This window comes from Cryptomeria japonica, chromosome 7, assembly GCF_030272615.1.
Source record: "Cryptomeria japonica chromosome 7, Sugi_1.0, whole genome shotgun sequence".
NCBI classification, from domain to species: Eukaryota; Viridiplantae; Streptophyta; class Pinopsida; order Cupressales; family Cupressaceae; genus Cryptomeria; species Cryptomeria japonica.
In genome coordinates, this window is record NC_081411.1 from 298,745,047 (window position 1) to 298,817,135 (window position 72,089).

At 35.0% G+C, this 72,089-nt stretch overlaps 1 protein-coding gene across 2 annotated transcripts; it reads right to left on the minus strand.

The window, feature by feature from the left end:
* Positions 1-21,984: 21,984 nt before the first annotated feature.
* LOC131076396 (uncharacterized) lies at positions 21,985-29,487 on the minus strand. Of its 2 annotated transcripts, none has more exons than XM_058013544.2 (12): positions 29,241-29,487; positions 29,046-29,153; positions 28,863-28,943; positions 28,671-28,769; positions 26,486-26,686; positions 26,225-26,329; positions 25,904-26,132; positions 24,622-25,761; positions 24,244-24,413; positions 23,947-24,111; positions 22,781-22,933; positions 21,985-22,661 (listed from the first exon to the last, which is right to left on the minus strand). In XM_058013544.2, the coding sequence occupies exons 1-12, from the start codon at positions 29,292-29,294 to the stop codon at positions 22,437-22,439; spliced, it is 2,730 nt and encodes a 909-aa protein (XP_057869527.2). In that variant the 5' UTR covers positions 29,295-29,487; the 3' UTR covers positions 21,985-22,436. The 2 variants fall into 2 exon arrangements, with proteins under 2 accessions (XP_057869527.2, XP_057869528.2); XM_058013545.2 differs by having other exon boundaries at positions 24,244-24,409; positions 24,660-25,761; positions 29,241-29,484.
* Between the last annotated feature and the right edge of the window lie 42,602 nt (positions 29,488-72,089).

Below are 72,089 nucleotides of genomic sequence, written 5' to 3' on the forward strand. Positions count from 1 at the left end.
ATCAAAAGGGTATCTCTAAAATTACCACCATAATCTCACACGTCTTCTCACCTTTTTGACCATATAATTTTATTTATTTTTGGACAGCATTAGCATAGTAAACTTTAATTTTCTTTACTAGTGCCTTGACAGTCCTCACAGATATACGTCTACCATTTTTTTAATAACTTTTGATATACTTGACCAAATTCAAAATAAATTACATATTATTGTTCTACACTAGATTCTAACAATTTAAAAAAAATAAGTTTTCATTTTCGATTATTTTGATGCAAGTTATGCCCAGCCCATGAATAGGTACCAAACTTTCAAGATGCAGTCACTTCAAAAAATCATAAAAAATAAAATACACAACTTCTAGATCTCAATCTTACCTATCATCCTACAAAAGGGTTTTGCAAAATACTAAATCTAACTAAATATTTTGTGCAGCACACGAAAACAACTATGTTATATTTTTCTAAAAAAAATCAAGAACAGTTTTTCGTGCGAGAGAGGTTTGACCCTCTTAATCTTATCCAATTTTAAAAAAATTTAATAGTTTGGAAACTAGATTTAGATTACTACAATTCTTATTCTTTTCTCAACTCCTAGTTTTTAGTGTGTGACCTTAAAATATCTCTTTGAAGTTCAGGTTACCTGTTTTCAGGCGAAAAAAAAAGTGGCTACTTATACCCCCCTTTTTGTTCACCATCTTGGTGCACTTACCCATTTTCACATTGTTCCTGTGTAGTGCAATATTAGAGATTTATTATTTTTCTAAACATGTTCTCATATGAAGTGACAACCAACTTCAGTATGCTTGGTATGTTCATGAATCACTGGATTATGAACAAGCTTGAGAACACTCTGAATGTCATAATAAAGGATCGTAGGTTGGTTTTCTACTACCTCTAATCCTTCTAGTATGCAACACAATCAAACTGCTTCACAAACTGATGCACTTGTTGCACAATACTTTGCTTTTTTGAAGAACGACCAACTATGGTTTGCTTCTTACTTCACCAATAAATAGTTCGTGAATCTTATTGTTTTGGTAAAGGAGAATTTTTTTTATAGGCTACACCAGTTGTCATTGATGTCAACATACTTTTTTTGACTTATACTATTGTTGCTCTGGTAATTCTATGACTATGTTTGTCATGTTTTGCTTCACGTTGCTCTGCAGTTATAGATATGGGTTTGCGGTTTGGATAGTGTACTCATGAATATCAAATGTACCTATATTCTTGTTTGTAGGTGTTATGGATCTTTGGATCATGAGATACATGGTTTGGCAGTTCAATCTATTAGTTTCTTAGTTCCTTTGGAGCATAACAGTTTATTTGGACATGCGCATTTCATCAGTTGATTATTTTTGGTCCTGTAGTTTTGGGACATGATTAAACATTGTTGGTAATGTGTGTATTGGATAGTTGCCATTAACTTTTTTTATATCTTGGTTGACCTATGTGGGTGAAACATATGAAGTATATTGTGGTAGCGTGTAAAGTATTTTCTTTGTAAGGCATGTGTGACGTAAGATATAGATCGATATATATATATAATGTACTCTTTCCATGATGACATAGAGATAAATAGACATTAATGTATGATATAGTGATCTCGAATATGTGATTGAAGAAGATATGAATGATTGAAGAGCTAATGAAGTGTGTGAAGTCTGTCAACTAAGCCTAATTGGAACTATACTCCATGCATATGTAAAATGCAACTATAGCATTTCATTTTGTCTACTTGTTCTCTTTTGGGGAGTAAGCCCTTTGGCAATGAGCCTTCATCTTTTGGGAAGTGAGCCTTGTAGTGAGCATTTTGTAATATTTTATAACTAGTTATATATATTCTATTGAAAGTTAACCCTCTCTGTGATTTTTCCCTAATGGATTTCCACACAAAAATCCTATGTTCTCTTATGCATGTTGTTGCAGACTGTATCTCTAATTTTGTTTCTTATTTGATCATTCATTTCTTTTTGTTACATGCTTATTGATGTGAATCTGCAAACTAACGATTGGGTTGATTCTAAAGTTTAAAAAGGCAATACTGATTCACCCTCGCCATCCACCCCCTCTCTCATTATTCTTGTTGTTCAACATAATTTGCATCTGTGTACCCTACCAAGAAGAATCGATCACTCCTTTTATATTCCAAACCATGATTTATTGTACCTTGGATATACCTTAGCAGCCATTTTGTTTCTTTTCAATGACATAATTTTGCTTATTGCATAAATTTTGATTAATAATTAACAACAAAACTAATATTTGATCAATTGTAACTCAAGTAAATCAAACCTCCAATCATTTGTTGATAGAGAGTTGCATTCATGTGAGGAAATGTATCAAATGTAGATAACTACAATCTTGATTCCATAGGTGTATACATGGGTTTGGAATCCATCATTTTGAATTTCTCAAATAGCGTCTTGTCATATTTTCTTTGTGATACAAATATATGGTGATTTGTTTGACATACCTCTAAGCCAGGACAATAGTACAAGAGCCCAAGATTTGTCATATCAAATGCCATCTTGAATCATTCTTGGTTGTGTTAACAATTGCTTCTAAGCTACTTGTGATAACTATGTCATCAATATACACATTAATTATTACAATATTACCCCCTTGATCCTTGAGGTAGATATTTGCATCATATGGATGCTTAGTGAAACCATGTTATAGCAGGTGTTCATCAATTTTAATATACCAAGCTCTATGACCCTGTTTGAGACCATATAGGGACTTGACAAGTTTTCATACCTTTTCTTCATTACCAGGTGCAATTTATTCCTCTAGTTAGGTCATATAGATCGAGCTTCCTTTAGGTCTCCATTGAGAAATGCACATTTTACATCCAATTGGTATAGTTTCCATCCAAATTGAGCAGCTAAGGTAAAAATCATTCTAATCCTTTTAATTTTTGTTGGACCAAATATTTTTTCATAGTCTATCCCTTCTTTTGGGGATAGCCCTTGGCTACAAGTCTAGCCTGATATTTGTCTATAATACCATTTGCCTTATATTTAGTCTTGAATACCCATTTGCATCCAACTGCTTTCTTACCATGTGGTAGATCAACAAACTCCCATGTGTTATTTTTCATCAAATATTGATATTCTATATTCACAGCCTCTTTCGAGGCTTTGACTCTAGTGATTCTTGAATAGTAAATGGTTCAAAATTATCAACAATCAAAGTCACCAATGCTAGATTTACCTCATTGTGAACCATACTGCGAGTCCTTGGACTTGAAGCTAAAGTGTCTAGAACTTCGCCTAAATTTGCATTGTGAATGATACTAATATACCACTTTGGCAAAGATTTTGTGTAGATTGACTATCAACATCCTCATCAGCAAAGGCATTCATCGTAATGCCAGTAATCAAGTCCAAATACTCTTTCCCTTCATATACAATTTGTAGCAATCCGACAACAGTGCCAAGGAATTTATCATGTTTGTATGCTACAAAGAATTCAGATTGATACAAAAGTGCATATGCTAATTTGCTTGCATCAATTCACTTTGATCATGCAAAGACCTCTCTTCATACAACAGATTGAAGTTCATCTGAATTCCCAACTTAGCGACGCCTTTTAACAAGAAAAGTTGCAGTTTTATAAAAAAATAATAACTCTTCCTCAATGGTGATTTATCGCCTGCTAAAAAATTTGACCTATTGCATATAGAGATCGAAGAACCTGCGCCATGCCAAGATTGGTGTGAATGTCATGATCTCCTCAAGTTAGGTAGATGAATGCAAGAGTCGCCACTTAGGATGACAAAAAAAATCTTGAGAGATGATTTCCCATGCTTTAGATGGAGATATTTGTGCCTTATCTGCCTCTCACGTCTTCAACTCTCAACTTTGGGGATGGCAACAAATATTCAAGATCATACAAACCCTTCAATGTTGTCAGCTCTGATATTATATCAAATTTTGTAGAGAAATCATCTACATTACTTTTTGCATTATAAGAAATATTTATACATGGAGGAAATGAGTAACCATGTATTCACTGGTTCAACAAATAGCTTAAGTAAGCTAACAAACTATAATAAACTAAAAATAAATAATTACAAGTGTAAACAAATTAATGTAGTTGTTTATGGATTAGATTGTGTAAAGAATTTTTTGCATCAACATTATGGATCACATTTCGTGATCCATCATTAGGATGAATAATAGAGATCAAAGAGATAAAAATGTAAGATGCAGACCCAACAACAATCTAAATAAGAGAGAGGAAGAAAGAGAAGAGAAGAAAGGTAGCACAGAAAGAAAAGCACCAAGAAGAAAAACAAGACCAAGTCAAAGGTGTCCCCAAGAGAGAAGAAAAGAGCAACCAAAATGATAAAAGAGAGAAAATAAAGAATAGAAGAAAAAGTAGACAAGATAAACAAGCTAAATATATGAGAAAAATAAGAAAAGAAAAAAAAAACCCTCCCTGTAATATAAGAGGTCAAGAAATAAAGAAATTAAAGTAAAACCAAAACAACAAAATAGAAAGAAAAAATTGAAAAACAAAGAAAGAAAAATAAACAACTAAGAAATGAGAGAATACAAATTAAAGACAAGGGAATTAAAGGGAAAAATAAAATATTAAATAAAGAAAAGACTACACCAAAATGCTAAAGAATCAAAAGAAAGAAATAAAATGAACCAAAAGGGATGACCTCACACTGCATCTAGTTGCAAATCTCCTACATAGGATGTCTTAAGTTCAAACCTCAAAAGTATTGTTCGATATTTAAAAAAAAAATGAACCGAAAATCAAAAAGTAAACAATAAATAAAGACAACAAACCAAATAAATAAACTATTATATATATATATATATATATATATATATATATATATATATATATATGGGAAATTAAATAAGAAAATATTATACCAAAAATCTAAAGATGAATAAAAGAGAGAAATACAAATGATAAAAAAATCAAAAAATAAACAATGAATAAAGACAACAAATAAAATAAATAAACTAATATTAATAAAATATAAATTATAAATGATAATAAGGAAAGGAAAAGGAAATCACCCACACACACACATCTAAAAATAGAAAGAAAACAAACTAAAAAGGCACAAAACTTGAAACACCACAATCAAAAAATGAAGACAATAAAGAGGAAAGACCCAACAAATAAAAAGAAAGCCAAAGAATAGGAAAAAAAAAAAACTTAATTAAAAACAAATGTATGTGTGTGACCCCAAAAATAAATAAATAAAACAAGAAAAAATAAGCTTGAAACACCACAATCAAAAAATGAAGACAATAAAGAGGAAAGACCCAAAATAACTAAAAAGAAAGCCAAAGTGTAATGCCCGCCAAAATACCCTAGGGAATATACACTAAACTAGCCTTGAATGGAACAAAAAAAAATGATGTTAACTGACTAATGTTTCGCTTAGCACAACTAGGCAACATGTTGAGCAATTGTTTACTTAGTTTCTACTTAGTGTTATTAACTTAATCACTTGTTATCTTATTAGGTTCTTACGCAAGCGGAATATTCTTTATGATGTCACACTAACTCCCTAGGGTACATTAGCGCCATTACTTTAATTTCAGCAACAACCCTTATTCACTAATCCACTAGTGATTACTTTAAGATCCATTTAACATCAGGAATATGCATATATGCAGCCCACTAAATTACTCCATCATGAAATGCATCTACATGATTTTTAATGTAACCTGAACTATCATTGTTCTCGTGTGCAAGGTGAAATAACACATGACATTCAGTAACTTATCTATGCACATATGGAAGTACACCATTAGCTATCCTCATGATGCATCCTACTAACCTCATCAACTCATATGATAAATGCAAGACTAATCCCCATTATCTAATGTTCATTTTAAACATCAAATCTAAATATTCCTAATCCCATATCCATTCATCATCTATATGAGCGATATGCATCTACCATAATTATCCATCTCTTAATGCATGATTATTAATCCATTAACTCCTATCACGTTCTATTATGATCTTTTCCTATCACCATCCATATATGTGTAATGCATCATATAAATTCTTTATTCAATCCTTACTTAATGCATAACATGAAATGCATACATTTCTATCATTTGCATGCTTACTATGAGAATCCTATTCCTAGCATGATCTATTCCTTCATGCACTTATTTGCTTAATGCATAAGTCTACATGTCATTCTCATTAATCTTTACTTATGACACACATGCTTACTAACATGATAATGCATCTATGAACATGATATTATTCTTAACCCATGATGTGATTCTATGTCATTGTATCCAATATGTATCTTTAGTAATAACATCATTCATTATCCCTATTAAAATTTCAAGTTTATGACATATTTAGTTTCCATGTTGTTATCTAAGGATCATGGTTACATAGTATGTTTCTATCTCTAATCATTATATGAATTCTACTATGGTGTTTCATGTCACTTGTTTAAGGATTCGTGTATGTGGATTCTAACATTTATTAACTTGCATATCATTATCATTTCCAATGAAGCTAATCCATTTCCATGATCTAAGTTTGTTTCAACATAAGACATTACATGATAGAGTCAACTCAATGCAATTCCTCTTTCCATTAAGAACATAAACATACACCATAATTCATTTCATATTATTGCCACATAAAGATTACATCATTATCTAAGCATAAGCATAATCAAGAGTACATTATGATTACAAAACCTTTACATAGTTACTTACAACATGAGCATAGCTCATCCAATACAAGTACAAATAATATCCTACATTTATTACAAGAGTTTACATCACTTATACATGAACATCAATGAATATTACAAGATATCATCATTCCAAGCCATGAATCATAATACACATATCTGCTGCCATAGACATCCAATGCTATCTTGAAGAAGATCCAAGTCCATGCATGAAGAAGAACACCAACAAAGCAAAGGGGAAAACCCAATGGTAAAAATTACTAACCACCTGACCAATGTGGAACCTACAAGGAACCACATCCCATGCTAGGAGGTGACACAAGGTCCCAACACACACTCTACATCTAGGCTGACACTTAATACCAAAGGACAAGACTACACAAGACTCTCATGCATGAATACATCACAAGCAAGCACATTAAGAAACTCCCAAAGGCTAACAATAGACATAACATAAAGAAATGCAAATCAAGGGAACACATGTAGGGGTGGAGTGTCATCACATGCCATCCACATAACATAACAACAAGGCACGAGCCTGATGGACATGTGGAGCCTGTTAACCTTAGAGGATCTGATTAATACTGAGAGGGGGGGTGAATCAGTATTAACAATTTAAAATCAAAACCTTAGACTCATAAAACTTTTTCCAAATCAAACATAGACCAACACTAGAGTCATTTACCAGTACCGATATTTGTTGATGAACATTTGCTAAACTGATATATCAATGTTGCACATTAAGTGTTCATTAACCATGCATAAATTGAAAGTAAAGCATAACATCACATCAAAAACATTCACCATATGAATACAATGATCTTCACGTAGAAACCCAAATAGGGACAAACCATGGTGGGAATTGGTACCCATAAATATTTTTCACTCTTTTAGAATGCGCCCTATTAGGAGCCTAGCCCGGTTAAGAGCTTACAAAGATGCCCTGTTAGGAGTCACCCAGTTAAGGGATTAACCTCAACCCTATTAAGAGATTTGATATGTTAGGATCAACCACGCAAGAGGATTTAGAACTCAGATGTTGAGTCACCCTGTTAGGGGAGTTACAATGTGAGGCCTGTAAGGACCTACCTAGTTAAGGGATTTTATCTGCCGCAACTATTAGGGAGCAACAGTGAATGATCTATGTATAGCACTCAACTGCTTTCTTGATTAGATCCAATTAAGCTCTAAGTTTGCAACACTATGGCAGATCTTCTCACACCCTGGTTCGGCTTCACATACTTCTCAAAAATTGTCGACACTACAAAACATCAACCTTACTGACATAAATAACCTTTACAACTAGGTCGGCATCAAAACCCTAAGAATTACAACATAGATCATCACAAATATTTACAACTCATTACAGATCATCATATGGATTATTACAATCAATTACAAATTAATGTCAACCGTTGAATGATCATAAGTTGTCCCAACAAGTCAATCTAATACAAAGTCAAACCCTTAGCTCATTTCCCTAAACACTTTGCACATTCCCAAGAAATTTGTTTTCCAGATGTGCCAAAACATCTTTCAAACACTTCATGCAGTTTGTGCCACATTATCATCAACATGTGAACTTGATGTAGATCACCACCAAACCAAAAATCATTACCGATCAAGAGAAATCTTTACCGGTCCTTAAACCCTTCTTAAACCTTGGCAAAAACTCAACAAAAATTATAAACATAATTTTCGGTTGTCACAACATGATGCGGTTCCAGTTAGATACATGTTACAATGATAAAAAATCACATTCAAAACCACAAAGCCTCAATCATCACCAATCACCAGATACATTCAAAATATTTCCTCGTTTACCGATTAAGGTCCTAATTCCTAGTTTCTTGATTCTTTACTGGTAAGCTCTCTCTGGTATACCAAAATATTTAGATGACACAATAAACCATAAGTAAACATCAGTAAACATGAATAAGCATTAGTTGCCATCAATGAAAACACAAATAACTTATCAAAATCATCCATCATGCAATCTCAATCTCCTCATCACAATGTCATCTCAAACAGTCTTGTACTGATTCAGTCAACATTCTCCATTTGTATTAGTTATGCCAAACATGCCAATATTATCCCCCTTTGGCATTGATGGAAACACTAAACATCAACATACTCCACTCATACTATTTTGCTATGTTTTGGATCTTCTCTACAACTCTTCTCTTCTCTGTTGCACCTCATCTACTAGTTACACTTTATCTTCATTTCTTCTCCCCCTTTCTGTTACACATTATCTCCTCCTAATCATATTTCTTCTCCCATGACAAATCATATTTCTTCTCCCCCTTTGACAGTGATGCCAAAGGTGCATAAGCATCACCAGTCATCAAATCTATTCTTGTTGTCATCAACATGTTTGCAAACTCATCTAAGTTGCTCCCCCTGCGGAGTACCCTGCATCTCACCATTCCAAAGTAAGAAATAGTCATTAATCCTACTGGATTGATACGTCTCCTACATCCTAGTTCTTCTTGTGTATGGGTCTGACCCCTAATTTACCTCTAAGATATTCATGTTGGCAATATGAAGGAATTGATTATGTGTTGCATTGATGTTTTGTCATTGATGTCAATACTAGTTGTTATGATTGGTTACTGACAGATAGATTTTGGTTACCGGTAGAAGAACTAGTGTTACCAATAGAAGGGACTATCAGTTGGATACTACCGACATGTTTGGATCAATGGAATATGTTTGGTTTGATGTTTCTAGAGTAGGTTTTGGTCAATTGGTATTGACTTGATGATCGGATGCTATCATACACTCTAGTAAGCCTATACCGATAAGGGTTTAAGGTTTTACTGGCAGAGCTTTTACTAAGAATCTTTGACAGGATGCATAAGTGGTGTTGGTGCAGCTTCTAGATGGAATTTTGGATGCAAAAGATGATCTTTGTTTATGCCTCGACTGATTGGCGACATTGCTTTGGCATGGTGAATCTATTTGGGTCCAGATTATGGACTGGTATCATGTTACGTGTTCTCTACACGTTACTGGGATGATTTATGGATTGGTTAATGTTGTTTTGGTCTAAAGGCGACATGGCATATCTTTGTAATGTGGATGTATGTAATGATCTTATTGTAATATCTTTTAGGTGGCCGACCTAGTTGGTTTAGGCCTTAAGGTTTGTATAAATTGTTGTAAGATCTCATTGTAGATCGTGGACATCATGGTCATGAAATGAAAGATCATATGCGAAGGAGATTTGGTCAATCATAGGTGATCAAATTGGGTTTGTGTAAGAGGTCAAAGGCCTCTGGTATTGAGCTTAACCGGGACTGTAATCAAGCATGGTAGATGCTATCATTGGCAGTTCATTCTTCTGGATTGTTGTCCAATTATATTGAGGTGGTTATAACTTCTCTATAGTCAGTGAGACTCCTTTGTAATGAGCAATATGCTCTAGGCAGTGTGTCTTCCCGCATGTGCAGGACCCTTATTGTATCACATACTTTCTGCAGAAGTGTTATCTGACTGTGGGTAGGCTTCCCACCGTGGTTTTTCCCTTTACCGGTTTTGCCATGTACAAATCATGGTGTTATGTGGTATGGTTGCATTGTGTTGATTCTCTATTTCATTATTAAGTTTTATTGCTTACCGGTATCTATTTTTGCTATTCTGGTATTTAATATTTATGTTCTCTAGTTAAAGGTTATAAAGTGGTTTGATTAATATAAGTTGTTGACAACTGATTCACCCCCCCCCCCACCCTCTCAATTGTCCACTGGTTATTCTAACAATTCAAAGGTTGTCATCGGTAATGGTTTTGTGAAAAATTCTGCTAACTGCTCTTTGCTTGTTACATACTCCATTCTGACTTGTTTCTCCTATACTCTTTCCCTTAGAAAACAATATTTCAATTCTGTGTTTTGTTCTTGCATTTAACATGGGGTTTTTTTAAATATTAATTGCACTAGTATTATCACAGTAAATAGTTACTAGTTCAAACATATCAAATTTGAATCCTTCAAGCACATGTCTCATCCAGATTGCTTGTGTGCAATTCATTAATGCTACAACATACTCTGTCTCTGTCGTTGACTGAGAAATGCACGTTTGCTTCTTACTTGTCCAAGCAACCAATCTACCTCCAAGAAGAAAAGCTCCACTAGTAGTGCTTTTCCGGTCATCAACATTGCCTGCCCAATCTGCATCAGTAAACACATTCAAAGAAAAATTTCCATTATAAGGATACCATAAACCATAATCTATTATGCCTTTCAGGTACCGAAATATCCTTTTTACCACTACCAAGTGAGTCTCCTTGGGATCCTTTTGAAATCTAGCAACCAATCCAACAACATGTGCAATATCAGGTCTGCTATGAACAACATAATGCAATTTACCAATCATAGACCTATATTCTTTCTCATCAACAGATGGTGAATCATCTTGTTTAGACAACTTACAGCCTGTCACCGTCGGAGTACCAATCGGTTTACAATCCTCCATGCCAAATGTTTTCAACACCTCTTTAACATACTTACTCTGACAGATAAATATTCCACCATCCAATTTTTGGACCTGCAACCCAATGAAAAATTTAATTTCACCAATAAGAGACATCTCAAATTCCTTCTTCATCTCCTTAGCAAAATCCATACATAAGTCATCATTACCACAAAAAATTATGTCATCCACAAATACTTCAGCTATCCATACTCTATCTCCATCAGTCTTTAGATATATGTTATTGTCCTCACTGGTATGTTGTAATCCTATCTTGAGCAAGTGTGCATGCAATCTTTCAAACCATGCTATCGGTGCCTGCTTCAATCCATACAGTGCCTTATGTAATTTGCAAACCATATCTTTATCTTCAAACAAAGCAAATCCATTCGGTTGTTCTATGTACACTTCTTCTTCAAGGATGCCACTAAGAAAATTTGATTTAACATCCATCTAATAGACTTTAAATCCTTTAAATGTAGCATAAGCAAGTAACATTCTTACTCCTTCCAATCTTTCCACAAGTGCAAAGGTTTCACCATAATCTTCTCCTTCTTGTGCACAGCCTTTGCAAACCAATCTTGCTTTATTTCTCACAACCTTGCCTTCTTCATTTAACTTGTTTCTAAAAACCCATTTAGTTCCAATCACATTCTTGTCTCTCGGTCTGGGAACAAGTGACCATGTCTTGTTCTTCTCTATCTGATCCAATTCCTCATTCGTTTCATTAATCCATTCATCATCCTTTAATCCTCTCTTACTGTTTTCGTCTCAATAGTAGAAATCAAACATGAATTTTCTCTGATTTTTCTCCTTGTTTGTACACCAGCATTTTTATCTCCAATTATTTGTTCTTCAGAGTGATTTAGCTTGACATACCTTGGTATTACCGGTTCTAGTGTTGTGCTTCTTACTTCATGTTCTTCATCTCTCTCTACATTTACTGGTTGAGCACCTATTTCTGCAACATTTTGCTCATCAGTCTTTTGTACTTTCAGTTCTATAAACAAAAGTCTTTCTTCATCCTTCTCAGGCTCAGATTTGTTGGTCTTATCAGATTTCTCAGAGAGTTCATCTATCTTCACATTAGCACTCTCAATGATCTTCTAAGTTCTCTTATTATAGAATTTAAATGCCTTACTCTTTGTAGAGTAACCAAGAAAAATGCATTCATCACACTTAGCATCAAACTTTTCAGTGTAATCATCTCTCTTAATAAAACATTTACTCCCAAAATTTTTGAAATAACTTACACTAGGAATCTTTCCATGCCATAATTCATAAGGTGTTTTGTTATTACCTTTCTTGACAAGTACCCGGTTCAAAGTATAAACAACAACACTAACTACTTCTCTCCAAAACATCTTCGGTACTTCACCTTGAATCATCATGCTTCTAGCAGCTTCAACAAATGTTATATTCATTCTCTCTGCTATCCCATTCTGTTGTGGAGTTCTAGGAGCTGACATCTGCCTCTTAATTCTCTAATCATCACAAAACTTCACAAACTCATCAAAAGAAAATTCGCCTCCCCGGTCAAATCTCAAACATTTTAGATTCTTCCCAGTATCTTTCTCAACTAAAGATTTAAATTCTTTAAATTTACTGAATGCCTCAGACTTTTCTCTCAGAAAAGTTGCCCACATCATTTTGAAAAAATCATATGTAAAGATCATAAAATACTTATCACCAAAATAGCTCATAGTCCTCATAGGACCACAAAGATCAATATGAACCAAATCAAGAATATTCTCTGAAGAGAAAGACTTACTCTTAAAAGATACAAAGGTCATCTTTCCCATCTAACACTCTTTGCATAACACATTGTTTGGTTTCACAAGTTGGGGCAAACCTCTCACAATACTTGACTTGCTAACTTTAATCAAATTGTCAAAATTGACATGACAAAATCTCTTGTGCCACAACCAGTTGTCTTCAATATTCGCCGCCAAACAATCATTTACATTAGTATTTAGATGAAATATATTACCTCTAGTATGCTTTCCAGTAGCAATCAATTCTCCATTGTTTCCAAGAATCCTGCACACTCCACTTTTGAATTCAAGTAGATATCCTTTATCATTAAGATGTCCAACACTCAAGAGGTTATGTTTTAGTCCATCAACCCAAAAGACATCATCTGCATTATTCTTCCCATTTAATGAAATTGATCCTTTACCTTTAACCATGCAGGGAGAGTTATTACCAAACCTTACAACACCTCCATCAAACTCTTCAAGGAATAAGAACTTACTTTTGTCACCAGTCATGTGGTGTGAGCAACCACTATCTATTATCCATTCATTGTTGTTATCCATGTGAGATACCAATGCCTTCTCATCAGTCAGATCCTCCTTCACAACAACAAATATTATCTCATCATTGTCATCTTCTTCCGATTCATCATCGGTCACACCTTCATCCACTGCAACATAACAATGTTTCTTGCCTTTTCCTTTGAATCTCCTAAACTTCTTTTTCTTATCAGTGTTAGGGTAGTTAGCAGCTATGTGTCCAATTTTACTACAAGAGAAATACCTCAAGGGTAATTTACCTTTATATTTACCTGTTCCTCTAGGGAATCTTTTAGCCAGTAATGCCTCAAGTTCCATTAGATGATCTTCATCATCACCATCACCTCTGCTACCGCCATGACTAGACCTGCAGTCATGATTATGACAAATATCTTTTCCTTTCCTTGTTATACCGATTATAAAAGCCTTAAAAGCAGATTCAAAAGTCTTAAAAATACTATTATAAAAATTGTTTAGCTCAAATGCCATTAACTTTCCAATTAGAGAATCAACAATGACTTTATCTTTTGAAATAGATCTCAATTCTTGAATAGCAAAAACTCTAATAGAATATTGTGGTAAAAGAGTTCTAAGAATTTTACTAACAACACTATCTCTTCAATCTTACCTCTGAAACTCTTTATACCACCTACAACTTCCTTAATCCTTTAACCATATTGAGTTATATTATCACCATCAACCATTTTCATATCATCAAATTTGCCTCTTAATCTTTCCTCCTTTGCCCTTTGTACATGTTCATCTCCTCCATAAATTAATTTTAATTTCTCCCATAACTCATTTGCAGTCTCTAATCCATGAACATCTATATACTCATAGTTAGACAAAGTACTTACAATTGCTTCAAGGGCTTGAATGTTTTCTTCATGTTCTTTTAGTTCATCTGATGTCAAGGGGTTGGTAGTAGGAGCAACATACTTGGTTACCACATGATTCCAATACCATGAACCCATTCCTTTAATGTAGATCTTCATCTGATCACTCCATATCTAGTAGTTGTCCTTGGTAAACTTGAGACCCTCCTTATTCATCATCTTTGACAGGATCTTTCCCTCAAGTTGTTAGGCTTTCTGCACATAGAGGACCAACACTCTGATACCAATTGTTAATCTTAGAGGATCTGATTAATACTAAGAGGAGCAGTGAATCAGTATTAACAACAATTTGAAATCAGAAACATAGACTCATAAAAATTTTGCCAAATCAAACATAGACCAACGATAGAGTCATTTACCAGTACTGGTATCTGCTGATAAACATCTGCTAAACTGATATATCAATGTTGCACATTAAGTGTTCATTAATCAGGTATAAACTGAAAGTAAAGCATAACATCACATCAAAAATACTTACCATATGAACACCATGATTTTCACGTGGAAACCCAAAGAGGGAAAAACCACGATGGGAATTGGTACCCAAAAATATTTTGCACTCTTTCGGAATGTGTCATGTTAGGAGCCTAGACCGGTTAAGAGCTTACAAAGATGCCCTGTTGGGAGCAGACCATGTTTGGAGTCACCCGGCTCAGGGATATACCTCAATCCTGTTAGGATCAACCTCGCAAGAGGATTTATAACTCAGATGTTGAGTCACCCTATTAGGGGATTTACAATGTGAGGCCAGTAAGGACTTACCTGGTTAAGGGATTTTATCTACTACAACTATTAGGGAACAACAATGAATGATCTGTGTATAGCACTCAACTACTTGCTTGATCGGATCCAATTAAGCTTTAAGTCTGCAACATGCTGGCAGATCTTCTCACACCCTGGTTCGACTTCACACACTTCTCAAAAATCATCGACACTACAAAACATCAACCTTACCGACATAAATAACCTTTCAAACTAGGTCGGCATCAAAACCCTAAGACTTACAACATAGATCATCACAAAACTTAACAACTCATTACAGATCATCATATGGATCATTACAATCAATTACAAATCAATGTCAACCGTTGAATGATCATAAGTCATCACAGCAAGTCGATCTGATACAAAGTCAAACCCTTAGCTCATTCCGCTAAGCACTTTGCACATTCCCAAGAAATTCACTTTCTAAATGCACCAAAACATCTTTCAAAGACTTCACGTGGTTTGTTTCACGTTATCATCAACATGTGAACTTGATGTAGATCACCACCAAACCAAAAATCATTATCGGTCAAGAGAATTCTTTAGCGGTCCTTAAACCTTGACAAAAACTCAATAGAAATTATAAACATAACTTTTGGTTGTCACAACATGATGTGAATCTGGTCAGATACATGTTACAATGATAAAAAATCACATTCAAAACCACAAAGCCTCAATCATCACCAATCGGCAGATACATTCAAAATATTTCCTCATTTATTGGTTAAGGTCCTAATTCCCAATTTCTTGATTCTTTACTGGTAATCTCTCTCTGGTAGACCAAAAGATTTAGATGACACAATACAACATAAGTAAACATCGGTAGACATGAATAAACATTAGTTGCCATCAATGACAACACAAATAATTGATCAAAGTCATCCATCATGGAATCTCAATCTCTTCATCACAATGTCATCTCAAACAGTCTTGTATCGGTTCAGTCATCATTCTCCATCTGTATCATTTATTCCAAACATGACAACAGAGCCATCTCAACTTGTGAGAGACTAAGGAAGATTATTTTGCCATCTTCATGGCCTTCTCATGCTTATCCTAAAACATCCTCCCTAGGACTAAGATATGAGGCTCAATTAAGTTGTTATCTTATTAATTATCTAACTACTAATCCCATATTCATTTTAGGTTATCACTTGTATTACAATACAAGGTTCCCATATGCCCTGGTGGTCTAGACTTCATGCATCCTTACAAGGAACCTCATGAGAGCCTATCTCTCGTGACCCCTGGTCATCCTAAGGAAGTCCACTCCCCCTAACATAGACCCATACAACAAAGGTATACATTCTCAAGAGGCCCTAAAACCAAGTATGAAAATCTGAAATGAAAACTCATAACATGTAGCCCAAGCACACATACATAAACACATACATGAAATGAGACTACAATATCAAAGAGAATAGGAAAGGAGTCTCTTGGCAACATACATAAATCAAAGGCCGTACAATAGGGCCATCATAATCTGCTACAAACATAAAAGCAAAACCACAACAAGGCCATTCACTTGTTGGAAGCACAAACATCAAATTGTGGCCTTCTCTCATGGCATATCCACATGAGAGGAATCCAAATAATAACCAATACATGAAAGCAAATGCTCATAAAGCATCATAAAACCTCAAATTTGATAATAAGAAAATTTGGAACACAATAGCATATCATAAACTAGCCTCTGGTATCGAAGTCAATTTAGGAAATCAAGTCAAAATAAGCAAAAATACTGAAAAACTCTAAATACACAGTCATAGTGTTTTAGTCATATCTTAAAAAAACCCAAATTGTAATTTTCATGAATTTTACACAAAAATTAGAAGACATCAAGGTGAAAAAAACCCAGTAAAATTCGTGCAAACCCTGTTTATACTTTTTGAGATACGTTCATCAGAAAGTTGCAGACCTATACATAAGAGTAGTCTCTAAATCGGGCTAAACAACTTCTACATAATCAATCAATCAAAGCTAAACACTCTGGAAAAGAAAGGCCACAAGGACAACCAAGCAATCCACAAAGAATGCATAGGTGGGGAAACCATTGCTGTGAACAACACACAGAGAATCATAAAGATATATTGCAGATAAAACTATACATTATACACCATAAACAACTCTATTTCCCCATTCATTAACAAAAGCTATGCAAATAAGTTACATCAGTATACCGAATCTACCCAGCAACAACAAAGAAATGCACAAGGGATAAGCCTTTGTCGTGAGCCCACTCTACAACCAAATCTATGAATGCATACAGCCAAGCCAACATAATAAAAGAAATCTTTTCCCCGTTCTCTTTAATCTAATACTATATAAAAAATAAAACTATTCCCAGCTCCAACAAACAATCATTCACAGAGAAGACACAAGAAATTTTTTTAAACCAAAACAAAAGTCTCAGACTCCAACTTGGAATCCCGTGTGAAGGCAATGAGAGTTGAAGAAGATCTCCAGCAATCCTCAATCCATCAACAAGAATCAACACTCCAATCCCAAGCTCCTCCAAAGCCAAAGAAAAATTGCAAACAAAATTTGCAGAGAGAATATTTTGCAAAGAGAAGATGAAGAACCCGAAGAATCCGAAAAACTTCATGGAAACAAATAAAAATCCAAATGAAAAGCTCCAAAACCCTAGCCTCTAATCTGGCCAATCGAATTATTTTATTTGAAATATGTCTCCCTCCAAACTTTATATTATATTTTATTATTTCTCATTGACTTTTCTCAAGGAGATTTTAAAAATCAAAAGAGAGAATAATAATAATATTTTAATGCATTAATATATATCAAGTGGGGGGTTTATATTTTATTTTAACCTATGGTTTTCCCCCAAATAATATTTAAACAACTATACCTTATAAATTAGACATAGACTTAATTAAATAAAGCAAGGGAAAGTTCATTAATTAAATATTTAAGACTCCACAATATTGAATTAAATAAAGATTAAATTAAAAATTAAATATTAAATAAATAAAATAAACTATAAACAATAAATAAACACAAATAAATAAATAAAATTATAAACAATTAAATGTTAAATAAAACCTTTTGCAACCTTTAATAATAATTATCAATTACCAAATAATAAAAAATCATTAAATCTAATAAATCAAAATAAACATTATAACTATATAATCACCAATTAAATTTAAATTATCAATCTAGCACCAATAGTCATATAAATAAACAATTAAATCATACCACATACTCGCATACCTAGGGCGACCAACTGACAACTGACAAACCACTTGACGAATCGTGCCAACTCTGACGACATACACATGTGCCAAACTAAACCTAGAGTGTGCAAGGGGAACCGACGTCAACTTTGAAACCACATATTACCATTGGGATTGAGACACACTCGTACCTATAAAGCCAAGGGAGCTCACACCTAGTGACCCAGGAGGAATAAGTGTCTAGTACCTGCAAGTCCTGCAACAACAAATATCAATGCATGTACATGTACATATATAACAGACAAGTGGTAGAACCTCATAATGGCACATCCTACTCGCAATGAGTGATGTGATGTTGATTCTCCACAAAGACAGTCAAACAGTGCACAACCAATAATCATCATGTATGCATATAATCAAGGATTAGGGTTAGTACTACTATTCATCATCGATGCATAAACAAAATAATCCATCAAACACATATGAATACATGTAAAATCCATCAAGTCATATAATCGACAAGATAACATCATCATAGGATAGCATGAATCCACATGGTATCTAACATCATGCTAATCGACTGAAACATATAGAGTCATAACTGATCACGAACATAATCCATAGCATCAATAAGTCTAATCAAGTCTAAACATATACATCGTGCATAAGATAAAGGTCTAAACATGTCTATCAAAATGGAATGAAAGTCCAATCAAGGGTGGACACTACACAAAGAATAGAAAAAGAAAAAAAAAACTTACTTAAAAACAAATGTGTGTGTGTGACCCCAAAAATAAATTAAAAAAAAAAGAAAAAATAAGATAAGTAGGAGAGGCCACAAGAAAGGACAACCCAACCATGACTAGGAAGAAACAAGACAAAAAACAAGGAAAACCAAGAGGAACAAAATCAAACCAAAGGACCAATACTAGGGAAAGCAAAGGGCTTAGAGAAAGAAGGGGTAGGAGAATCTCCACAGAGAAAACAAGGGAACGCACGAAGCCGATGAGGACAAGAAACGAACAAAAAACTAGGAGCTAAGAATGGTGATGGGGATTCTTAAGGGTGAATAACAAGGGGGGCCACAAACAACTCAAACTCCACCCATCATCACGATGACTATTGATTTCAATGGCTTCTTTAAGTTTTCTCTTAAAGAAGTTGTCTTCCTTGAACAAGATTTGGGTGTTAATGATCCAAAACGTTGATGTAAAAAAATCTTTACACAATCTAATCCAAAAACAACTACATTAATTCGCTATGGATTGTGGAAACTTGATATCCTTAAGCATAAACAAACTAACAATATGGAGTTAATGATGTAATATACTAACAACATGTAACATTTGAAAAGCATTGTTGCAAATTGGCAAGATGAAACTTGGTGGTAACAAAGGGGGACAAGGAAGGAGATTTTATTTAAGCTTGAAGTCACTATTGTTGTTAACTCTACCGATGCAACTGAATCTAAAAATACTCATATGGTGCAACACCATAGATTAGACCATATTAGTGAGAATGGTTTAAAAACCATTTTGAATAAAAATTTGTTAGATGATTTTTCTTATTTTGATGATAGTTTTCAAATTTGTGAACATTGTGTGTTTGGTAAACAAAACAAAAAATCATTTCCTTCAAGTAGTAATAAATTTAAGAGTAAATTGGAAATTATTCACTCAAATATTTTTGGACCGATGGATATTGAATCAATTTGTGTGTGGGGTGTGTGTGCACACACACACATGTATATATAGATGTATATATATACACATATACACACACATGTGCATATCTAAATAAATATAAATGTATATATAAATATATATACATACATATATATGTATTATATATACACAACACACATATATGTACATATATACATATGTCTATGTGTGTACATTTATACATACACATATACATTATATGTATGTATATATGTATAAGTACATAGGTAATTAAACATAAGTAATAGAGGTGTGGTTTAATTGTAGTTACTATTGGCTTGATGATGATTGTAATGAATAACTTCATCATATGTTGTCATTGATGAAACACATACACACACATATGTTCATATTGTCTACCGATGTGACTTCAAAGTTGTTTATACTACAATCGGTATACTAGAGGTTTATATCTAACCGGTACGTGGTGACAACCGGTATATACATAGAGACAACCAGTGGATATACATAACTTGACATCAACCTGAAGATCCAGCAGAGATTATCAAAGGATCATCAAAGGATAAATGGTTTATATGTTTAACTCCAACTGGTATCATTGTTCCAACCAGTATTCATTGATTATGTGATGAGTTATCACTAATCGTGATGAGTTATCCTCACCGACAATTTTTGGCGGTATTTTTGTAATGAATTATGATTGTTTGACCAGATACACTGCACCTAGGAAATTGTGATATGATTTCTAGAGGCCGACATGAAATCTAAATGTCTATATATTGACATCACAATGATTTATTTTGTATGAGTGAAGGAGATATGTTATTTTCCTGATTTGTGCGAAGGTAGAAGTGTTAAGTTGCAGAGTATGCTGGTAAAGAAGTGTTGAGTGCACAAAAGAGGATCTATATAAGCAAGTTGTGCTACTACTAGATCACACCACCTGTTGTTTTCTAATCACTGCAACAGTCAAATCCCCTAACCGAGTAAGCTCTAACAAGCTTCATTGTACAAATCCTCTAACCAGGTGATCCATTAGTTTGGATTCAGAAATCCTCTACCGAGGTTACTCCTAACTGGGTGCTACCTTTTACAAGGTATAGCTTTTAACTAAGCTTTGGGATCTTTAACAGGATCCACTCCTTGCAGAGCAACTTTTTGCAGACCTTAACCGGTCAGTTATCTATTACTACAGATAGTTAACTTGTGAGTCCCATCTCACCGAGGTTTTTCCCATTTGGGTTTTCCACGTATAAACACTTGTGTTATGGTGGATGTTTTACTTATTGTGGATGTTGTTATATCAATTTGGATTGCATGCATATTGTTTTACAAACTTGTTAAGTGTATCTACCGATCAGTGTTTAAAGTAGTACTGTTTTTGGTGTCACTGACATCAGTTACTAGTGGCTTACACATTGCTCATAGATTTGAGTCATAGTAAGGAATCACAATAAATAAATTTAGCACCAATAACTTAAAATATTTGTAATTGAAAGTCATCATAATTAGTCTTAGATCTCTAAGGATTACAAGGAATCTTTAACTAGTCCAATATTAAGAAAAGTAATAATAGATATTTGCAACTAGTTTTAGACCACCAAAGATTTGCATTTGTTCTTAGATCTCTAAAAACTGTAATCAAGAAATTTCAAGAAAAATGTTCAAATTTCAAGAATGTTGACATTTCAAAATGATCAATTTATAGTCCCTTCAAAACTAACTTGTCTTAAATGTACAAGATTTATGATCCTTTCAAAATCAACTTATCTTAATCAAAACATTTTAAATTGACTAAAACGAGCCAATGGCTTATTATATGGAAAGTCACTTTTATGATATCTAAAGCTAAGGGCAACATGTTGGTCTAATTGAGTCCACCTTCACCATCTAATATGCTAATGACTTGCACAACTATAATCCACCTTGAAGCCCGTCAACAATGGAAACATTTGTAATTATATATGATCCCTTCACAAATAAGTATCTTCCTTGACACTTCAATTTTTTATTGATTTAGATTTGATATAAAATTCTCCAACTAAAATATCTTCAACCTGACATTACATGATACATAAAGCTCAACAATGCATAGACACACACCACGTAGGATGGCAATATGGGGCAACCACCACAGTTTTCTACAAACATGGGAGAAAGTTATTTCAATGTAAATTTTTAACAGCGAGTCCTTTTTTTTCTCTTTTTATTGGTGTTTTCAAGATATAAACACCACCAATTATGAATTACACTCAATCCCTACGAAATACTGTGTTACAAGATAACAATAAAGGTGTACATTTTCCTGTTTCTTACTCTGATGATTTGCAATCTCACTGGATAGTACACCTAAAACTAAAATCCAATAAGTTATTGGGAATTCCAATGTCAAGATGGACAAGATATCATCAGGAGGAGGTACCTTTAAAGGTTCCAAGAATGTTGAGGATATGTTTCCATTTCTTTGGCCAATGCATAAGTCAATTCCTCTGCTCGGTCATCCTGCCCCCCTGCAAAATTGTAAACTCTAAAAGATAGCTGAAATGTTTTCCACAGCATCTGCAAGCATCTTCGTAATTGAAGGTCATCATATCCAGCTGAGAAGTAACATTCTACCCTTCTAGCAGCTTCTTTGGCTCTCTTACTCTCCTGTTAGAAAGTTTGAAAACAAATCCTCCAGTTATAAGGCATATCGAAAATCTTCCAAGTTACAGGAAACTATTGATCTCTCTATGGAATTAGATGTTTTCAAGCCTCTAGTGACTGACCTGCAATGCTAAAGCTATACAGTCAGAGGAAACATCGACCATGGACTCTTTGATACGAATAAGTATATTAAAATCAAAGAAGATTTTATGACTCTCAAAGCACTTTGATTCTTCATCCTTCACCCTCTCCAATGTCTCTACCTCCATCTTGATCTACACAAGGCAAGTCCATCAGTATTGTTTTCTGCAAGTTTAAGCTTGACACAAATACCATTTTCTTGTAGTTAAAGTTTTTAGGTTCTCACCAGCCAACATTTCAAATTAGATTTCCAAAAATCTATACTACTAATTTTCTAGTTGTTAGAGAGATGGAACCGGAAAACAGAGAATTCTACCTTCTTGATAACAAGACTTGAAAAATTGGATGCCAGCTCTCATATCAGCTGGATAACAAGACTTGAAAAATTGGATGCCAGTAACATAAAGGAAACCTATATTGAATCTTCTTCTCAAAGTAAGGTTGAACTTGGATTCCTAAAAACAAAAACTATGGGAAATGGCTATCCATTCATCAGGATGTATCATGGTATCTATGGTTGGATGCTACATAATTGAAGTTTTGACTTTTCATCGATGAGGATCACTTGCAGCTTGTTCACTATACCATCAACTCAAATGAATAACAATAGTCCTCATTGATGAGAAGTCAAAACTTCAGTTATATAGCATCCAACCATTGATGTCATGGTGCATCATAATGACTAGCCATTTCCAAAGCTACCTACCTACCAAAACATATGCAGAGGATTTTTGTTTGATCTTTCTAAAAATGCAGCTTAACAGAGGGGAAATGTGAAAAATTGTAGTTCAATGAATCTTTCAAGGGAAAATGCAAAACCCCTTTGCAATGTTTGTAATGGACAGAAATGTGACGGCAGGCTTACAAATGGCCTTGCCATTGCCATTGGGTTTCTGTAACAGAACTACAAGTTCAAGTGATTTATATATAAGATAAAGTTCCCTTGCTCTTACAAGAGGTCTCATACACCTATGAATCTTTCTGGCTAGGTTGTGCCTTACAAAATTAGGTCACTGAATTATTGAAAACTGAGTTGGGTAATTCAATCATTAAGTTCAACAATCGCATAGACTGTTTTTCAGGAGCTAAAACCAGAGAACTTGACTTTATTGGAATGAGACTAACAAATACAAGGAGTATCTCTCACCTTGTCAAAATAGCATGTGACCTTATCGAGGTGCCGTGACAATGGAGGCACAACCTTCCATGTTGCAAGGTGATCGGCTATTGAACTTAATTTTGTATAAAGTGCTGTTGCAGAACGGACTATCTCCAGTTTCTTGGTCGGGAAACCTTCAAATCTTGCCAAAACCTATGCATTGCCAAACATGGTTACTAAGCTTTTAAAGGCAGGAAAAATGTAAGCCAAAAAGGAACAGATGGCAATGTAGCTCTTGAATTTTTAGTTTTTTAAGCAAATTAATCTGTTTCCACCCTGCTGTACCTGGGTTTCATCAGTCAAGTCTTCCAGGTGAAGTTCAACATAGCGATGAAACTTCAACAACTCATCCATGTTTCGTGTTTGAAAGGACTCGATTGCATGCTTCATCTCCATAATTGGGGCTGCAAAACGCTGTGCATCTTCTTCTATCTGCCGAAAATAAGATGACCTGTCTTTGAAACGGAACCCAACTAAATAAGACAAGATTCCCAAGCATTCAACAGGATAGTTTTAAATCAGAGATCCTAGAACGTATTTTCTCTGTGCGATTCTATTTGTAGTTTATCTCTATTTGCAGATCACTTCATTAATCTGTAAACATGCATAAGTACATAATTTTGAAAAGGACAACTTGATTCTGGATATAAGTAGTAAAATTACAGAAGAATGGAAGTGAAGATTCTTGCACAGAAGTTGACCTTCTAGTTATTTCAGCAAGGGCTTCAGCCATGCCTTGAGAGCTGCTACTACTGCTGCGACCAACCATTTTTCTGCGAGAGTGTAATGATTCATTGGTTTCACCAGCCCTCTCCACTTTGCCTTTCAAAGATCTGTAGAGGTTACCTATCTGACTTGATCTTTTCAACTTCGTATTTGACTTCCGTGGGCGCAAGGCTTTATTTGCATTTGAAAGCGGCGGGGGTGGAGGTGGAGGTGTAATTGATCCAATGATTGGAGGTTGAGGTGTAATGGATCCAATGCTTGGAGGTGGAGGTGGAGGTGGAGGTGGAGTTGGAGGTGGAGGTGGATGTGGAGTTGGAGGTAGAGGTGGAGGTGGATGTTTAACTCGTACAATGGTTGAGGGTGGAGGTGGGGGTGGAGGAGGATGTTTAACTCGTACAACGGTTGAGGGTGGAGGTGGGGGTGGAGGTGGATGTTTAACTCGTACAATGGTTGAGGATGGAGGAGGTGGTGGTGGTGGAGGTGGAGGTGGAGGTGGGACCATTGCTAGAGGTGGAAAGATCTGTTTTACAGAACTATTGTCATTGGGGTTTGCATTCCCTGGAATGGTGTTTTTAATTATCTGTAATGGTTGTCTACTTATGGAAGCTGGATTGGTAAGCTTGGAACTTTGAATTCTATCTTGGAGTTCTGGATTATCACAAGTGGATAGGTTAACATGATTGATTGCCTTTCCAGTTTGACTTGTTTTTACCTTTCCTTGGGGTCCAATATTAGCAGGACTATTCATAAAAGGAAGTGGATGAGAATTATTAATAACCAACGTTTTTGGAGGCCAAAGTAGAGGTGGAACATAAGCATTAACGAAACTACCTGGAATAACTGAATCTTGAGTGCTTTCTGGTAAAACAGAAGTTGGGGTAATTGGAGATTGGCTGTAAAGCTTGCTCTCTACCTCAAAGTCACTACCCAAATATTCACCTTCCAAGGGCTGTGAGGATATTGAATAATCTGAAATCTCACAGGTTAAGGTGCTTTGGCAATCATTGTCATCTGTCATATCAAGTACATACTTAGCTCGCCTACTTATATAATCCAGCTTGTCAAAAATCTTCTTACCTGCACAACAAGTAACAAATTTTCTTTGTGAATTTTTTTTTCTTTCTTCCTGTTGCAAAACTTAAGTAAAATTTTGAGCATATCTGAACAGTTTATATCTCCAAAGCACCAAAGATTTGTGAATTTCAGAAAAACAACATACTTAGTTGTTCCAAGTTGGAAGCCTCCTCAGATGGCTTTCGCTTATGGCATTGACTCTTGCTGTTTTTAGAATCTGCTCTCGTTAAACTCCTATTAGAAGATGAATCTAGTTCTCCAAGACTTTCATCATTTTCCCATTTCTCTCCAAAAGGCCGACCTCCCTTGTGAGCAAATGAGTCTACCCAAGTATCTTCTATAGCTCGAAGTGTCAAATAAAACCGTTGCAATCTCTACAGTGCATCAGAATGTTTCAAAACTATGTATTTACAAGATGAAAAGCATACAACCAAAAATCAATTTAACCAAATAACACTATAAATACCTGGAAAATAGGCTTCTGATCTCTCTCCACAGATGAAAAAGCAAATGTTGAAGGTATTTTCCCAGGACACATCTTCTGAAGTGCTTCCATGGTGCTTAACAATAACTACAATAAACAGATAGTGAAATAATTTATTAATCAAGATGGAAAATTTCCAAGAATGTAGAAATACCGAATCCAAACCCAAGAAAAGCAACACCTGAGTAGCTGAAGAGTAAAGCTGGGTGTCGTCTTTTTTTAACTGGGACAATACTGAAATACCTCATCTAAAGTTGCTGCTGCATTGCATGGTGGGAGATCTAAGGCCTCTCGTAAATTGATTATCCTTTTCCGGAGCTCAGATATCACAAGCAGACCTCCAACCCAGCCATAACCACTAACTCTTTCATTATCCAAGCTCTGTAGCTGTGATATGTTCTTGCTTAGCCTGATCTGCAATGGCAAGTCTCGTGGGGTTATTGCCTGCAAGAAACTCAGACCATTTAGTGGAGAAGGGCCTCAGGTTGTAGGCATGAGTGAAAGGAATTTTTATACCATGCCGACATACATAAAAACTTAAATCCATATACTTTCCATACTGGAAAGTGTAGTGCAAGTCGAATAGATAAACACAAATTTGAAGAAAAGAATTCATTGCTTCACAAGATTAAATCTTAAAACAACCAAAGCTCTTTACGATCAAAGTATATTACAATATACAATAAAGAGAACAATTATAGTCAAGGCTTCCCTTTCCTCAATATTAGAATGTGTAAGAAACAAATAGATGTCCTCAGGCTCCTCACCCTTCATGTGGTATAAGGTATGCTCTTGCCTGTAGCTAACCAGGTCAGCAGTAGATCAAATATAGTGTCCAGGATTTCTCTTTGCTTTTTAACTACTCTAAATAATGATGATGAGTGTGACAAAGTTTAGTGTGCTCTAATAATGTTAAAAGAGGTTATTTTGAACTGTTCAAGCACGTGGCATGATTATGTTTAGTGAGTTCCTCTGTTCCAAACTGACTCTGTGTGGCAGGTGGACACAAGCAGTAAGTTTTGGATAACTTGAATGTCATTGTCTTATTCTATTTGTAAAACAGTTCAAAGTGCTTCTCGTGTGATTAGGCGCAGCCCAAAGCCCATTCTAGGGATGAATGAACATGAAGTGAAGCAAGATAATTATAAAAAACTGAGATTCTTTGCTCATATGTGCAGGATTTGATGTAGGCATGTCCACATTGTGTAACTATCCTGGCATAGCCTTTGCACGAGATGAGAAGAGAGATGCTCTTATTTATATTGAATGCTATAATAGGCAGGGAATTCCCTAGATTTCGTGGATTTCTTATCTGCACAAAAAGTTTACAGGATGCACTTGGAGAGCTAAGAGTGACCGCTCTTTCAGCAGTAGGGTCTGCAGAAGAATCTCTACAAGAAGGCTCTAAAGCACCATCCTTGTAACTTTTAAACATTTTGCTCTTTCCTTGCATATGTATGTGGGGCTTGGATGATGTGCTTGCAGAGAGACTTAAACATGGCCTATTTATCTTCATTTAATATGGCTGCAAAGAAGCATAGACCAATCATGTTTTGGATAGCAACAAAACAGCGACTGAAAAAATTGCAGTGCAAGAAAAGGAAAGGGCAATGACAGGTTGTCTTCCAAAGTATATAAGAGTTCAGGCTTCTTTACAGGATAAGGCAGTGCCACTACTATGGTTTACGAATTTGAACACAAATAGCCAAAACTATTTTTTTCCTCATAAGGAATAGGTCATAGAACAGACCTAGAGTCAAATGAACTTGGGTCTTTTACATGGAATTACAAATCCATCCTCTCAAGGTCTAGAACTGGTCCAGAATCAAAAGAACTTAGGTAATCTATCGATAAATGCAAATCCACAACAAAAGACCAAACTGGGGCCTTCGATGAGGCATTTTGTTTATTTAAATTCTCCTTTGGTAGCCTCTGAAGGGCAAGAACAGGGCTGAGAATCAAAGGAACTTGATTCATTTACTTCTGAATGCAAATCTACTCAAACCAACAAACTGGGGTATATAGTAAGACCCTCACTGCAATTGGCTTTATTCTAGCCTCTCAAGGGCTAGAACAGGCCCAGCCAAAATGAACAAGGGAGAACTACGTGTAAATGCAAATCCTCCAGAAATAAATTAAACCGGGTTTCTATGAGGAACTTACTATCACTCCCACAAGAGATCGAACTTTGGTCTATTTGCCTTTAAGTACAAATTCACACGAAAAGACCGCACTAGGGTATTTGATGATGCACTACTTTCATCTGATCTACTTTGCATATAAGTTTACTAATAATCTACTGTACATACAAAATAAGTAAGCTCCAAAAAAAAAAAAAAAGCTACAAGAAATTTGAGTTGTTCTGCAGACCCCTGCATCAAGAGCTAAAATCCTATTTGGAACAATCCAATCAGTCCTACTGATTTACCTGAGAAACATTAGGGCCTAAGCGTTCTTTCAGCCTCTTTTCACTCTCTGCAATACTCACTTCTAAAGCCATCCTCTTACGAACACATTCTTCCATTGCCTGTTCACAATACCAAATTCCATCAAATTACATTGATCTCTGCACAAAATGACCAAATAGGTCAATGGGACTGTAAAACTACATCTAGCCTACCTTCTCGTAAATTTGATCCAGAGCAGCAGATATAATCTCTCGAAGCTCCTCAAGCTTTTTGGCCTGGTCTTCTCCAATCTCCTTTTGAAAAAAGGACCAATAAAGCAGTTCATAGCAATTTGTTAGCATAATCAGAAGATTGAATATACTTCCACAAGATTAACATGAATGAAAATAAATTACCTGCCAGATGGCTAGAAGCTCTGCGTGCCGGTCTTCAACAGTGAGTGAGTTGACATCACAAAGCTTTTGGGCACTGAAAGGAGGGGATTCACTACTCTCTGCCTCAATCTTAACAGTACCAACAACATAATTATGTTATATAATCATCACAAACTACTCTACTCCATGAAATAAGGTATGGGAATGGTATTTTACCTTGTGGGCCTGTTTCTTGATATAACTACTACTCCTGTAAAGTGATATAGGCATGGTCCTTAGTCTTTTTCATGCCTGGAAGGCATAAATTTTTGGACCATGAAAATGACCCAAATGAATAGAAATTCAACGGGGGAAGTAATTCGGGCTCAAAATCAGGAAATAAGTGGGATTGGAAATGGGACGCCGCTCTACAATCTTATTCAAACTTCATACGAATAAGTTAAAATACGGTCAATTATGTTCTGCTCAACTTTTTTTGGCTGTCTTGATCGTTTGAATCTGCAACTGTATTTTCAGTTTTATACTATTTGTCATTTTATTAATGTTTTTTGAAAAATTGGAACGTTGGAGAAGGTAAAAATGCTTCGATTGGAAAGGTCTTTATGTGTAATAATTATTATTTTTCGAATGTTGAGTCTTAATAATAATGAGAGCTTTTCGGTCCCCAGTTACAGTTTTTAAAGTAGACGTATGGCAACGTATCCAAGTGCTTTTAAAAATAATATACAAATGTGGGTAGTTTCTCTAACTTCTACTTATTTGAATAGTCATCATTTATTATTATAGGAAAATAAAATTTTCAATAAGAAATATTAGATTTTAATTAAATCTTATATTTATTTTTTATGGAAGGTTTTTCATTCATTATGTCGTCAAATTTTGGGTAGGATCGGACTTCATCTCTTATGATGCTGATGTGGGAAGCCTTGCACTCATTAAGATTTGATATTTGGCAAGCTCATTAGGAATCATTAAACTTCAATAGCAAACCAAAAGCCCATTAGTAATAAATTATATTTAATAATAAAAATTAATTTTAAAATAAATTTTATTCAAGAAGAGATATTAGAATTTTACAGTTTATTGTAATTCGAATAAATAAAATGTTTTTGAGAAACAAACATGTACAAAGTTTTGAATTAATACTTAAATTTCTTTTAAAATATTAAATGTTGATTTAAAAATTCGCATACAATTCTTTAAACTATACTTATATTTTTTACATATATGTTCTCAATTATTTATTAAATTTTTTTTATGATATTGAAGATATATTAAAAAAAAACCGTTTACTCAATAATTATGTGAAAATCTTATGTTTATTAAAGATTAATAATGGTATAGCTTTATTTGTCTAGGTCTACCTATAGGTCCCTCCCCCTTTAAAACTATTTTTTGACTTGGTAAAGTAGATTAAGAAGGTCAAAAGATTATGGTTTGTTAGGAAAAGATATTTTGAATTTTTTTAGTTGTAGGTATTAAGTGTGTAAATTGTTGTTAATGGGTCTTTGGCCTATTGGTGAAGTGGAATGGTTCTTAATGAGCCCACCAAGCATAAAAGTCTTGTTGAGTGCAAGACTTCGACATCAGAAGGGGTGAGGCTAGAATTGTGCCATGAGAGGTTTTAACTTAAGGCTTGAGTTCCCAATGACTTTGTGAATGAAAAATTCTAAATAAAAAAGTGTATAAATTGCTAATACTTTTTAGTTTAGTATTGAAGAGTAAGGAGTATTTATTATGTTAAATTTATATCTAATTTAATTTTAAAGGTGCCAATTTTTTATTTTTTATTAAATTTAATTTTACTGATTTTTTGTGAATCAAACATTCTCATTATTGGTCTAATACGACTTTTTGATTTATTTATAAATATTTCTAATTATAACTTACTCTATTGATGTCATAAATTTGGAGGTCACTTCGAAATACTTCTTTTTAAGAGTAGGCAAGGCCTAACTATTTTTCATTACGTTATGTTCATTTTGAGAGAATGGATTAATATATTTATATCAAATATAATGTAATCGTGTATAAAACTAAGTTTCTTTCCCCATGATGATACCTATCCATTTACACATATTCTCACATTTCTTCTTATTTCCATGTATTCTTTATTTATTTGGCCTATCCATGCACTTATCCTCAAACATTTTTTTCTTAACTTGATTTTGTCACCTCTTTATCTTAATGGGCAAAAGATAAATATATATTATTTTGATCATAACTTTCAAATTGTAACTTAGAACTAGAACTTAAAACTACAACTTCTTATATGTATTGGAAGTAGAATGGCAAAATTTGAACTAGGTTAGACTTAGAATGTGATTTAGTCTTACATGCATACCCCACCCATTTATTTAACCTCTAAAATTTTAAAATGTAAATTCAAATTGTGGCCAATTTCATCCATTTATTTCCCATCTAGAGCTAACTAAACATATGTTTGCATGATTTGTTGCTATGAACTTTCATTTAAGGGCATACAATGTCATTTATTGAACATCTAATAATAATTTGTATTTAAGGAGAAAAACGTGCTAGGAATGTGCTTCTATTAGGGTAATAAATGAACTTAGATCTTCACATTCATCCTAGAAGTATTTGCACAATTGAATTTTTTATGTCTTGGATCATTTACATAATTTTCTAAGAGTTGATCTAAGAGAATATGTCCACTAGCAACATACCAACAACCTTCTAAAGATGATTATAAATTAGTCTTCAAAGTAGAACAAAAGGTAAATCAAATATAAGTGAAATGGAGACACTATAGTATAGGTAAACATAGGGAAATAATAAATCGATGTGGACAAGGATAAATCTATAAACATAAAACTAACCCTAAGATCTAAACTTGACACCAAATAGAATATAGATCTTCAATTAAATCTAAGGAGTCATATAAATCAACACGTACCATGTCTAAATTTGAGATGGTTTGAATCCTAGAATCTTTATCATGGTCTTTTGTTCTTTTATCAATGAGCTAAAGTACATTTACCGAGTCTACATTTGACGTAAAGTTATGTATACATAGAACTATTAATTAATAAATCTAAACTAGTCTATTAGATTAATATAAATTAAATTTAAAAAAAAAAAATCATTTAGAATACTTGACCTCTTGATTCTAAGTGTTTTCAAGAGGCATAAATTAAATGATATAAAAAACAAATTCCAAATAAAAATAACATTACAATTAAATTATGGTTCTTTAAAAAAATGTTATTTTTTACTTAATTACACTTGTTTGGTAAAATGAATAAATAAATGATATGAATGATTTGATTTTATAAGAAAAATCATTTATTTATTTAATTAAATTACGACTATAAAAAAGAGTGAATCAATACTAATGTGATTTTTTTTTAATATTATAAAATATATATTTAATATTTTTTTGGATTTATTTTACAGTGTGTTCTTAATGTAATGTTTAGTGTATAAAATCTATTTTCTAAGAAGTTGATAATTATTTCAACTTTTATTTTATTTTTTTTGTTATTTTAAGGATTTGGAATTGATTGCAATCTAAGTCATTCATTTTTCAAGATTAATTTTACAATGTGAAACTAAAAATATTTACTTTTTGTAGACACGTATTTAACCATTAAACATTCAACATTCATTTTATGCATATGTTCCCCCTTCTAACTAATTATTACAACTTGGATAAAGTGTAAAATATTTCAAATCACAAGCTAGGGTACTGAATAAAGCACAATCCCTAATTCATTTGTTCACATTCAAGATTCACCAACAAAAGAACATTCCATACAATGTACCATTAGATTTACATCAGTAGCCAATACATCAGCATCATATATACATCACTATATAGTGATGTCAAGTTTTCAATTATTTTCATCAAACCATTGACTTGACAATACAAATTTAAACAAAAAGAAAAACTTTCTTAATGAACTCTTCAATAATAACTATCAATAATATTATATTATATTATAAATATCAAAACTAACAAATTCTTAATATCAATTTTTATAAAATAATATTTTTACATTAAAAATCAAAATCTACATATGTGAAAATCAATTATGAAAAGACATAATTTTTGTATGAACATATTCTATTTAACTTCACATTAATTAAAAAATAATACAATATTTAAACAATCAATAATCGATCTCGAAACCCTTACATCTTGCAGTTCAATGAATTAAAATAAATTAATTAATTAATTTTAAAAAACTATTTAACATTATCCTAATTAAAAAATAAAAACTATATAACATTATCATTCTCGCTGGAACTAGGTACCATCTTTTTAGGGAGGAAAAAGCTTTACTTTATGTGTGCCTTTTGGTGAGGGAATATTACCGTGCAATACTTTTTGTACCACCTCTCTAACTATATGTCACTTCTCATTTACTTATTTTGAAATTGGCTACCAAATTTAATTATGAAAAAGAAAGGGATACAAATGGAATAAATTAAAAAAAAAAAAAAAAAGTCAATTAATTCAATATAAAATTAATAAAACTTAATTTTTAATTAAATGTCTTAAGTTGAAAATGTTATTTTATTTCTTTTAGATCTTTTCATTTGTTGTCTCTAGTCATCTTGAATAACTTAAAAAACACATACAATTTATTGATAAAATATCTTTACTTTCTACTCAAAATTGTAGGTTTGCCCCATCGCTTATTGAATCATCTCAATGAACATTTGTTCATCTTAGTAAACGAATTGAATTGTTAAAAGATATGCAAATCTATATTAGAGTCAATTGCATGATTTATTGTATGCAAAAAAACCTTTTTTTTTCCTTTTTTTTGCAATTGAACTCTACTTGATACCAATCATAGAGAAATTATCTTTAGATCAATTATTTGAGCATGCATTCATATATATATCCCTTTTTCAATAAAGAAAAAGGCCTAGATTTTTACATTGAACAACTCTAACATAGTTGAAGTTTAAGACCACAAACAGCTTCGCAAATTTTATTTTTGCTCCTTACATGCCTCCTTTCAACCTTCACAAGCCTTTACACCAATGATTTCAATCTAGTGTATCTACCTTTTTCAACAATGTAAAGTTTCATGATTCGACAGAACAAATGGGATAACATTTAGTTAGATTATTGAGGATTTATTATCGACCATTGAATTTTTACCTGTGTCTTGAATACAAATGAGTTGTTTAAACTAGAGAAATACCTTTGTTAATCTTTCTTTCAAGTACATTCAAAGTTATTATTTCATAGCTTCCATTCTCTTTACTTCAAAAGCTTTTTGAAAACATTGAATTGAAAATTATAATTTTAGCACATAAAGAGAATAATATTTCAAGTTTATATCAACAATTTATACATTTGAATAGACAAAACTTAAACACATAGAAAGAAGTAAATGACCAAAGAACCTTTGTTGTTTGTTTCTTTAATTGAAAAAAGAGAAATTAATTCCAAAATTTATTTGTCCCTTGATCTCTTACCCAGTGACTACTAAAAGTTATGTGGAAAGGAAGAAAAACCTCATATTTATTATTATATTGCATTTTTTTTTGCCAAAGAGAAATAAATGATTTTAATAATGTTTATCTTGGTGCACAATATTTTATTCACCTTAAATATATTTATCCTAAGTGTGATATTGCATCTATTTAATAAGTTTACTTAGGATAGTAACAATAATGATCATTTCCATTTAAGCAAGTAATAATATCAAGTATATACCTTGAATTGAGGTACATGAATGTTTTCATGTTGCCTCATCGACTCTTGATTAATGGTAGTTAGGTGCCACCTCCATTTATTGAAGGTCACCTTTGTCTTAGTTAGATTAAGTGAACTAGTCCTTTGATTGAGAGTTCAACTCTTGATTTCTTAATTAAGTTGAATTGACTCACCTCTTAATTGGGAGTGATTGAGAGTTAAAATCATGACCTTTGAACATGGTTTCCTTAATTTATTCATCGTAGAGGCCTATGCAATCCTTTGTAATCAATAAATCTTTCTCATCCTCAATATTAGATCATAGCTACTATTTGTATTCTACATAATTTTTTGTTTACAAACATATTTTTGTAACATTTTTCATCCATGAGTAAAAGTCCAAACTTGTGTCACACTTCTATAAAGGAATCAGCCAACACAACAAGAAATTCCAACTTCGACTACATAAGAGTGGCATTTATTTTTTATTTTTATTTTTAAATATAAAACCAATGGAATGTAGAACTCTTAATGAAGTTTATACTTGTGATTATTAAAAAAATTCAAAAATTGTTTCGATATTATTTTTGTAAATTAAAAACCATATTTTAAATTGCTGAAAATTCTAAATAATTGTGAAAAGCAATGAGGTGATTACCAACAAGGATAAAACGTAGATGCTTTTGATTGAAAGGTTTCAGGGTAAAAATATTTTGGTTGAAAAGGTTTCAGTCAAAACTTTTGACCAAAATGTTATCATTAGAAGGCTATCGATTGCAAACCTTCCAACAAAAAATGTCCATATAAAAGATTTTTTTTCTTTTCTTTTTTTTTTTATATTGCATATAAGGAAAGAAGCATTGTTACAAAAATATGAACGGATTGTCTAATTGGACCACTGGTCCAAACTTCACAGATTTAGGAGATTACTGAGAGTTATAAACAGAGATATACATATTTGTACATATGAAACTATAATGCTTAGATACAAAAAAGAGCCACTATGCTCATATCTGCTAGTCGAAAATTGCCTTGCCCATGTCACAACAGTATCTTCTCCTGACTTACATCCACCCACGTAGTCCATCCCCGGGAACCCTCCATCCACACAACTTGCTTGCCTTCGAGTAATTCTGAGAGCAACTGGATCTGATCTTTAACGGGGTCTCTAGCTTTGGCAACCTCTAATCCCAGGCACTACATTGCTAAGTCGACATCCTGCTTCCCTCTTACTGTCTGCTTCCATTTGTATCCATTCTCCATCTCATGAAGGTACATCTTTGTGTTTCCATCCTTAATGAACCAGATGAATTTATGCTTCTCAATATTCATTGTCACAGAAACCTGCAAAAAAATGCGATGAAGGGTGAATCCACGAAAAGAATCAGTAAGGGCCCTACCTATGCCCTGAAATTTATCTTCATTTCTGATTTTTCATATATACCATAAAATTTCAGTAGTAAGAACATGCCAAAAGAGATTAGTGTCTTTTTTCAAACCCTTAATATATCCAATTAGAACATCAAGCATAGTAAATTGGTTAGAGGTAGAAATACCAAATAATAACCAGATTTCTCTAGCAATACTGCATTCAAAAAAAATATGTCTATTTGATTCAGGAACCCTGCAAATATTGCAAATATCAGAATTGTTATGGTCTTTTTTGAAAGGCAGCCTACTGACAAACATAAGCCATTTAAAACACTTTTCTTTGGGAGCAACAAGACTACTCCATAATCTTGAAAACACCTTTTGCCACTGTTTAACTAAAAAATCTGCAAGCCATAACTTATTAACATGAAAAATTATGGATTCATCATATGTTAGGTTCTTGTATATATCGATAGCTTTAATATTAGAAGGCTATCAATTGCAAACCTTTCAACAAAAAATGTCCATATAAAAGATTTTTTTTTTTCAATTTTTTCCATTCAACCATCCAAAGAAAACACATAAAAGGAACTTTTTTGGCAATAAAGGTTAAACTTTTTTAGGTACAACGGTTTTCAACTTATTATTGATTAAATTCAAATGTTTGTGAGATAGTGAGATTCTTATTTACTCATTTTAAAATTTGTGAATTTATAATTAAGTGTTTCTACCTACATGATATCCCCAAGTTTCCTTCACCCTTCACCTCCCTTTAAATTTTGTGCTTTATTTTAGTGTTAGAATTAAACTTATAGGTATTCCCTAATCATTTTCCTTAAAAGCATTGATCTACAACATCCCTAATCCTTGACTAGTTTGTCCTTCATTTCCTTATCTAGTTTGTCATTTCAACCATTTACTTAAGATAGTAGTCTTAGAGAATTATCGATTCTACATTTTACCATTTTTTTTTCCCTTTTGGAAAGTGATAAGGAATATCTCTAGTCCTAAATTCTTCCTAAATTTACATTATATCTCTTTTTGGAATTGGAGATATGGAGACAACTCTAATTAGTTTCTTGGTAGATTTTAAGGAGGATTCTCTATTCCCAATTCCTAATAATTTAACTCTTTAATCCTTTTCAAGATTAGTTTTTTGCGTTGGATATCCATTTTTTAGATTGAAGTACTTTCTATGCCTATTTCTCAAATTCTAATACTTTATATTAACTAATATTTTCATATATAGAGATTTTAGATTTCCCATTTTATGCATTTTCAAGGTTACAATAAAGGTAATCTTAATATCATCTTTCCAATGTTTTGATTCCAACAAATAACATAATTATAATTTATGTTTTAAGAGTATTGTTTTATAAATCCTTTTTTCCTTTAGAGATAACCAATTATTATTAGTGTTTGTATTTTATGGATTTCCAATACTTAAGACATAGATAATCTTAGGATCCCAAAGTTCATTTCTTTAATTATTTAAGTAAAACTTACGCCAAAGCTATAAACAACCTTTTTTGAACCCTATCAAAGGTAGTTAAGGGTGCCAAAGCTCACTTGTTATTGAATCCCTTATTATTTTTACACTTAAATTCTTTTATTTTGAGTTATATTTGTAATTATTATTTTTTAATATATTTAATGGATTTTATGCTTACTTGGCATCGTTCATGCAATTCAAAGACATGAATTAAAAGTAGAAAGAGCGGCATCCTCATTCCAAGATGTTCTCCTCATGGAATGAGATATGGGGTACATACCTAGGGAATGTGAATACCCAAGAGTTATGTTATGCCCTGCATACCTAACTCCATCAGTTTCCCTGTCTTGAAAATATGGGTCCCCTTTCCTTTGTTTTTTGCAGTTTTTCTTTTTTTAATTTTTTTCCTTTTACACCCCAGAACCCCAGAGTTCAAAGGTGTTCTTTGCTTTGTTTTGAGTTCTACTTGTTTCCTATCTTTGGTCTAGACATTGGAATTTTGGAACCCCGAGATCTTGAGGTCTTGCCTTGTTCTTTTAGTTGAACCTTTGGAATCCCAGAATTTTGAGTTCTTCGTGTTTTGTCGCTTTTTTTTTTGTGAACATCGATATTTCAAAACCCCAAAATCCCGAATTTGTTTCGTGTTTTACCTTGAGACTCTAGAATTCCAAAATCCCAAGGTGTCATGCTTGTTGTTGAAACACACCTCAAAACCCTGGAGTCCCGAGGTGTGTTCAATTTTTTTTTCGTCATCTCAGAAGTTCTGAACCCCGGACTCTCGAGGTTGTGTTTAAGGCGGTTGTACGGACAACTTATGGGGGGATAAAAATAGGGAGAATACACTTGTCAAAGTTCATTTATGCATTCAAGCCTTCCAGTTTTCAGCTCTAACCTCCCGAGTTTGTGCCTCCGTGTTGCTTGGTTTTGTGCATTTTCTTCCGCTAGGTTGGTGGATTTATTCCATCTTGTGTTTCTTGTTTAGATTTTCTAGTTTTTCTAGTTTAGATTTTCTTTTTCTTTCTTTTTTTGTTTTGCGTGTTTGTGTTTTTTTCGTGTGCTTTAGGCTCGTTTGTTTTGCCTGACCTAACCTCAGAACTCCAAATCTTCGGGATTCTGAAGTTTTTCCCTTTAGCCACCTTTTCACCCCGGAACCTCGAAACCACAGAGCTCTAAACCACCTTTTGGACCTTCAACTGAGCCACCCCAGAACTTAAGAACTCCAAAGTCCCGCGAACCGTTCTAACCACTCAACCTTAGAACCCCGAAGTTCCGAGTTTTGTTGTTTTAGCTTATCTTAACCTCGGAACCCTGAAATTTTGATGTTAGTTGTTTTTGAAGAAGTTTTCCACCTCAGAACCCTAGAGTCCTGAAGTGGGTGATAATATTGATGTTTTGACTATATGATAGGCTAATTTTTGCTTCTTTCTTATAGATTAGAGCAATTAAATGGACCCAACATCCAGCAAGAAGGTTAAAGATTTGGATAAGGTACCTGTAACAATGAAGTACAACTACCAGGATCAGAGTTATGCTTCTAAATTGGAAGACCAGATCAAATTGGTGATTGATACTGAAGTAGGTCATATTGAGATGGAAGATATTAGAACACAGTTGGACAAACCAAGGTTGGATGCTCCTTATAGGAGGATCAAGAGGTCGAGGCTAGTGGAGGCAACAATTTTTCAACAATATGTACAAGCCCCGAAGTTTATTATGACTATTGCACGATTCTATGATGCAAACACCAAGAAATACATAGATGATAAAGGCCAAACAGTGATAGATTTATCAGCAGACATGCTGGGCTTTGTATTTGGTATTCCTTCAAGTGATGAAGTGTTGATGACTACTTAGGAGGAGGCTGCAGAAGTTTGGGATAAGGATACTCCTTCCTGTAAGAGACACATGAATGAACATTGGCTAGAAGAAGAGAGAAAGACAAGGTTAAAGGCAAGTGATATTCTAAGAGATGATTTCAAAGAGCCACAACGAGACCTGATAATCATGTTGAGCAAGGTCTTCGATAACCCGGATTGCTGAAATTTTGACCCATGGATGTTCTAGTTTATGACCACTATTTTGATTGGGAAACAATATTATGACTAGGCCCAAATACTATCAAATAACATACATAAACAATTGATTAATGTTCTTAAAGCGAAGAAGTTATTCTTTACTTCTTATGTGATTTGGGTAGCTGCACGAGTAGGTAAGTTTTCGGGACTACAAACAGAAGGTCAACTTGGGGATGAAGAAGGGCAGAAGAAGGTATGGGAGTATTACATTCAAGTCCCTCTGAGCAAGGCAAAAGCACATTTTAAGAGGATAAATGATGCCTTTCTCTTCCCTGTTATCATAAAGCTCACAAGCGATGAAGGGTACAGAATAAGCCCAAAGGCGATGGCAGTAATAAAGGAATGGGGATGTTGGTTCCTCCAGAATCAACGTTTTACATATATCAGACTTAGTGGCTTCACAGGAAATCCCATGTCGCTCCCTAGATATTGTAATAACAGGGTGATACTTTTGGAGTATGTCAGGTAGATGGTTGGATTGCAATCATTACTATCTTCGAAGCACAAAATAGGTGTTGATTTCTTTGTGATAATTGGTTATTTTTCTTGTTCAAAAATTCAAGTGGCTAAGGCAGCTAAGAAAGAGTTACAAGACCTACATTTGAAACAATTTAATTATGCTCGAGAATACTATGATCCATATGGCAAATTGAAGCATATGATGGACACAAACCTAAGTTAGAAGACTTATGGGCTAACCTTCAGGACAATTTTGAAGTTAGTGAGAAGAGTTATTCTCGGCTCATAGTACCACAAATAAGAGATTTTGAAATAGAGATGAATCTTCCTAAAGAATCGAGGGATGATGGTGAGTTATTATACCTAACATATAAAGAGCAAGGAATTGATAAGAAGCCTCTTTCCCCAATAAGATGGTCAGGACATGAAGTAGTAGATGTAGATTTAATAACACAAAGTGTTATAAAAAGAACTAAACAACGACTGAGTTTGAGGATTAGGCCTAGTGCTTCAAAAGGAAAACAAAAAGAATCAGCCACTGATAATCCTTAGTCAAAGGTACATAAGGAATACGCTCGAAGAATGAGGTCTGGTTCTAGAAAGAACACGTCTACAAAACCTAACAAAGCTGTCGGACATGTGCCAAACATAGAGAATCTCATGGAACAAGTAAAGAAACAAATGCAAAAATCTGAGTTGTTAAAGAAAGCAACAGATTTTGGAATAAGGGAAGGATTAGGAGTTGTGCAACTTGTAGAAATACATCTTGTTAAGGTTGTTATTGGGCAAATGCCCAGAGAAGGTGCCATGGAGAAAGATGAGCAAGGAAAGGCTGATGAAGGAACGTCTACATCAACTCAACCTCCTCCTGACACAACATCAACATCAACTCAACCTCCACCTACTGCAACAACACAAGCTCCCATTTTTACATCGTCAACTACTATAATTCCTGTAACAACATCGACTGATACATTTGCTACAACATCAATAACGTCACCCCCATTAATACAAAAGATTGCACTTGTAATTACTCCTACTACTGAAAGGATGACAATTCATAATATTGAGTCAAATTTTGATCACGAGGATCAACAACCTATTATAAAATTGGCACGAAGGAAGGTTGAGAAAGAAAATAAAGAAATCTTTTCGACTTGAAAAACACTCACAAGTGGATCCTATGGATGTGGATGAGCAGAATCTACAAGAGAAGCAGTCAGCTAAAGGGGGAAAAGAACAAGATGAGATTGATGATGAACATGATGAAAGATTCATTTTAACTCCTTCGAACCAATGAAATTTGTTTAAGGAAATAGTAGCTGAAGGAGGATTGAAAGAGACAGTTAAATCCAATAAAGGGTTAGAAGAAGAAGTGAGCGAAAGGTTAGGAGAGTTGCATAAACAACAATAGTTGAATATCGATATTGCTCTACAAACAAACCAAACTCAATAGATTACTTCAACCCAAGATGTTCAAATTCCTAAGCGAGAAGAGGATAAAGGTAAGAATCAAGAGAAAGAGAAAGATGAAGGAGAAGAGTAGTTACGAAAGGTACACAAGGTGACTGTAGAGATCGTAGCACACGAAGGTGATAAGGATGAAGACACACCACAGTGGATAAGTTTCACCTTTGAGAAGAAGAAGAAAGTGATATTGCCAAACATCACCTTGTAGCAAGCAATCACTGAAGAGCCAAGGAAAACAAAGCAGGCGAAGACAATACATCATTTGTCTAGAACCGGTTCTGGTGAGATAATTGTTGATATCGCAGCTCCTATACAAGTTTAAGGGGAAAGCTCCCCAAACATACCGAGTTTCACAGGTTAGATTGGGTAAACAGACCAAGTGGGGAGAGTTAGTGATGCGGAGCATCAAATGAAAAACCCTTCAGGAACCCCAAATCAACATGGAGTTTCAATCTCAACACAACATCTTCACTTGTATTAGAGGCATAATCTGATCATAATCATTATTCTACAGTCCAAAACAATATTAATATCAACCAACCAATACAATATCAAATCCATCATATCATTTTACAACCCTTTGAACATTAATCAAGACCAAAACAATGCATTATGTTGTCCCAATTAATGACAGCCTGATATACCCGTACTCAGTATTAATAAATTTTTAATCCAAAAACATTCTGAAGATCGCTTCGGTGAAGCTATAGAAAACTAGGTTTATAAAACCATATAAAAACTTGAAAATGATCCAACGGTTCATTTGAAAGTTATCATCTCTGCACCAAGACCAATTTTGACTGTCATAAATCTGGAAAATGTATGCTTGCTGCCTGCTAGGGCATCATATTTCACAACAAATACTTAACCAAACTAGAACAATACCATACTCAAATGAAAGCCCTCTGAGTCTACTTTCATAATATTCAAGTCATTAATTTTTATAATGGTGAAATCACAAGATAAGTGCAAACCCTTTCCAACAACTCCATTTAAGACAGTTTAAAACCAGTTTTCACCAAAATCTTCATAACTTCCACAAATAAAAACCAAAATGCCTCAAACCAAAGGGAAAAGAAATATGATTCACATATCTTCCAATAAGTCTATTTAGAGGTCTTAATAATATCATATGAGTTCATACCATACGCTGCAATGTGACTGTTCTCAGGAAGTATCAAATCTGCAATTAACAACTTTCACCAAAACTTCCATATCTTCTTCATTTCTAAACATAATAACTCCAAACAAAAAGGAAAAGAAATTTAATTAACATATCTAACTATCCATTATACATATACAAAGGTTTCCAGGCCATACATGGTCGTACAAGGCCTATAACCAACACAAAAACTGGAAAGCCAACCAAAATAACAATAGTAGAATGCACCAAAATGTATCCAAAATGTTCTCCTTTCTTCTCTATTCTTCCAATAATGATTTGGTTCAACCAATAAAACATATTTATAGACTATTTGGTAGTTATAAACCATCCAACTACCTTTATGACCCTTCATCTTCCATTTTACAACTTTATGTGCAATTTTTGCACTTTTACATTTTTGCAAATGTTGCACTTTTGCAATTTTCTTGCAACTTTGACACTTTTTCCTAATGACTCTCCAAATTGTAAAAACCTCATAAACATGTCCATATAATCTATTTAATACCTTTTACATACTTGATAGCCTTCTCATGGCCTTTTATACAATTTTGACCATCTTGACCTATAAGGGCTTATATGGACAACTAGGACATAATCAAGACTTGCTTACATTTTTAGGCTTCCAAGTCTTACAAATCATTCCAAATGGATTCAAATACATTATAAATGACCTTCAAATATAAATTATATTTCAAATGATGAATTTGACCATATATTTTCCTTACACCATGGGTGCTCCTGCACCAGTTAGATACTTTGGAACTTGCTACCAATGTGGTAAGGAGCAAAATGGAGAAAGAACACATTTCTCAATCAAAAGTTAAGGCACAATTGGAACAATATAAGCAGTTGCTTGTAGAAATGGGAAAACCACTGGATGCATATGTAGATGACATTTTACCTTCAACTTCATCGCTTCTAGAAGGTGATGTGAGAAAACTCATTGAAGTGAGAAAGGTGGTTGTGACAGCAAAAACATGGGCACAAAATAATGCTTCTAAAATTAAATTGTTTTTTGCAGAATACTATGGAGATATATAAGAAAGCCTTGCAGGTAGAAGGAGCTTTGACTTCATGTTCTCAACAGTGGGAGTGAAAGCTCAACATTTTTACTAAACAATATGAGATATTGAATTAAGATTTTGAATCTTGGAGAAGAGATCAAAATGGAGGAAGATCTCTTGGGAGGAGATAGTATTGAGAACTTGCAGTCTTATATATATTTTTTAGAATTAAAGATTGAGATGCTTCAGTAGTATGGAAATAGCATAACAGATATCCATTTTCCTCTCCTTCGTTCGATAAAGAAATATGAAAAGTTTGTAGAAAATTTGTTAGGTATGTTTGGACTTGGTATTCTTAGTACTAGACATTTGGAGGAGGACAATGTACTCCGTCAGTGGGACTCATATGTAGCACGTTATTTTACAATTTCTTCTTAATTTAGTTTTGAGTTGATGGATAAATATACATACTTGGTAACTCAATATCAACAGGTTGTAGGGATAATAGAGAAGTTAGAGGATAAAAACAAGGATGCTAAGGATATTTTGAAGAAGTTAAAGTTTAGAAACAAATATGTTGTTGATCGTCCTACTGAGGTAGTTGCATGCTTTATTAGCAATTGCAAGAGCTATAAAAAGAAGTAAAAGATAAAGATATAGTTGCTAATGATATCATGATATTTTTGAAGAATTTTGCATGTCACTAGTACTGGGACTTCAACTGCTGCTCCAACATGTACCTTAATTATTGAGCAAGTTTTTCATGATTACGAAGTGTTGGTTCATACAACACCGTTTTTGTAATGCTCACCCAATCACAGTTTCGTAGTAGTTAACTGGAGTTCAAGGCAGAGACTTGCATGTCAACTATGACTCCTTGCTTTTGTAGTGCTTAATTTAGATAGATTTATTTCTTAGACAGTAGAACAAGAAACTCTATGAATTGGAGAAGTTATTTCATTGTAAGGGTCCATAAATTGATGATTTGAGGTCCAATTAGAAATTCTTTTAGATATTTTATGCAAAAGTTTGAGTAGATGTTATGATACATTCTTTGGAGTTAATACAAGAAGCACCTTATAGATTGCCTGATCTATGCGTATGTGCTATGAATTTGGTCTTTGCAATCTGGTAACGTCTATTATTTGAAATCAACAACTTGTTTTGATCTTATGTTTTATGGCTTTACGAATCATATTGCGCATGTAAGTGGTGTATGAGAATTGATGTGATAAAACAATATTGTGGTGGTATTTGTTTCTGTGAATTTGTGAGGTTGCATGACTTTGCATGTTTATTGGAGGTTTGTTACTGAATGTTGGTTTGAATGATATTGATGTTATTTAGATTGCAGGGTGCTAATTGCGTAGTTTATTAAGTTTTTATTGTATTGGTTTCATTGTTATTTTCTCGTACCCCTAATCTATCTTTCATTGTTTATTTTTGTGTGGGGGAAAAAGTGACACTAAGCAAACAGGCCCTAATCTCACTTTCAACCACACACTTGTGGAATACAAAAGAGCCTAGAGGTATCACACAATTGGCTACTTCTTTTTGTGGAAGAGAGAGCCACGGGCTACCTATTAGGATTTCTATTCCTTTGTTGCAACTGAAAGATAAAATGATGCAAGTTCAATTCCCAACCCCAAAGTGCAAGCATGAACTAATAACAAGATTGCAGAATTGAACTTAAAATATGGAAAGCTATAAACACAAGAATAAGACAAGAATGCAAATGCGTACCCGGAGTCAAAATCTAAGTGAAAATGTTCGAGACGGGGGCGCAGGCGCCACTGTCCTGATTCTGCCCCTGAAACTGCTCTGGAAACTGATGTTTTGCAACCTAAAAAGCTGTCGGAAATGCTGAAAACTTGCTGTCTGACAGAGGGACCAGGGCACCCAGCGCCCCTGTCCCAGGGACCAGGGCGCCCCACGCCCTTGTCCTGGTCTTTTGTTCTGAAATTTGGTGTGTTGCTCGGTTTCCGTCTGCTTCTCCCGGATCTGTAACTTGCGGCGTCGTCCGAATTCCGAAACCTGCACTTATATCTAAAAAGGTGTGGTGGGCGACTATATAGGGTTTTGCCTTAGTCAAACCCCCGCTTCGGTGATTTCCACCTCCACGAATAGCCAAGTTGTATTGTAAAAGTAATGTGTGTGCAGACCTTGTGTGTGTGCAAGATCCTAAAATGCAAGTAAGCAAACTAGAGCAACCTAGAAAGTAAACCCTAATTGCTTGTAAATGATAATGTAAATGCTCCAAATCAAGATGCAAAGTGATCTAAAGCATGAATACACATGATATGATGAGGCTTATGCAAAGACATGAAAACAACATGAAATCATACCCAACCCCAAGGGAGGGGTACAAGCCAATCTTCAGTCGGTGATCCCTTATTGCTCTTCAATGCCTTCAAAGCCCCTAAATGGATGAATGAAATTGATGAATGCTTGATGGATGGATGTTGAATGTTGTTGAAGTCTTCAAAGATCTGCTCTTTCACTGCATAGAAGGTCCTTGGAAGCCAAAATTTGGATCCTTTCAAATGAAGAAAGAGAGCTCTTATATATGAAACCCTAGGTCTTAATTTCAACTTTTGGCCGACCTAGAGATTGAATCTCCTGCCAATTTCTTGGGGTTAAGCTTTATTTTATGATTGGATCATGCTCCTAAAATTTCGAGAAAAATGTCTGGGACCATGTGCACTCCGGGCGCCATGGTCCCGACAACTTTTCACCAAATTTTCAGGGCCATCGGATATGATGATTTTAGAGAGAATCTCGAAGTTACAGGTGATTTCGAGATGTTTTGACCCCCGAAATCAAGCCCCCAAGTTCAAAATAGGACCTAATTAGGATTTTTGATTAAATGATGTATTGGAGGAATAAAATGAAAAGGGCACACTTTAATGAAAGGGCCCAACTTTATGATTTGGAAGATGATGAAATAGAACCTTAGACCTATTTAATTTGATTAATTAAGTGCTAAAGGGGAAATGCAATGCAAAATACAAAATGCGTCAAGGCGGGTGCTAAACTAGGTGTGAAATTGTACCACCCTAGCAAGTGCGTACAATTTACGACGCTACATTTAGCCCCCACTTTAGCGGTCATATGAACACTACGTGCACATGCAAGCTAAAGTACAGAAAAGTAAACATTATTTGAAAAAGGATATATCCATAAGTCTGTCGAACGAAGCCCCCAGCGGTATCTGCAATACACAGTTAGGAACCGCACCCTACAAAACACACGTTATATCAAAAAATCACCTAATGCTTACTAAGGAAGGTGATGAAAATTCGAGGGTAGCTATATGCCCCCCCCTGTTTTGGCTTGCGAATTTTAGTGAGTTGAAATAGGGTATCATGTTTACCACTTCGAATTGTTAAAGAATATTGATGACAAATTCTCACAAGAAGATTTGATATGAGATCAAAAACTAATGGAGAATCATTTGGTAAGAAAGAGGACTAAATCTCAATTCCAACACAACAAAGAGTGTGAGGATTTGAGAGTTCTCTAACACAAGATGAAGGATGTAAATGGAAACAAAATGCAAAGAGAAAAAAAGAAAGGAGAAAAAAAAAAAAGCATGAATACACACATTGGTGATCCATGAGAAGAATAGTGAGAGAGAAAACATGGACTTCTCACCCCTAGATCTTGTCTAGGTGATCCATGGGAAAAAGGACATGGAAAACTAGCCCCTAGAGTCTGTCTAGGTGATCCATGTAAGGGAGGAGAGTGAGAAAGTCTAGCCTTATGCCGCTAGTTCCACTCAACCTCATGCATGTGTGTGTAAGGGAGGTTAGAAGCACCTCATAGGAGTCTATGCCCAAGTATGCTACAACCTGTATATGTATAGTACAAAAGCGTGACATCTCGCTCTAAGAGTCTGTGCTCTGGTTCCGAGAATAATCACCTTGCATAAAAGAAAAATGGAGACATCTCGCTCTAAGAGTCTGTGCTCTAGTTTCGAGAATGACCCATTGCTCAAAAAGTGTAATGTTTATGTCATAAGCAAAGTAGAACAAGGATACCTACCTTCATCACAAAAGAAGATACCCCAAAAATGCAACAATGTCATAAATCCAAGCAAGAGAGTTTTGCACTCTTTAAGCAAGGATAAGATAGTTGAAAAGGGATATCTTGTAGTATGTGTAAAGGAGATCCTTAGAGGAGAAGAGATCTTTGTACAAAAGACACCTATCCCCAAGAGGAATTGTCTTAGACAAATATAACATCTTCTAGAATAAGACGAAGAAGAGAATAAGAATGCAATACTTCCTTCTTTTGCGAGGTGAAAGTGATTCTTAATGAAGGATGACGCTCTTTTTAACCCAATTGGGAGAGTGAATTCATTATGGATGTATTTTACAAAGTGCAAAAGAGGTTGTAGTCAAGGACTTGCACCTCTTGTAAGAGAGAATCCTTGAACAAACAACAAAAAATGCATACAAGGAATAACATCAAGTAATAAAGTTCACACCATCCACGAAATAGGAAAAGGTGGATCCTTAGATAAAAATAAGAAAAGGTCATTGCCTCCCAAGGATAAGGTCAATGAGAAGGACTTACACAATCTTCTAGGGAGAGATTTAGACATAAGCAAAATGTACTACATACTCACATGAGTTCATGCAAGCAAGAAATTAGTGTATGTAAAATGCTCCTCACAAGAAGTGGGTAGGATAAGAAAGAGAATACACATCTTCTCCCATATCTAGGAAAAGAGGATTCTAAAGAAAAGATGATCAATATTTACACACTATTACCCCAAAGGGAAATTTTAACCATAAAAAGAAGAGATGTATGAAATCACTCTTGTCCCCATAGGAACAAGAAAATTAGGCTATTATGTTGCTTCAAAAATATGATTGCACTTGAAATTGTACCATCATGAATGACAATGAGCCCCCAGTAAATGAGCTACCAATGTCACATAATGATGAGCAACATAATAGCCATTAATGTTATTTAAAAACATGATAGACTAAATGAGGTATTTGAATATGACATGCTAAATGCTCAACTATAAGTGAGATCAAAAACATGTATAAAATGATAAAAATTGAAGAGGAAAAGTCACAAGAAATCTTAGAAGAGGGATGAGTGTAATTTATTAGAGCCTTATCCCTGGGGGAAAGGACTTTATGATGAATAGGAGATAAAGATTCATAAGTGGATTTAGAAATTTGAGGGGAGTCATAAAGAGATTTGTTCCTCGCCAAGATTTCCTTATGAGGGGAATGAGAGTTGATAGAAGTAGAAGATGATTTAGTTGAAGTGAGATCATCATCACTACTAAATATAGCATTCACATTGAGAGATGGTCTTTTAGATGCTTTGGTGGGCTTAGAAAGATTATATCCAAGTCCAAATGAATATTCATGCATGTTATGTTCTATAGGAACTTTAATTCCTTGTTCATTTGTGCCACAACCATTTCCACTATAGCCACTCTTAGCCAAAATATGAAAACCATGACCATAACAATTAGCCATTTCAGAAAGAGAAGGTGGTTTTTCATAAGACAAAGAATCAAATCCTTCAGAATTAGAGGTGTGAGGAGAAGAAGTTTGAGAAGTAGCCACAAAATTATTGTTCATAGGTTCAAGTAAGACTGATTGATCTCTAGTTTCTTCCTTCTTTTTAACTTTAAGCTCTCTAGAAGGAACCCTATACTCACCTACAAAGGTGGGATTGAAATCAAGAGATCCCCAATCGTCTTCTGCGAGAACCTTCTCAGGATCAAAAGCCTCTTCATGTGTAGATTCAAGTTGAGAAGAATCTTCTTCAGGAACTTCAGACTCATCCAAAGAATTTTGATTATCAGAGGGTAATGATTCATCCATAGGTATCTTGTTTAAAGAGTCATCACTAGAAGAGGAAGGTTTAGAAGAAGTCCCTTTGGAAGTAAATGTTTGCAAACAAGCCTGAAGATTAGTATCACCTATCAAGGTATATGTCTTATTATTATAAATAAATTTAACTTGTCTATGCAATGTAGAGGGGACAACTTGCATACTGTGAATCCAAGGTCTCCCTAATAACAAGTTGTATGTTAGATTTCCCGACATAACATGGATAGGAGTAGGCAAAGTAACAGGTCCCACTGTGATGGGTAAGGTGATAATTCCTAATGAAGACTTAGCCACATTATCAAAGCCTCGAATGGGACGAGAGTCAGGCTCAATAAGGGATGTATCCACATTCATCTTATGCAATAGATTAATGCTACACACATTAAGGCCAGAGCCATTATCTACCAGTGTTCATCTTATAGCAGTGTCATTTATGATAACCACAATCATCAAGGGATCATATTGATGTTGAATTTCACTAGTAGGCAATTCATCTTGAGTAAACATAATTTGAGCTTTAGGATTCATCACAGAGTTAACCAAAGACACTATATTACTAGATGTATTAGGTGGAGGAACATTCAAATCTTTCAAGGCATCTTGTAACATTCCATGATGAGCGGAAGAAGTTTGGATCAAATCCCAAAGGGATATCTTAGCAGGGGTAGCTTTAAGTTGTTCTATGAGATCACATTCCTTACCGAGAACTTGTGAAATACGTGGAGCTTGCGGAAGAATTGGTTGGGAAGGAGGAAGTGAAGTTGGGATAACTGGAGGAGGATTAGGTTGCCTATTGTTTCTTGTGTTATAGGTATGAGCAACCGCATTATAACTCTCTCTAGTCAGTTGCTTAGCATACTCATAAGGGCTCTTAGTAGAATAACCTCCTTGCACAGTAATAATAGGTTTCTTAGGAGTGCAAAAGGAATCATTAGCATAACCACCTTGAACCACTAAGATAGGCTTATTTAAAGGTTGAGAATTTTGAGAAGGACAAGCACCTTGGATAGTGAAGAGGGGTTTGTTAGGTGTTTCATTCACAAGTATCAAATTGATTGAGGATGGTTTAGAGGAATGATCAAAAGTGTTGGAAGAATTATTGATAGTCTTCTCTTGCACTAAAATCTTATCACGGATTAAATCAATTTTAGGAGAGAGACAAGGGGTAGGCATTGATGTTCTAGTAGGAAGAGTAATACTAGGAAAGGTCATATCATCCTCTATCATCAAAGGATCTACATGGGGAATAAACTCTCTAGGAGAAGGATCAACATTACTTTCTAAAGTCTCACTTTTGAGAGGGAGGTCTTTGAAAGAGATGTTAACCATCTTGCTTTGAACTAGGGTATCCTTATGAGTAGAACTAAGTTGAGGAGGGGGGGATGCTTTATTTTTAGAGAGAGAATAATTAAGATTCAAGGAAGGTGAGAAATTATCAAGGGAGAGAGAATAATCTACACCTTCTTCTAATGGTTCATCCCAAATAGTGAAGTGGTTGAAAGGAATGTTTGAAGTATTGTCAATTTCAGGAGAGGAGATAACATTGTTTATTAATTCCTCATCCTTAGGAGGGAGAACATCAATAGATGTGTTAAAATCATCCTCTTTCCTCAAAATATGTTCAATATGATCTTTAGGGGAGAGAGAATTAAGGAAATTGCTTATTATTTCATCTTCTTTCTCTAAGGGATGCTTATGGGTAAGACAAACTTTAGGAGAAGGGTAAGCATTTATCATCAATTCATCATCTCTAGTGGGAATTTTGTTGGAAAAGGAAATGCCATCACTAGGAAATGTAGGGATAAGGTCATCTTCTTGCACAAAAGGATCCTCATGAAGGGAGTTTTTTTTAGGAGGAACATGAACAAACTTCTCCAAAGATTCATGCTTAGGAAGGAGATCTTTGAAAGAATTGTTCATAACCTCTTGTTGCACTAACATGCCCCCATTGGAAGGACCAACTTTAGGAGAAAATAAGTCAATGTCCATCAATACCTTTTCACTTAGAGAGGCATCATGTAGGGAAGGTGAAGTAACATTAAGAAAGGTGTTTATGATATCATTCTCTTCCTCTAGGATAGCTAAACAGGAAGGGCACATTTTAGGAGAGTTGTCAAGATCACTCTTAAAGTCTTCATCCTTAGAGCATGGGAGAGTCTCAAAGGGATTGGTAACAACTCTTTTAGACACTAAAATGTTGTTATAGATGGGAGGAGGTTCTTTAGGAGAAGGAAAAATTGAAACAAGGGAAGCTAACCCATTATCACATCTATGAAATGAATGCATTATGACAACAATTTTCCTCTTCCAAATGATAACACATGCAAAAATAGAAGGAAATGTTTAATTTTAACCAATGCAAGCACTTAGAATGTAGATTTAGAAAATGAAATTTATGATTCAAATGAGTTCCTAAATCAGATTTGAAATTATTGACCACAATTAAGCTATCCACAAGTTCAACTTTGAATTGAAAAATTAGGGTTTTAGCAAAAATTTCCTCTAAATTTTTTTGAATCTTGCAAGAAATTAAAACTTGTAAATAGCATAAACACTCAAATTTGAAAAATAAATCAGAATTAGAGAAGATTGGAATTCACGTCGGGTTCACCAAAAATGTGTGGGGGAAAAAGTGACACTAAGCAAACAGGCCCTAATCTCACTTTCAACCACACACTTGTGGAATACGAAAGAGCCTAGAGGTATCACACAATTGGCTACTTCTTTTTGTGGAAGAGAGAGCCACGGGCTACCTATTAGGATTTCTATTCTTTTGTTGCAATTGAAAGATAAAATGATGCAAGTTCAATTCCCAACCCCAAAGTGCAAGTATGAACTAATAACAAGACTGCAGAATTGAACTTAAACTATGGAAAGCTATAAACACAAGAATAAGACAAGAATGCAAATGCGTACCCGGAGTCAAAATCTAAGTGAAAATGTTCGAGACGGGGGCGCGGGCGCCACTGTCCTAATTCTGCCCCTGAAACTGCTCTGGAAACTGATGTTTTGCAACCTGAAAAGCTGTCGAAAATGCTGAAAACTTGTTGTCTGACAAAGGGACCAGGGCGCCCAGCACCCCTGTCCTGGCAGGACCAGGGCACCCCACGCCCTTGTCTTGGTCTTCTGTTCTGAAATTTGGTGTGTTGCTCAGTTTTCGTCTGCTTCTCCCGGATCTGTAACTTGCGGCATCGTCCGAATTCTGAAACCTGCACTTATATCTGAAAAGGTGTGGTGGGCAGCTATATAGGGTTTTGCCTTAGTCAAACCCCCGCTTCGATGATTTCCACCTCCATGAATAGCCAAGTTGTATTGTAAAAGTAATGTGTGTGCAGACCTTGTGTGTGTGCAAGATCCTAAAATGCAAGTAAGCAAACTAGAGCAACCTAGAAAGTAAACCCTAATTGCTTGTAAATGATAATGTAAATGCTCCAAATCAAGATGCAAAGTGATCTAAAGCATGAACACAAATGATATGTTGAGGCTTATGCAAAGACATGAAAACATCATGAAATCATACCCAACCCCAAGGGAGGGGTACAAGCCAATCTTCAGTTGGTGATCCCTTATTGCTCTTCAATGCCTTCAAAGCCCCTAAATGGATGAATGAAATTGATGAATGCTTGATGGATGGATGTTGAATGTTGTTGAAGTCTTCAAAGATCTGCTCTTTCGCTACATAGAAGGTCCTTGAAAGCCAAAATTCGGATCCTTTCAAATGAAGAAAGAGAGCTCTTATATATGAAACCCTAGGTCTTAATTTCAACTTTTGGCCGACCTAGAGATTGAATCTCCTGCCAATTTCTTGGGGTTAAGCTTTATTTTATGATTGGATCGTGCTCCTAAAATTTCGGGAAAAATGTCCGGGACCATGTGCACTCCGGGCGCCATGGTCCCGACAACTTTTCACCAAATTTTCAGGGCCGTCGGATATGATGATTTTAGAGAGAATCCCAAAGTTACAGGTGATTTCGAGATGTTTTGACCCCCGAAATCAAGCCCCCAAGTTCAAAATAGGACCTAATTAGGATTTTTGATTAAATGATGTATTGGAGGAATAAAATGAAAATGGCACACTTTAATGAAAGGGTCCAACTTTATGATGTGGAAGATGATGAAATAGAACCTTAGACCTAATTAATTTGATTAATTAAGTGCTAAAGGGGAAATGCAATGCAAAATACAAAATGCGCCAAGGCGGGTGCTAAACTAGGTGTGAAATTGTACCACCCTAGCAAGTGCGTACAATTTACGATGCTACAATTTTGAGAGAGAATCTAATATCAAAAAAAAAAGTTAAGTGATTGGAAGTTGTTTCAACTAGCAGGACCCCTTAACAAGTACAAGCACATCAACCATTGAGTTTCCCATCACCATCGAGAATTGACTATAGAGACCTTGGAGTAGTTAGTTTCCCAAAACTTATTGCTTTTTAGGAGAGGTGGTGAGTGTTCACATAAACTACTTGACTGTTGGTGAGTGTGTCAAAACACCCGTCAACAGAAACTGGTGCTAGAAGGAGGGCAGGAACAATTTCCACTAACTTCCAATTGCACGGTCACAATATGACTTAACACGGTACTCCCAGGAGACAAACTTTTACCTTTCACAAAACCTAACCTCAATTATGAGCAAGACAAAATCCTTCCCCAACTATACTCTCTTGCTTGGGATAGTAGAAGGAATCATAGTGATTGGCTACGAGCATGGAAAGTCCTTGACAACAAAAGGCAAAAGGGTATAAACATAGAAGCAGAGGCACAAAGGCAAATCTTCACAAAAAGAAACCCTCAACCACCTCCTCCACAACCAATAAATTGAGATACTAAGCTGGAGCGTATATCATCTTTCTCTCTGGAGAGGTTTCATAAAGCTCTTAGGCATAACTCTTCTTTATCAGACTTAGTAGAGTTAGGACTTGCAACTAGGAAGAAGAGAAATAAAGCTAAAGGACAACCTTCAACAAACTCACCAGAGCAATCATCCAAACCCAACATAGGAGACCAACTAGTCCCTAGCCCTCAACCCGTTGTTGTACCTTTTGTAACTCAACGTCCACCATGACCACCTGCAATGGCCTACTTCAATCAAGATCATACACCATTGGGAAATATGCTTGGACGGATACACGACCTACCTAGGAATCCAGACCAATTATGTAGTAAGTTCTACTTTGGGGGACCTAGGACAAAGAATGAGCATATTGAAGCATTCAAGGATGTAGTGGTTCGTAATAACATTGATTATCAAGATGTGGTATGTAGACTTTTCCCATATTCACTTGGGTAAAACGAGTATAATTGGTATCTGACTCTACCAGCAAATTCCATTAATGGCTGGGATGTTTTAGAGAAATCTGTAATTAATCAATTTCGAGTGTATGTTGATTCTGGAACATTGTATCATTAGTTTGCCTCCCTTAAGAAGTTACCTAACAAACCTTTGACAACTTTCAATACCAACTTCCAAAGGGCATACAAGAGGTTACATGCTCCTTATCAAGTAGCACCGAATGTAGCAATTGATTCGTATTTGAGAGCCATTGACCCATGGAGTGCAATGTTTATCAAGAAAAGTGTGCCTGAAGATCAGAGGGATACCTTGGCAAAAGTTTATGCATTGGCAATCAACATGAATCATACACCTCGAGGGATTGGATACAACTTTCCCATAGGAGTGAACCAAGGAAATTACAACCAACTCCTCGGAGTACCGTCACCCTTGCCAATAGGATCCCCGACAATGAACCTGGTACCACTTTATGCACCTCAACCTCAAGCTAGTCAACAATTTGCTAGACAAGCTTTACAATGGCAGAATAATGCCAATGTTAACCCTGTCCAAACATAGTACGTTGATCAAATACATGGAATAGGGTAACAGTGTGGTAACTTAAACACAATGAATCAAGCCCCAACTTCAATGCCTGAGAGTCAAGGGTCACATATATCCGTTGAAGTAGAAGCTTTAAAGAAGATTATTTTGCAAGTTACTTCAGAACTTAGTCAACTAAAGATGAACTCTCTGAGAGGGTACAACCAATCACAAGCGTATAATAATCAGTGAGGCTATAATAATTAAAATCAAAATCAAAGGTATAAATCCAAGCCATATAATAGACAATGGAACATGGGTCCAAACAATAGTGGGGTAAACCATGACCATTCAGACGCAAGGGACAACCATAACAACACCCAAAGTGTTAACCTAGTGGATATGAATTTGCTAACTAATTGGTGCAGGTTGCATGATATAGCATCACATTCAGAAGTCAATTGCGCCCAATTTGAGAAAATGATTAGGATTGCTCAAGTTGACTCTCAACCGAAAGGGTGTTCTAATGAGGAACTAGAAAAGGTTAATACAACAATGGTGGTTAGCACATTCCTCTACAGAGAGTTTAAAGAAAAAGCTGAAGGTGAACCATGTGTTTATGATGCACAAGCCTTCCAAACTAGAAATAATTACAATCTCAGAATTCAAGGCAAGGCACCATTGACAGAGCCACCTCCTCCAAAAGGCGGATTTATACACCTTGATGCAAATGTGAGCAACAATCCTCCTCCCCCTCAAGATTTTCAAGGAATACGTCCTAGACAGGGACAAAGCCAAGAATACATTGTAAAAGGATCATTTGATGTTACCAAGGAGATGGAGAGGACTGCAACAACTATGTCATTAATGGAAGTGTTGAGATATTGCACCGAACAGAAGAAGACTCTTCTCAAGAAATTAGAACAATTAGAATCTCAGAGCAGTGAGGTCAAGATGGCTGACTTGAATGAGGTCAATGCTAATATCAGTAATGATGCCATCGAAAACCCCCCATTCCTACTCAGCCTAAAGATATGTGGAAAGAATCTAAATAACTAATTGGTATATTTAGGCACTTATGGAAACGTAATGCCTCATTCCATATGTCAGAAGCTTGGTCTTAACCCAGTGCATGCAAACAACAAGGTGGTACAATTAGACAAAACTGAGGTTAATGTGATTGGGGAGTTGAAAGATGTGTATATTCAGTTGGGTGAATACCTACACATATCCCCTTACATTGACATCCAAGTAGTTGATATTCTAGAAGTATATGGGATGCTTCTTAGTAGAGATTGGTTGAAGACTTTGGAAGGTTATTTTTCAACTTATTTTACGTACGTATGGCTTCCATGAAATGGTGTAAGTAACCAGATCCAAATTGATAGTGAACCCAAGTTGATGAAATTGGTTACGGATTATGGGGCTCCCAATGAGGTGGCATATGCTGAAGTGAGTCCAGGAGTTTATAGAGAATGAAATTCTCACCTTCTCTGCACCTATAGTTCCCCAGTCCCACCAAGTTGATGTGGCAAAGCATATGGGGAGGATTAAAGAATTCATTGCAGCAATGAAACAATGGATGTTCTTGTTAGGAGACAACATGAAAGTGCAAGATTTATTACTCCCACAATGGTGTAGGATACACCATCAAGAACATTCAGAGATATCTTGTATCTCTTGCCAAAATGAAGTTATGAAGTTGATGATCCCATTCCCTTGTGAAGATATTGACTATGACATTGCAACTGAAGCAGTTAAAAGGTCGAATCATGAGAAACTAATTCTTCAAAGGGAGAAAATTATAATAGAAGCACCCCAACCAGAGAAGTGCAATTAGGAGGTCCTTCTAATAAAGATAGGCAAGCAAGAGGATGAGGAGACTCAACCTCCCATGGAGCTTCAAGTAGAGCAATCCACTTCCACTACAGTCGAAGTACTCCTGGAGCATGTAAATGAACAACCTCAAATACTGGAAGATATCAAGCTCAGGGAGCAACAACCACTTTCGGAAACCAATCTTCAACTAATGATCACGAAACCCAAACTGAAAATTACAAAGAAATTGAAGGATGAAATCTGGTTTCTAAAGTTTGATGGATCTAGATCCAAACAAGGTAGTGGAGCAGGAGTTGAATTAACCAGTCCCAAAGGGAAGACCTTTCTAGCATCCTATCGACTCCAATTCCCTCGCACTAACAATATGACTGAATATGAAGCCTTAGTTAGAGGACTCCTCTTCACCCATAAAAAGGGGGCTAAATTCTTAAGAGTGCAAGGAGATTTCAAATTGGTGGTTGAGCAAGTAAGAAGTCAGTATGCATGTCATGACAAAAGGTTAGCAGCATATAGAAACCGAGTATGGGGATTGATTGAAGACTTTGATGCTTTTGATATCCAGTTAGTGCCTAGGAAAGGAAATGGAATATTAGATGCATTGGTTGTAGAAGCAAGTACACTGGAACCAGTGAATGAGTCTCCTTTGAAAAAAAATTCCGTAGAGCTAGTCTCCACACCCGATGTGCCCAACAACATCAAGCATTTCCAAGTCTTTAAGGATGATAGACACATTCTATATTTCCTTGCTAATTCTGGTGCTTTTGAGGAGCAGATTATTGATGAAGAGGATAGATCAGATGCTACTGATGAAGATGGTAATGAAGAAATTGTCAATCTGCCTACAAATGTAATTCCTAAAGGTATGGTCACTTTAGAATGACTTTTTGACTCTGGCCCTAGGATGAAAGAAAGACTGACAACAGACTCATATGCTGGAAAATATGAACCACACAATATTGGTCAAGAGGGTCAAGATAAGATAGTTTATATTGGGAAAATTTGTACTCCCACTGTGAGAGAGAAAATTATACAAATTCTAAAAGAGTATAATGATGTTATAGCATGGGGATATGACGACCTGAAAATATTTGATACACCTATTATCACACATCTTATACCTTTGAAACCCAATACGAAGTCATTTAGGTAGAAGCAGCGACTGGTCAATTCATTGATAGAGCCCCTGATTTTTAAAGAAGTTCAAAAGTTGCTTGCTGCTACGATTATTTTCCTCATTAGCCACTCCACTTGGGTTGCCATCCTGGTGCCACTAAGGAAAAAGAATGGTGAGATTAGACTTTGTGTCAATTTTTGTAACCTCAATAAGGCATCAGAAAAAGATAATTATCCACTCCCTTCCCTGGATGAGGTATTGAAAATTGTTAATGGTTCACAGATGATGTCATTCCTGGATGGTTATTCTGGATATAACCAAGTTTTGGTGAACCATGAAGACCACATAAAAACAACATTTACTACAAAGTGGGGGACTAATGCATACCGCAGGATGTCGTTTGGGTTGATTAATGTTGGAGCAACATTTCAGAGAGGGGTGGATACAACCTTCAAAGACTTGATTGGTAAATACATTATCATATATATGGATGACCTTGCCATATTCTCCAAAGTCAGGGGAGATCTTTCGAACCATCTCCGCAAAGTTCTAGAAAGATGCTGAAAGTATGGGATATCTCTTAACCCCAAAAAGTTTGTGTTCAGCGTTGCTAAAGGGAAGCTCCTTGGTCATGTAATCTCTAAAAGAGGAATATCCACTGACCCAGATTGAGTGGAAGCACTGTTGAAATTGCAGATGCCTGGGAGTAAAAAAGAAATGAGATCTTTCTTCAGGAAGATTAATTTTTTGAGTAAATTCATCACCGGATTTGCGGAGATAATTAAGCCACTAAATGAAATAATGAAGATGGATGCCAAGATTGAGTGGAGTCCTGAAGCAAAAGAGGCGTTTACCTAGATCAAGAAGTCCATTGTTGAAGCTCCCATACTGACTAGTCCTTATTATACTCTGTCATTTTATATATACTCTTTTGCCTCATTGCATTATGGCGCCACTGTTTTGACATAGAAGAAAGCAGGGGATGAAAAACCAATTGTATTCATGAGCTCCCCTTTTAAGAATGTTGAGGTGCAATATTCTTCTCTTGAGAAATAGGCTTTCGCTTTGGTAAGAGCACTTAAGAAATTCAGTCATTATATCTTGAGGAGAAAGATATATGCGATTGTACTTGATCAAGCAGTTAAGTCACTGCTTATGCAATCAAAGCTGGGAGAACGTCGAGGAAAATGGATCGCTATTCTACAAGAATTTGATCTACAATTGCATCCAATGAGGTTAGTTAGAGGCCAGGATTTCTCTCAAGCTATGGCGACTGATACCCCTCAAATCCAGTGCCAACAATATACATTACACTCATTCACTCAGGACCCATGGTACACTGATCTGGTTTTTATTTTGTTGAATAATAAGTTTCCTAAGGGGTTGAATGCCACACAAAGACGAGATTTAAGGCTCAAAAATGCTAATTACATGATCAAAGATTCTGCACTATACATAAAGAATTACGAAGGCATCTATCTTAGATGTCTAGATCAACAAGAGGCTCATAAAATGATCGAAGAATTTCATGAGAAGTATGGTACAAGCCATGGGTCACCAGATGCTACAACACATCAGATATTGAAAGAAGGATATTATTGGACCTAGCATTTTTAAAGATACCCATGAACATGTTAGACACCACCATACTTGTCAAACTGCAGCTTCCAGAGAAAGGAATCCCACCATGCCTCTCCAACCAGTATTCGAGGTAAGACAATTTGCAAAATGGGCATTAGATTTTGTCAGTGTTATTAATCCTAACTCGTCCACAGGACACAAGTTCATTCTCACAACAACTAATTATTGCACCCGATGGATGGAGGCCATAGCATGCAGGAATGCCACTACAGAAGTTGCCCTTAAATTCATTGATGAGTATATCGTCACCAGGTTTGGTATGTCATTTGCTCTGGTATGTGACAACGACCCCGATTTTACTTTAGCACAATTAATGCAATGGTCATACAAGTACAAGGTAATATTGAAATTTTAATCTAACTACTATCCTCAAGGTAATGCAGTAGCTGAATCCACAAATAAGAATATTTTAGATGTTATTAAGAAGCTACTAGAGAAGAACCCCAGGGATTGACACAATCAATTGAGGTACGCCCTATGGGCTAATCACACCAGAGTTAAAGCCGACCTAGGGACTTCTCCATACTATCTTGTTTATGGCCAAAACCTTGTTTTCCCAGTTAATTTACAGATACCTATCCTCCAGCTAATGAAAGAACTCAAAATTGAGGACCAAGTAGAAGTTCACCTCTTGAATTTATTGAAACTTGATGAGAAAAGGATAAATACCCTGCAACACTTCGCTAAGCATCAAGCAGTTGTTAAGCGATGGTTTGATAAAAGAGCCAAGCTGAAAGCCTTCTGGATCTCTGACTCAGTTCTGTTATGGGACAAGGCCAAGGAAAAGAAGGGTGATCATCATTAGTTTGAGAGGTTGTGGTTAGGTCCTTATCAGATTGCTGAAATTTTAGGAGAGAACACTTTTAGATTGAGCTCCTTGACTAGAGAACTTGTACCATTTCCTGTCAATGGTCAGTTCCTCAAGCATTATTTTGACTAAACCTCGGTGGAGATGGATCCTTTGTACTATAGTAGTTTAGTCATTTTGTTTTGTTTTGTTGTTTGCCTGGGTTTGTGAATTGGTTGTGTGGTTTTGCTTTTCTTGCATGTTTGTTTCCCTCTTTGTTTTCTTCGGTTTGTTTGTCTTGTGTTGTTTGTTTCATTTTATTGTGTCGGGACACATCTTTATTCTCAAGGATTCTAAAGGATAGGTTCTTTGCATAACAGTTTGGAAATTTTTGAGAGACTTCGACTCTTTGCTCTTTACAACTTCATTATTGTTTAGTTAATCTTGAAATCTTTGTCTACACTCGTCCAAGGTGATATATAATGGATTAATTATGATTTGAGTCCTTGACTCTCAATTGGTAAAGGCTAACCTGATTACTCAGCGCTACCATCACACTATGTTACATTAGAAAATTTTGTAAGATATCAGATGAACTTGTTTCCAAGTGAAAAATCAGAAGTCAGGATGTTTCACGTTGTCCACCATGGCTCCCAACCCAGCAATCGAACTTCAATGTTTGAAAATTTCTTAAAGGTTACGAAAGAATAATCATCCTATACTCTCTAAAAAAAGGAAGAAATAACTCACTTACAACAACTAGATTTGGGTGTTTCAAGTAATCTCCATCTGGGCTATGAATGCATGGATAGAAGTGGAGCCCTGCTTGACGGGAGCTAGAGGTATCTCTGTTGGGGATATGGACGCATGGCTAGCAACGGAGCTATGCCCAGGATGACCTTGCATGAAACATGTTGATTGACTTCACCTACGTAGCTTGGGCCCAATTTCCTTTGTTTATCTTCGTTATTGAGAATGATGGAGTAATGAATCATGCACACAAACTTAAGAGTTGATCTTGTTCAGTTCTAGATTCGGTTGCTTGTTTATTAGTTCACTCATCTTTTCGCTCTTATACATTGTTTTGAATGATAGTAGTCTTAGGCGTTAGGTTACACCAGAAATTCTGAAGTTCTAAAATGCCTAGATTCATTTTTCCCAGATAGTCATCATTTGTTATGCCTTGCATACCTAACCCCATCAGTTTCCTTGTCTTGAAAATATGGGTCCCCTTTCCTTTGCTTTTTGTAGTTTTGCTTTTTTTTAGTTTTTGTCTTTTACACCCCGGAGTTCTGAGGTGTTCTTTGCTTTGTTTTGAGTTCTACCCCGGAACCTTGTAGTTCCGAGGTAGGCTCTTTGTTTCCTATATTTGGTCTAGACTTTGGAATTCTGGAACCCCGGGATCCCGAGGTCTTGCCTTGTTCTTTTAGATGAAGCTTTGGAATCCTGGAATTCCGAGTTCTTCATGTTTTGTCGCTTGTTTGTTTGTGAACTTCAAAATTCCAGAATGTCGAAGTTGTTTCGTGTTTTACCTCATAAATCTGAAATTTCTAGAATCCTGAGGTGCCCTTCTTGTTGTTGAAACATACCCCAGAACCCTGAAGTCCCGAGGTGTGTTCGTGTTTTTTTTGTCATCTCGGAAGTCTGGAACCCTGGACTCCCGAGGTCGTGTTTAAGGTGGTTGTACGTACGGCTTATGGGGGGGTATAAATAGGGAAAATGAACTTTTCAATGTTCATGTGTGCATTCAAGCCTTCCAGTTTTCAGCTCTGACCTCCCGAGTTCATGCCTCTATGTTGCTTGGTTTCGTGCGTTTTCTTCTGCCAAGTTGGTGGATTTATTCCATCTTGTGTTTCTTGTTTATATTTTATAGTTTTTCTAGTTTAGATTTTCTTTTTTCTTTTTTTTTTCTTTATTTTTCCATTTTGCATGTTTGTGTTTTTTCGCATACCCTAGGCTCAGGATTCTGGGTCTTTTGTTTTGCCCGACCTAACCTCAGATGTCCAGATCCCCAGGATCCCGAAGTTTTTCCCTTTAGCAACCTTTTCACCCCGGAGTTCTAGATCACCTTTTGGACCTTCAACTGAGCCACCCCAAAACTTCAAAACTCTGAAGTCCCGCGAATTGTTCTAACCACTCAACCTCGGAACCCTAGAACCTCGGAGTTCCACGCTTTGTTGTTTTACTTTATCTTAACCTCGGAACCCCAAAGTTTCGAAGTTAGTTTTTTTTTTAAGGAGTTTTCCACCTCGAAACCCCGGAACCCTGGAGTCCCATAGTGGGTGATAAAATTGATGTTTTGACTATATGATAGGCTAATTTTTGCTTCTTTCTTGTATATTAGAGCAATTAAATGGACCAAACATCCAACAAGAAGGTTAAAGACTTGGATAAGCTACCTATAACAATGAAGTACCACTACCAGGGCCAGACTTATGCTTCTAAATTGGAAGACCGGATCAAATGGGTGACTGATACTGAAGTAGGTCATATTAGCTGGAAGATATTAGAACACAGTTGGACAAACCAAGGTTGGATGATCCTTATAGGAGGATCAAGAGGTCAGGGCTAGTGGAGGCAACAATTTTGCCACAATCTATGCAAGCCCCAAAGTTCATTATGACTATTGCACAACTCTACGATGCAAACACCTAGAAATGCATAACTGATAAAGGTCGAACAGCGATAGATTTATCAGCAGACATGTTGGGTTTTGTATTTGGTATTCCTTCAAGTGATGAAGTGTCGTTGACTACTAAGGAGGAGGCTGCAAAAGTTTGGGATAAGGATACGCTTCCTGTAACAGACACGTGAATGAACATTGCCTGGAAGAAGAGAGAAAGACAGGGTTAAAGGCAAGTGGTATTCTGAGAGCTAATTTCAAAGAGCCACAATGAGACCTGATAATCATGTTGAGCAAGGTCTTTGGTAAACCGGATTGCCGACATTTTCACCCATGGATGTTCCAACTTATGACCACTATTTTGATTGGGAAACAATATTATGACTGGGCCCAAATACTATCAGATAACATACATAAACAATTGATTGATGTGCTTAAAACGAAGAAGTTCTTCTTTACTTCTTATGTTATCTAGGTAGTTGCTCGGGCAGGTAAGTTTTTAGGACTACAAACAGAAGGTCAACTTGGGGATGAAGAAGGGAAGAAGAAGATATGAGAGTATTACACTCAAGTCCCTCTTACAAATACATCCTGTTAGGGTTGCTACTCGGCAAATACCAGGAGAAGGAGCCATGGAGAAAGATGAGCAAGGAAAGGCTGATGAAAGAACGTCTACATCAACTCAACCTCCTTTTGACACAACAGCAACATCAACTTAACCTCCACCTAATGCAACAACACAAGCTCCTATTTTTACATCATCAACTACTACAATTCCTGTAATAGCATCGATGTCTACACCAACTAATACATTTTCTACAACATCAATAACGTCACCCCCATTAATACAAAAGATTGCATCCGCAACGACTCCTACTATTGAAAGGGTGACCATTCATAATATTGAGTTGGATTCTAATCATGAGGATCAACAATCTATTATACAATCGACATGAAGGAAGGTTGAGAAAAAGAAAAGAAAGAAATTTGTTTGACTTGAGAAACACTCACAGGTGGATCCTATTGATGTGGACGAGCAGAATCTACAAGAGAAGCAACTGGATAAAGGGGAAAAAGAACAAGATGAGCTTGATGATGTACATGATGAAAGATTTGTTTTAACTCCTTCGGACCAAGAAAATTTGTTTAAGGAAATAGAAGCTGGAGGAGGATTGAAAGAGATAGATAAAGCCAATAAAGGTTTTGAAGAAGAAGTGAGCGAAAGGTTAGGAGAGTTGCATAAACAACAATAGTTGAATATTGATATTTCTCTCCAAACAAACCAAGCTCAATAGATTACTTCAACCCAAGATGTTCAAATTCCTGAGCAAGAAGAGGATAAAGGTAAGAATCAAGAGAAAGAGAAAGATGAAGGAGAAGAGAAGTTACGAAATCTACACAACGTGACTGCAGATATCATAGCACACGAAGGTGATAAGGATGAAGACACACCATAGTGGTTAAGTTTCACCTATGAGAAGAAGAAGAAAGTGATATTGTCAAACATCACCTTGCAACAAGCAATCACTAAAGAGCTAAGGAAAACAAAGAAGGCAAAGACAATACATCATTTGTCTAGAACCGGTTATGGTGAGATGATTGTTGATATCACAGCTCCTATACAAGTTGAAAGGGAAAGCTCCACGAAATACCAGGTTTCACGGGTTAGATTGGGTAAATAGACCAAGTGGGGAGATTTAGATACTTTGGAACTTGCTACCAGTGTGGTAAGGAGCAAAATGGAGAAAGAACACATTTCTCAGTCGGAAGTTAAGGCACAATTGGAACAATATAAGCAATTGCTTGTAGAAATGGGCAAACCATTGGATGCATGTGTAGATGATAGTTTACCTTCAACTTCATCACTTTCGGAAGGTGATGTGCGAACACTCATTGAAGTGAGAAAGGTGGCCACAACAACAAAAACATGGGCACAAAATAATGCTTCTAAAATTAGATTTTTTTTGCAAAATGCTATGGAGATATATAAGAAATCCCCGCAAATAGAAGGATATTTGGATTCATGTTCTCAACAGTGGGAGCGAAAGCTCAACATTTTTACTAAACAATATGAGATATTGAATAAGATTTTGAATCTTGGAGAAGAGATCATAATGGAGGAAGATCTCTTGGGAGGAGATAGTATTGAGAACTTGCAATCTTATATATACATTTTAGAATTAAAGATTGAGATGCTTCAGTAGTAATAGATATCCATTTTCCTCTCCTTGGTTCGATAAATAAATATGAAAAAATTGTAGAAAAGTTGTTAGGTATTTTTGGACTTGGTATTCTTAGTACTGGACATTTGGAGGAGGAAAATGTACTCCATTAGTGGGACTCATATGTAGCACGTTATTTTATAATTTCTATTGAATTTAGTGTTGAATTGATGGATAGATATACATACTTGGTGACTCAATGTCAATAGACTACAGGGATAATAGAGAAGTTAGAGGATAAAAGAAAGGATGCAAAGGAGATTTTGAAGAAATTCAAGTTCAAAATCAAATATGTTGTTGATCCTCCTACTAAGGTAGTTGCATTCTTTATTAGCAACTACAAGAGCTATAAAAAGAAGTAAAAGATAAACATACAGTAGCTAATGATAGCATGATATTTTTGAATAATTTTGCATGTCACTAGTACTAGGACTTCAACTGTTGCTCCAACATGTACCTTAATTATTGAGCAGGTTTTGCATGATTACAAAGTGTTGGTTCATATAGCAACATTTTCGTAATGCTCACCCAGTCACATTTTCGTAGTAGTTAACTAGAGTTGAAGACAGAGACTTGCATGTCAACTACGACTCTGTGCTTTTATAGTGCTTAATTTAGATAGATTTATTTCCTAGAAAGTAGGAAAAGAAACTCTATAAATTGGAGAAGTTATTTCATTGTAAGGGTCCACAAATTGATGATTTGAGGTCAAATTAGAAATTCTTTTAGAGATTTTATGCAGATTTTATGATACATTCTTTGGAGTTAATACAAGAAGCAGCTGATAGATTTCCTGATCTATGCGTATGCGCTATGAATTTGGTCTTTGCAATCTGGTAATGTCTATTATTTGAAAACAACTTTTTTTTTATCTTATGTTTTATGGCTTTATGAATCATATTGCGCATGCAAGTGGTATATGAGAATTGATGTGATAAAACAATATTGTGGTGGTATTCGTTTCCGTGAATTTGTGAGGTTGCATGACTTTGCATGTTTAGTGGAGGTTCATTACTGAATGTTAGTTTGAATGATATTGATGATATTTAGATTGCAGGGTGCTAATTGTGTAGTTTATTAAGTTGTTATTGTATTGGTTTCATTGTTATTTTCTTGTACCCCTGATCTATCTTTTTTTGTTTATTTTGAGAGAGAATCTAATATCAGAATTTTTTTTTTTTTTTTTAAATTTTAAAAAAGAAAAGAAAAGAGTTAAGCTATTGGAAGTTGTTTCAACCTACAGCCCCCCTAAATAGGTACAACCACATCAACCATTGAGTTTCCTATCATCGTCGAGAACCGACTATGGAGACCTTGGGGTCGTTAGTTTCTCAAAAAATATTGCTTTTCAGGAGAGGTGGTGAGTGTTCATATAAACTACATGACAGTTGGTGAGTGTGTCAAAACACCCGTCAACAAGTTCCTACAAAGAGCCCACCAAAGAAATAGAACATTCAAGATGTAATGTATGGCCCAAAGTTGACTAGTGCAAGAAGTGTTAGGATTAAAGTGTCATCTACCTTGTAAATCCTATGACATGATTCCAACATGTTTGGAAAGTGTCCTAAGGCACTTAGGATGTATTTGGAAAATAATTTGTAATATTTAATTCTACCATTATTTGTAATGCATTGATAAGGGGCGATGGGTTCCACTAGCATCAGTAAAAGTGGGTTGTGAACACAATTATTTAATATTATTTTCCCCACTTATGGATGTCTAAAATGAGATATTTAGTGGCTTAAGGAAGTGGAAAAAGAGTGACCTATGGGCTTCTCCAAGTGAGAGCATGGAAGAGGCAACAAGTGTTTTTTGGTATCCAATCATTTATTATATTTATCTTGCAAGCATGGGTGCCTAAGTTCGAGGGAAAGTATTGGAAGCTAAACTGGTGCCTTTTCAATTTTTGTGGAGGAATTTTAAGGGTTGTGGTTGTGAGGAATGAAAAGGATCCTTTGGTAGCCTTTATTGGTGGCTTTGGAGCTCTTTCCATTCTATAAATTCAACCTTTGGGCGTAGATTTTAGATGTCATAGTTAAATATAGACTTCTCTACATGAACAAAGGATGAATGGGAGGCATAAGGAGGTTGTTCGCATGTACATAGGTGTTTCTATGGTGGAGGCAAAGAGGATAATGGAAGTGATTGTATTGTAAGCACTTTTATTATTCATGATACAAGCTTGTCCTCTCTTCTTAGTGGAGTTTTCTCTCACGAGGGTTTCTCCTCATAAATTTTGTGTTATGTGCGGATGTAATGTTTCTAATTTATGCCTTATTGCTGCTAGCTTATGATGATGTTGATTATTAGTTACTTTTGTTATAAGCTCCATAAGATAGGTTGATTAACCATGATAAATAGACTATTTTTTGGCATCATTAAGAAGAAGGATCTAATAATGGTTTTCCAAAATTAAGGCAACTTAATTTTTCAGATTTGCATATGAGTTTCAAATTTTAATGTTGCAACTATCCAAGTCTTGAATCTCATCCTTTTATTAGTTTGTTGGATAGAGATTGATCTTCACAATCTTTGGTATTGAACCTATTTACCCAATAAGAAGCTCCATTCCAAATCCCTCTCCACTCTCTAGATTAGTGCTAGCATATTTTCAAAGATATGATGAAATGAGAAGAAAGATGTTTGGACCAACATACCAAAAAATGTTGGATATAAACCTTAGTTCAACAAAGTTTTTTGGCCTACTTTTATATGCATAATATGAAAAGATAGGAATGAATGAGGCCCTCCACTACTATAATTCAAAGACAACACAAGCAATAAACTACAAAAATGATGATTAAATAATCCAAATGAGGAAATCTACTTGGTTTTCTAAAGGATTAAGTTGAAGGAGGATGCTCATGATGTTATCACCAAGTGTTGAATTCAGTGGTAGGACAACCTAAGGCTAGGGACACTCTATATGTTCTTGTTTATGCTATGCATAATAGACAAGTGTGTAATAGATTGGGTATCCAAAATCAATAATAAGCTATGTGAAAAATTGATAGGGATCTAAAAAATAAGAAAAGTTTGTATGAGCTCCTACCCAGTCTATCTACTTTCTTGCAATGTCAAATTTCTAGGTTTGACCCATGTAGGGTAGATGTAACTCAAGGATGAATACTTATATATGATAATTAACATTAGTTAATGATGTTTTTTTCCTTCTCCATCGTGAAGTACTTTGAGAGTGACCACACCAAGAGGTTGTCCATTAAAACACACCAAGAATCAATCAATTAGGGGAGCTGGATTATTTAATTCATAACTTTCTCCTGCATTAGAATAGGAGGCTTCAATAAAGCACCAGATAAGATACTAAGGTACCCCAATGATAAGATCATTTTGTTTGGATGACTATCTACATGATGGATTTTTTTGAGATTTAGAGAAGGTTTGATCTAACTGGAAAGGTTTGACTTTTGATTCACACATTATTCATGCAAGTGAGCTATAAATTGAAGGCTACTAGGTTGACTAACTTTATAAGCACAAATCTAGGATAAAGGATTAATATTAGATAACCCTCCAATAGATAGATGAGTTCAAATTTGAGAAAATACATAAAGGATTGTATGAATATGGAAAATTTTGTGACCTTCCTTCAACAAGAATAAAGTCTTCAACTAGCTAAGAGATAGGATTGATAGACTTGCCCAAGAAAAAGCTTATATGGAAGCCATAACACTAGTGGACATCCAAATGACCAATAAAAAAAATTAAAAATACATTCCATATGTATAAAATACATCCACAAAAGGTAAACACTCCACCTAAAATTTTATCAACTAAACAAGGGGAATCATCTAATGTTGCAAAGAAAAAAAAATTGCTAAGTAGCCTAGTCTAGAAGAAGTAAGAAGTGGAAAATATAAAAGAAGGAAACAAACTCTTGTCATATAAATAATTATTGATAAATAATAAGACATAGAGATTGAAGAAAAATTGCAAAGGAGAAAGAAGAATAGAGTTACAAAATCCAAGAACAATTTGTTACTAGACTTATTTGTCCACCTTCTCCAACTCATTATATAGTGCATTCAACTCTACCTTCTTCCCCCCATGGTGATGTTCGTTCACCACTTCCTTCTCCTCCTCATATTATAATTCTTCCTTCCTCTCAAGCTAATATCCCTAAAAATAGGTAGCTCAACAATTTAGAAAAAGGTTCTACAATATGAGTGCCCACTCAAGAAAATGTCCGAACACCTACTATAATCTAAGAGAAAGAAAAGTGATGTTGGTTATTCTTCTAGTGAGGGATCTCAATCACATAATATTACCTATTTTAAGATACCTTAACCGCATTCCTGTCTTGTATCAACCTCCATAAGCAACCCCTCTTTGGTCCAAAATCTACCTGACTCTTATCCTCATCCACCCATAGTCCTCCTAAAGCATATACTCAAAAAAAACCAATAGGGAGCAACTCATGGTTGTTTATATGGATATGATTCACCATTGAGCAAAGGAAAAAAGTAAATTATTGAAAAAAATTGTCCTACATGATAGTAAATATGATCAAGACCTAGACAAATCCACAAAGGGTAAGGACATTGTCTACTATCTTAGTGGATTTTCAAGGGTATAGGATCATAGATATAAAATTATATGAAAGATAAATAGGAAGCTCAAATATAACCAAGAGACTATTAAGTATAAAGGATGAACCTATGTGATGGGACGTGATAGGGATAAAATCAATCGTTATAGACAATGGTCTCCTGTATCCTAAACATAAAAGAAATGATGAAAAGACCAAATAATAACTCAAAGATCAATTGAACAAGTTGTCTATGTATATCAAATAGCTCTAAGGTCCATATATAAGCCCCAACCATGCACACACACACACACACACACACACACACACACACACACACACACATAAATACACATATATACATATATAAATACATATATATACATACATATATATATAGATATATGTATATACATGTATTTTTATATACATATATATATGTATACATGTATATATATGTATACATATCTATACATATACATACATATATACATATACATATATACATATATGTATACATATACATATATACATATATATATATATATGTATGTATGTATATATATATGTATGTATATATATATATATACATGTATATATATATATACATACATACATATATATATATATGTATATATGTATATGTATACATATACATATATGTGTATATACATCTATACATATATGTATGTATATACATATATGTATGTATATACATATACATATATATCTCTACATATATGTATATATGTATATGTATATATATATACATATATGTATATATATACATATATATCTCTACATCTATGTATATATATACATATACATATACATACATATATATGTATACATAGATAGATATATATATATGTATGTATGTATGTATGTATGTATACATACATACATACATATGTGTGTGTGTGTGTACATATGTATATATATGTATATACACACACACACATATATATATAAATAGACATGCACACACACACACATATATACTTCCAGTTTTATCTCCCACTAAATATCTCAGCAAGTTTCCCAAACTCCGGTTAACTACTTCGGTCTATCCATCAATCTATGGATGAAAAGTAGAACTGAACTTCAAATTTGTCTTCATCTTCTTCCAAAATGTTCTCCAAAAATAGCCAACAAACTTAGTGTCTCTGTCTAAAACAAATGCTCTGAGGTAATCCATGCAATCTCACCACTTCCTTGAAAAGTTGGTCTGCTACATGTAATGCATCTGATGTCTTCTTACAAGGTATGAAATGAACCATCTTTGGAAATATATCCACTACCACAAATATAGAATCATTCCCTCTCGGTTTCTTAGGCAATCCAAGTACAAAATCCATGCTTATATCCTCTCAAGGTCTTACCGGTACTATCAAAGGTTTATACAATCCCACATTCTGACTCCTATCTTTTGCAACTTGACAAACTCTACAACTTTGCACATATCTCTTAACATCCTTATGAATCTAGGGCCAAAAGTACTATTCACTCACCAATGCAACTATTTTATCAATGTCAAAATGTCCAACTAAACCTCCACTTTGTTTCTCTTTGATTAGGTTCTATCTCATGGAACTCTTAGGTATGCCTAGCTGAACTCACTTGAATAACATCCCATCCTGAATGAAATAATCCAACCATTTGCTTCTATATACCATAATCGGTTCTCTACATGCTTTCCAAGGTTCTGCAAAATCCGGGTCTTCATCATACAAGGTCTTCAAATCTTCAAAACCTAATATTGTCACTCTCATCTCTGTCAAAAAACTCCTCCTACTCAATGCATCAACAACTTTGTTAGATTTCCCACTTCTATGCTTCAACACAAAGGTGTAACTCTGCAAGAATTCTACCCATCTCATATGTCTCTGATTCAATTTA

Coding starts and splice junctions, on each gene's coding strand:
- LOC131076396 (XM_058013544.2), bottom strand. CDS start 29,294: ATGCCTATATCACTTTACAGGAGTAGTAGTTATATCAAGAAACAGGCC. Junction 28,944..29,045: donor AGCTTCTAGCCATCTGGCAG/GTAATTTATTTT, acceptor TTTTTTCAAAAG/GAGATTGGAGAAGACCAGGC. Junction 26,133..26,224: donor ATCAGAAGCCTATTTTCCAG/GTATTTATAGTG, acceptor GATGCACTGTAG/AGATTGCAACGGTTTTATTT.